At 42.3% G+C, this 72,089-nt stretch overlaps 1 protein-coding gene across 1 annotated transcript; it reads right to left on the minus strand.

Annotated features, from left to right (window-relative positions):
• Positions 1 to 3,848: 3,848 nt before the first annotated feature.
• Positions 3,849 to 44,390, minus strand: LOC308195133 (uncharacterized protein). Its single transcript, XM_080592083.1, has 7 exons — positions 44,142 to 44,390; positions 43,029 to 43,138; positions 36,052 to 36,251; positions 29,249 to 29,395; positions 24,885 to 24,980; positions 5,760 to 5,855; positions 3,849 to 3,869 (listed from the first exon to the last, which is right to left on the minus strand). The coding sequence occupies exons 3-6, from the start codon at positions 36,095 to 36,097 to the stop codon at positions 5,791 to 5,793; spliced, it is 354 nt and encodes a 117-aa protein (XP_080448209.1). The 5' UTR covers positions 36,098 to 36,251; positions 43,029 to 43,138; positions 44,142 to 44,390; the 3' UTR covers positions 3,849 to 3,869; positions 5,760 to 5,790.
• Positions 44,391 to 72,089: the final 27,699 nt, after the last annotated feature.

The raw sequence follows: 72,089 nt of genomic DNA on the forward strand, positions 1-72,089 counted from the left end.
ACTAGTTCAAGTAGCTGCAGCAGTCTTCACTGGAGCACTGGAGCAGACTTCAACAGGGGTCTCTCAGTTTCTCACTGGCGTTAAAGTGGAGAGTGAGCTGCCATGGCTCAGTGAGCACCTTAGAAAGCATGCTTGTCAAGTATAAAATAATGTTCACAAATTAAAGCAATTAAATTTAGGATGTGGTATGTCAGAAGTGGAAGAAAAATGCAGTCGCTGGCATCACGTTGGGGTGCGTTTGTCACATAATGTCTGGGGGAATCCCAACAGATAGAGGGACCTTTCACTGGACGCAGAAAATGAAACTCTCATGGTCATCCTAGGTTATAAATGGGACCGTTGTTGATTTTCTTCATGCGAAGCTTGTCTGTCCCCAGCAAAACATTAACAGTCCCGGAGAAAAATTCACACAAGCAGATTTTCTCCCCATTGAGCTCCCTCTTTCAGACACAGCCGCATTTGCTCCCAGCTCCGACCACAGCTCAGCCATCAAAGTGCCTTTTGTACGTCCCTCCAAAATAGTTTATTCTTCTCTGGCAAACAACATCATTTAGCACTAGCTGGAGGAGCTGAATGGGCTCAAGTTAGGAAAACCAGATGTATTTGAATCATCTGTCAAAATTAGAGGCCAGCACTTGATCTATGGCAAGGTAATGAAAAGAGTCACTCATACATTAATAGGGCCAAGTCATAGGAGCACTGCAAATCACGGAGCGGGATATTGTATGAATGTGTCAATGTTACTGATATCCAGGGGCCCGTTACCGAAACACGCACTGATGAAAGACTTCATGTGTGCACGCAGAAACAAGCCAATAAAGTCCTGCTCGTTGCACAAAAATAAAAACAAGATCTCAAAAGGCTGCAAAACATTAAAACAACAATCTCCTGTTACCCTCTTTGCTATCACTGGAGCAAGACACTGGACCTGAGAGACTTTTTAGTATTTTTCTAAACGTTTTTTACAGACTTAACAGCCTACCTCCAAGGTCATGCCATTGAGAGGGAGAAGTGATGACTCAGATGCCATCAGTGAGTTTAACACCCTGTCCTGGTCTGCTGTTATTTATTGCTGGTTTTATAGCGGGGCCTCAGTCCATGAAGTCTTGTACAAACACATAGCGAGGATAGCCCTGGCAGAGGGCTCACAGTTTGTAAAATGGGGCTGCAAACTGTGCCTCGTGCATTGCTAGTGGTGTGCTGACCACCTCCAGGGTGAACGCAGGAGCATCTCCCTGCATTTGGGGGGAGATGCTTCCTTCAGACACCAAGAAATGTCCAGCATGGGTCATCTGAGGGTGCTGGTGAGAGGGAATGCAATAGGAGGGGAGTTTTGCAGGAGTGCTTGGAGCCATCAGTCCAGAGTCTGAGCTTGGAAACTGTGAATATATGTGGCAGGGGTGGATAAGGTTGGGCACAGCCTTGTATTTGTGCAATGGTTAGTCTGAGCTAGGGTGTCTTTTGCTCTGTATAGTGACCTGAAGTTTGATGTCTCTGCTCTGAATGTTATGGCTCATGGTGACAAAGGTGTTGAAGGACATGCTCAAGGTCGCACTGAACGTTAGGGGCTCAGTCAGGAATAAAACCCAGACCTCTTCAGACCCATCTAGATGCCAAAGCAAATGGGTGCTGAAGGAAGCAGGTGGCCCCTAATAAACAGCACCCTTATAATATTCTCGTAGCATTTGGAAGGCTTCCTCGTGAATAGATTAGAAAATGTGCAGAATCAGATCTGCAGCTAGCACCATCAGGAAAACCAGCTTCTTTTGACTTGATTTAGCTGTCAAAATTTGACACCAGTCTACACCAACTGAGGATTCAGCCCTCTATTCTTGGCAAGTGATTTATAATGAAAGAATGTGGATACACTTAAGCAGCTTGCTCTTTTTTATTTTAAGATCATGATTCGTTCCAGATTGGTAATTAAATTTAGTTCTTTCGGTGATAGGAACTGCTCTGACAGCTACAAATCATAATAATATGCATTTGTGTACGTTTGTGTCTACATGCTTGTGCATTTTAGCTGTTGTAGCAACGAATACAGTCACTGACTTAAGAACATTACATGGTGTTTTGAAATTGTTCTTGCAAACAGCCAGTGTTTGCATGATCAGGACAGAGTGGTGCTCAGCTAACGACACCTTCGCCTGCCTCCCAGAAAGACCTGTCTCCAAACAGCAACATGTCCACATATGATGGTTGGGTCAGCCCTAAGTTAGCCCAGCCACAACCCCCAAATTAAGTGGTTATTTGTCCTCCCGAGCTGCCTTCTTGCTGCAACGTGTGCCCCACACTGCTCTGCGCGTGGTGGGGCTGTCCCAGTGCACTGGGACTGTTCCCCTGGGTATGGGTGGAGGTGGCGGGAAGGGATGGGAGAGTCATTAGCAGCTGAGTAACGTAATCCAAATCTTCCCCCGAGCGGTGGCAGATTTCTAAGTGAAAGCAAAAGAAATGCTCCAGGCAATGCATCCTGCTGGGGCAGCTTGTCCAAGCTGGGAGCACCAGCTAACCAGGACGCTGTTCTCAGTGGGGGTAAGGAAAAGGTTTGGAGCAGCTCCCAAGCTAGAGCTTGTGCTAATCCTGATGTGAAGGCATGCCCAAAAGAACCTACCCCCCTACTCAAACGTGTGCTGCAAGGCTTACATTTGCATTTAGACGGCAATCACAAATAGAAATGCCACCAAGATGTTGCTTTAGTTCTGGAAATTCAGCAAAATTCAAGGCTGTTTTTATGATGCTGCCAGACCCATTTCCATTGATGGAAATGAAGTTTTCCCAAAAACTGAATGGCGTGATAGTGTGCCAGTTTTAGCTCTCCTAGCTGGTGGCACTGGTTGCTGAGTCTGGTCTCTGGGCATGCAGCATGGATCCTCCACAGCTTCACATGTGGCTCCTGTGACTGATCGCCACGTCCTTGAACCCCACATAACCCGGTCTTCTAGTTTCTGATAGATCCGTATGATAAAATCCAGCTTCACTGGGATTTATTTTCATCCCTCTAATGAAAGTGTTTTGATTCGTTTTGCAGCATGGTTTAGAGAGCAGGAAATTTAAAACCAGCTCAATGTGCAGTAGGCTTGAACATGGAGATTTGCTGTCAGCCCACCCAACAGGGGTGCAGCCTAGTGTGTGATGGAAAAGGCGGTTTGGGGGGTTCAGAAGCAATTTCCTCACTCTACCACCAACTCAGTCCTCAAAGAGCAGCGAGCTGTCTACAGTACCTCTTCCTGAACGTGGGTGAGGGTCTGTCAATCAATTTGGTAATCCCTGAAACTCGTCTGAGATACTACTTCAGGCTCAGGAAATACAATTTAAAAGTCGACATTATGGTAAAAGAAAAATTATCAGCTATAATTTTCAGCAGAGTTGAAATAGGAAAACAGCAGCATTTACAATTTGTGTAAAAGAAACTGGTAATCTTTAACACTTGTGTTATCTTATATATTCCTCAGTGCCCTCTGTTCAGGCCATACATGTCACTGTTACGGGATTAGCCTCAACAAGTCACAGAGCCAGGGACACAGAGCTGAGCCTCAGAGCTGACAGGTGGTAGATGAGGGAGAACGTATAGGTGTAAAGGGAGAATGTAAAGGTGGTACGAGGCAATCTTACTATCCTGTGCCTTCACCAGCGCCTCCCTGCCAGCTGTCACCGCTGGCAAATGTGGAATAGTTTTTGAAATCTTGTTTTTCTCTGTCGGAGTATCAGCTGAGTTTGGATGGAGTTTACAAAGCTAACAGGAACGCTGGTTTTAATTTTAGGGGAGAAAAAACAACCCTTCTAAGCTTCAGTTTGTTTTCCAGCTTCCAAGACAGAGACCACATCCTCCCTGGTTTGCTGCTTCTCCTTATCTGACAGACAGGGTCATGCTGCAGGGATAAAACAATATACTCTAAATGCAGAGGTCTTGCATGTTCATTGGGAATAACTTCGTCCCTAGCCTACTCAATGTGCTTTTTAAAAACATCTCTTTATAAATAGTTTCTTTGATGGCTAGTATTGGGGTTGTGTCCCTTAATTCTTCAGAGAAAAGTGACCTTTAAGCCTCCAATTTTGAAAACCGTTCCAAACCATGGAGCCCCGAGTGCCAAAACCTTTTCACATTCAAATCTCTTTCAAGCAGAACAGGGAGAGGAAGACCGGAGTTAGTGCACTCAGATGACCTCATTTGCCACATCAGAGCACAGAGAATTTATTCTATAAAGAGCATCCGTATGTGTGCAGTATCCAAGATGCCTTTTTAGCCAGTTGCTTCAATATTGCTACTAATAAGCCAGCTTTTATATGGTATGGTTTGGCTGGAAACAAACGTATGAATTCTACATCATATGAAATTTTGAGGTCCTGATCAGCAAAGCCACTTTAGCACATATGTAGGTTCAAGCACACAAGTATGGAGATCATCAGAACTTTCCACAAAAAAAAAAATAAAATTATTTTCCAGTGGAAAATTAGCTGTTAGGTATTCGGGGGGGTGAAGGGTCTTTTTTTTTTTTTTCTAAACTAATTTATTTCCAAATGTTCTTCTTTTTGAGGAAGATGCCAAGTACTCCTTTAATTCAAATACTTACTTTGAAAGAAAAATGTTTAGATTCAGCTTGATTTCCACAGCAAACGGTGGGACTTTCAGATCCCTTCCTTTTTGCCCCCGTTCTCTTTTATGGGCTTGGCCAAGTTTTATCTCCCACAACGTAACTGTTTTCTCACATCATGACAGAAGACTGCGGTGTATCACAGGAAAGAGAATCTGAGCGAGTCTGGTTGATTGAGGCAAATGTGAGTATAAGGCACTTAAACAGCAATTCCTGCACAGTAGTATGTTAGCGTTTCTGACTTTAAAAAATAAATAAAAAATAAAAAATAAAAAAAGCATTCAGCTGAAAAAAAAAATAACTTTATTGAGAGAAGATTAAACTTTTCTGCAGAAGATACTAATGAAAACAATGCTGCTTTCATTTTTGTTAAACACCCAAGAGAAAAACAAAGCAGTTCTGAAGAATTTCTGAAGAGGCAACTTCTGAAGAAACTCAAATTGGGCCAAAAAAAGAGGGATTATTCCTGGGTAAGACCTTCAGGGCTGAAAGCAAATTATTTTCAAAACTAACTTCAAGCAGTGGCTTTGCATCACAAAGTCACCCTTGTAGAAGCACCTCACAAGGAAGAGATGCTCTTCTACTCTTTGAACGGCGCGAGTTCATCATCAAGGGCAACAGGTTGATGAAGGAAAGCTTAACTCTATGTGAGAGTAGCAATTCCTCATAAAATAATGCATCCTGTACTTTGGGACCATATGTGCTCATGTCTGAGTCTTCAGCCCTTAGTACAGGACTATTAAATATATCGGTGCGTTAGCCTGCTGGTTGCAGAGAACAGGGCACGCTATGAATAAATCGATATCTGCGTGGGCTGCACCATGGGAGCTGTTATGGTTATGGATGCTTTGCGTTTAGTTAAATGCTGGCAGCCTGCTCGGTGCTGGCCAGGATGCTCTAACGGAGACAGTGCTGTCTCCCAGGACTTGCACTCTACGTGTCGAGCCTCGGAAAGGCAGGATGTGACTGAGAAACCCAGAGGAGGGATTTGTTCAGAATTTTTCTAATTATTTAAGGCTTAACTCAGCACTTGCTCACGTGCATTGCTCTGTAAAGCATTTCGCTCACCAGCAGGACTCATTTCAGTGCAGAGCTCCAAGGAGGTTTAACTCAGCTCATACTGCCCTGAAACATATAACTAGGGGTAGATAATGCCACCACCTTTACCTGCAACTGCCCAGAGGTTTCTGTAGGATCCTTAGCCCTGTAATTGGTGAATGTGCACAGCGGTGACCTCGGTACAGAGGAGAGCTTGCAGTCCGCCTGGGAACAAAAGCACAAATCGGAAATAATGACAGTGCCTTGTAAGGGTGCTTAAAAGCTAAAAGTTGTATCTAACCATCAATCACTGCTTTTCTTGGCTGGGAGAAACCCTAGCACAAAGCACTGAGAAAAATAAGCTAATTCCCTGCTTGTGTCTCAGGACAGAGCTGGGAAATATGTATGATTGGAGATGCTTTTCCTGGAGAACTGTGCTATGGGAGGAGAGGAGAGGAGAGGAGAGGAGAGGAGAGGAGAGGAGAGGAGAGGAGAGGAGAGGAGAGGAGAGGAGAGGAGAGGAGAGGAGAGGAGAGGAGAGGAGAGGAGAGGAGAGGAGAGGAGAGGAGAGGAGAGGAGAGGAGAGGAGAGGAGAGGAGAGGAGAGGAGAGGAGAGGAGAGGAGAGGAGAGGAGAGGAGAGGAGAGGAGAGGAGAGGAGAGGAGAGGAGAGGAGAGGAGAGGAGAGGAGAGGAGAGGAGAGGAGAGGAGAGGAGAGGAGAGGAGAGGAGAGGAGAGGAGAGGAGAGGAGAGGAGAGGAGAGGAGAGGAGAGGAGAGGAGAGGAGAGGAGAGGAGAGGAGAGGAGAGGAGGCTTTCTAAATTAACAATCAATATTTGGAGTCTGCTGCCCTGTTAGCAGATGCACTGTCCCAGCTCTTCTGCCAGGGAGCAGATTTTACAGCAAGAGAATAAGTTTACTAGAATAGCTGATATTTATCCCAAGCAACGTTAAACTCAGCCCTTTCTTCTAGAAGTTCAGGATGCCTTATCTGACCCCAAATTTGCACTCTGTGGGGACACAGGAGACAATGTCATCCTTTACTGGTTACATCTTACTTGGCTCTAAAGTTTCTCTTGTTGCGTGATGCACTAATCTTTGCACATCTTTCTAACTGTATCTATTGTGCCAACACAAAGCATTTGATTTATCACCCCGTGAAACACTGGTGTGTGTAACAGAAGTTCCTCATCCCTTCAGCCACACAGGTGTGATGGGAACAGCAGGCAGAGCCCCTCCGGCTGACCCAGAGCACCCACTGCCTCCTTCCCCCACTTAGAGATTGCTGGGATAGGTGAAAAGAAATACAGAATGCCAGGACCAAAATGACCCCACACTTCATTCCCATGGTGTACAATGCACCTAACAACTAGTTCTTTCAGAGTGCTGCCATTAAAATAAAAAGGAAAAAAACACATCAGGTTCTCTGGCACCGAGCACAGTGTTTTCCAGGTATCGCTGATAGCCGGGTGACATCTCAGCTCTCAGTGCTTCTGAGTGAGAAAACACTGGGCTCTTTTTTCTTTTAATTGGAGCTGCTGAAAGTTTGTTTTGTTGTTGTTATCACTTTCTGCTAAGTGCCAAGCAAAAGGACACCGAGAGCCAAGCAGAGGGGCTCCTGGGGAGATGTGCGGGCACCCATTGTCTTCCTCCTCTTCTGCTCTGAACCAAGCCGAGCTGGGGGCAAGGAGAGCTGCTGGGGATCACTGACCCCCCCAGGAGTACACTCATCTCCCAGGGTCACACTGGCACCGTGCCTCCTTCCACACCCACTTTTTGGGACTGCCAGGCCCGCCGTGCTCCTCTCCCCTCCCTTCAAAGGGTGAGCAGGAGGTTCAGCAACCTCAGGGATAAATTCATGACCTGTCCTCCCAGCCCTCCCATTTATCCCACATCCACAGCTGCCTTGCTGTGGGATGTGGGATAAGTGGGTGGGAATGGGTACAGCAGTGGTAAAGGGGACCACCCTCTGCAGGTTGCCACCATCCTGCCTGGGGTGGCAGGACAGCCCTACCCCAGGCACCCTTGCTGAAGGCCAACGTGCCTCTGAGTGAGTATTGTTTGGTATTTATTCTCAGCACTGTACAACCAGCCAACAATCTGCAGAACGGGAGCAAGTGTAAAAAATTGGGCTGCTCTCCAATACGTCTAATTCAGGTGACAGGCCGGATTATCCCCTAAAGGTTTTGGAGAAGTACTTTCTTCCTTTCTTTGACTATATAGGGAGAACTAATTTTGGTTCCCAAGTGCGTCAGGATGGATCTGGGCCGTGGATTCCTGTTCAGCTGAGCACTCTGGCACGTGCCTGTTTTTGAGTAGGTGCTCGAGACCCTGCAAAGTTCATGGTACTTCATCACGAATCCAAAGGTAAGAGCACACTTAAGGCTTTCGCTAGATCAAAGCCCTAGTGTTGGGAGCAGACAGCAATGAATCTGAGATGCAGGCAAGAAGTTGAGCTTCCTCTCATGCTCCCTGCCAGGGGAGGCTCTCTCAGAAGAAAAAGTGATATTTTACTCATTTCCTCCAGTCTGCTGTCTCAGCCTCATCTGGGACCATGCTCAGGGGGCTGCAATCTGTGTGCAACTGTCTCTGACAGACACACAGACGTCGTGACAACTAATGAAGCCTGCATGATTAACAGGAGGAAAAAGAAAAAATAAAAATGGAGAATAAATGATTAGCATTTGGGCACATAAAAAGAATGTCTGAAAATGCATTTTTTTCCACAGAGAGAAGATTCACTTTTGCTTCTGGAAATAATTTTAATGTAGTACATGTTCACTTATGTATTTAGTACTACAACAGTTAGTAGTCTGATGATAAAGATATTTAGTGTTATCCAGGGTTTTCATTTGTGCAAGTTTCTTTACTGATATTTTTCTTAGAATCCGCATGATATAGTAAACAGAACTAAATGTTATCTTTTGTAATTTAAAAGGACACATGTCTTAGGTGAAACTTATTTGCAGAGGAAGGAGACAAAACGGACATTTAGGGATTTCTTTACCAAGAATATCCATCAAGAGCTCAGGCTTGACTTATTTATTTATTTATTTTGCTACTAAAAAGTAACAAAAACCGAAAACAAAACAGACCACCATGACCTAGTGGAAATCCCACAGTATCTCTATTCCCCCATTTCCTAGGTGGGAGTTCCCATTAGAACTGGATTAGGCTAAATCAGATTATGCACCACAGACAATGGTGTCCGCAAGCTGCAGACAAAAGGTGTCAGGGCAAATCTCTTCTCAGACCCACCAATATTATGCTGGAGCAAGACGGTGAAATGAGCCCCCTGAATCAATGCTCCTCTTGTGGACAGGCATTAGTGCAACAGATCAGAGGCAGGCTGGGCATATTTAACGTTAATGGAAATAAACCTTTGCCCACACACCTACATCTTAACAGGTGAAAATGAAGTGCAAGCTGTATACCAACCGGCATCCTTTCTTGATTATTATCCCTCATTTTATCCTCTGTTGGGCAGCTGCAGAGCAAAGCAGCGGGGCAAACACACCTTTTGGGCGAAACACTAACTTTGGGAACCCTCACCAAGGCTCTCCCCAGCCCTTCAAGTCTCAGCAGTCTCTGAGAGAGCTCAACCTCAAGGGAGGAAGTGAATTAAACTCTCATCGGATTGAAGCTAGCATTATAATGCATGAATTTTCAGTTGCAGCCCAGCAGGAGCAATGCAGGAGAAGCATTTCCAATTCCCTTCTGCTAAGGGCTCTGTAGGGTTTGGGGATGTTGCAGCCATTCAAAATACCCATTACTAGTGAGTTTCCACGTGTCTGCATGTATGAGTGTGCGCGTGTGTGTGCTGTGAGCATAAAGTCTTCTCTCTGAAGTGTTTTAGAGAATTACAGAAAGCATGAAGCTTTGCAGGCCTTGCTGAATTAAAGCTTCTAATTTATTTTTCTCCCTAAAGCATAACTGTGGGTTTAGTAATTTATAGTTTTATGTTAAGATGCTCATGAACTATCTGGGCTGTTTTTTATGAGACTAAAGCCATTTACATACGTTTCTCCACTTTAAATCTTCCTCTCCCCAACAAATGACACTCCTGAGCAGGCCTGGGCTACCAGATTAAGCATTTAAAAAACGTGGTCTTTCGCAGTGCCTTGAATAGAAAATCCCACTTGATTTAAACACTTAGAGTTGCCTAGTCATAACTGTTAGCATAAGAGTAGTTACTTTAGACTAACTCTCCCTTTAAAACAAGATGCCCTTATTAAGGCATTTGGAAGTCAGTGCTGTCTTTTCTGTCCTCTCCCAGGTTTTGCACAGCTGAATCCTGACCTACATTACGTCACCTAGCCCTGAATTTGATGTAAGCCAGGGTGAAATCTGGCTTATCGCCTGTCTTATAAACAAGGAAGGCCTGAGAGCATTTTTCCCTTTCCAACCTGGGCTGATGTCACTGTATTGCGGATGTATTACTCATATCAAAGACTTTCACAAAGAAACTTGAAGTCCAGGAAAACTGCAGGGCAAAATCTGGTGGCCACTGAAGCCCTCCAGCTGGGCAGTGGCAGCAAAGTACACCAGGAAAAGGGTGAGAGCACAATCACATTACTATCACCACTATCACTATCACCACCACAATGAAAACAAAACTGAGTAGAAAATTGTCCTTCCACTTGGATTCTTGTATGATTTTTTTAAAATCATGTCAACACAATCTGTTGCAGTAGAGCAGCTTTATATATTCCAGCCCAAATGGGATTCATATACAATAAGTTTTTATTAACAGATACTGGATTTTAGTTGCCTCTGGGATAATGATGAGATACCTAAATCTTCAGTGGAAAAATGGCTCTGGTAACTTGGCAAAGTTTTCTTCACTTCTCTTCTGGGAGAAGGTGAGATGGGAGAGGGTGAATAGACCATAGAGGAGACAGCACAGTCCTGCAAACCCTGAGGACATATTCCTGAAGCTCCCCAGACTCAAAAGCCTGATGTTTAATGAGTTCCCAGAGGTTTCTGAGAAAGCATTTTCACAGTTATTGCTCAGAAGTTTGGCTCAAGCTGACAAAACCAGAGTCCAGGGTGCTTAGCAGGGTGTGCAGCACAGGCTGGCTAATTCTCTTCTCCCAGTGTTCAGAGACTGTTCCAGCAACTGATGGCAAATGCTTTGGCCATCAATAAGAGAACACCATGGTAATGACCATGTAGAGAAATGAGCTCACCCATAGTTTTTCTCCTCTACACATAGCTGGAGACATGCAGGGAAAGAGAGGGAAACTCAATATTGACAACATTCTGATCTTCTCTAGGTAGCCAACACAGCACTCTTGAAGAAGGATATGTAGTAATACCAAAATACAAAATACCAAGTTGCACTTCTAACTATTTTTCCAAGGAAGGTCGTCCCAATGATCTCTGTTCTACCTCAGTTCTTGCAGACTGTGATGGTAGGGGTTGGCAGAGGCAAAGGGACTGCATCCAAGGAGCAAAATGAAGGCTGCTGCCAGCCCAGTGCCTCCTCTCCAGGTTGGTGTTGGATCTTCTGAACTCCTCTAAGCAGCCCCACCATCACTCTTGCTGAGCCAGGATGTTCTCCCAGTTTGGACATTCCCACCATGGGAGTCCTCTGTGCATTAACACAAAATACTGCACTTTGGCAAACAAAACACGACATTTTTTCATCATTATTTACTCTGAAACATGTGCTTTGGCAAGTACGTCCTCTTTATTTCTGTGAAATCTAACTGAAGAAACAGAAGATAAATGAGTATGTCTAATACTGCAGCACAGTTTAGAAATATGGTCCAATCTACCCTCTGATGCAAGACTGAACCATTTTTAAACCTTGGCTACAGATGCTATATTGTCAAATACACATACACAAAGGTCATTAGAGTTCAGTCTGATTTTTTTTCTCTTTTCTAGCAGTTGTTTAGGTTGGTGCTTGAAAAAAAAAATGTATTGCTTTATACTTAAATTATATTTACATTTGAGCATAGAAATTCAGCAATAAGCGGGGAGGAGAATGTATTTTCTTCATTGCAAACCGCCAATAGCTTTTCAAAACACTTATGTCTTGGAAAATTTCCACACATTTTCCCTTGTGATCAAGGGACACTTATCTTAAACCACTTAGGAGCTGACATGACTGCACGGTAGGTCACTCTGACCACATAAGAATATTTTGCCAGAAAGAACAAGGGGGAGGATTACAACCCCATCTTTGGTACTTCTGACATGCTGGCCCCGAAAGCTGTGACTGTATAATCTGTCCTTCGGTATATTTACATTCCTAAGAATACAGGCAGTTTAAGACGTGTTTTAAGCAATTTGTTGGAATCTAGTAAAAGGAAAATCTTTTAGGGGATCTGCTGTAGTAATTCCTATTTATTTTATCTTCCATTTTCTTTTCTTTTTTTTTTTTTTTCAGAATTGTGAATGTTGATGCTGAGACAGAAACAGGACTTTATTGGGACTGCCAGTGGTTCAAAGATGAAAAGGCCTCAAGAGGCTTTTTGTTATCAAATTCCACTTATCCTCCCTGTCGTAACTTTCATCGCAGCTGAAGGGATGCTGCCAAAATCTGACTTCACTTTGGAAAGTGCCAGGATACGCCACTGGAGTTGCAACAGAAGAAAGACAGTGGGAAGGAGACAGAATTCAATTCAGGTTATGGCCTGCGAGAGGGGGAAAAGGCTGAGGGAGAAAGAAAATGGTTTTGTGTTGCTTCCCAAATCTTCCCTGAAGTTGCTAGGCAGGTGGGGGAGATGAGGCCAGCCCCACTCGCCTGCTCCACTCTTTCCAACAATCACTTTTCAGACCGTTTTTTCCTGCCACATGGGGAAACGGGAAAGGTTCCCACCAAAGCACTGCAAAGCCTGCCCCGTGATTCCTGCCAGCTCCCTCCTCTTCTATACAGCCGGCAAGAAACCGCAGCCAAACTGCAGCTGAGCAGGTAGAGTGCTGCTCTGTTCTTCCTGAGAAGCTCCCAACTGGACAACAGTTATTTTTCTTTGACCCATTTTCAGCCCTGTGATTATGTGTTGCTCTTTGGAGAACAAGGTTTTAGGGCAAGGACGACTCTTTGACATATGTTTGCTGAGTGTGTAGAGCAATGAGAATCCCCAGATCTATATTTGTCTGTAACTACATTAATGATGCTAATAATATCTGTGTGACCAGTTGTATCAGCCAACATAATCAGGAGGGACAAGAAAGTTTTGTTGCCTCCATTCTTAGACCCTTTAGAAGTTCTTGCTTTCCAAGTGCAGATGCTCACCGTTATCTCAAAGTCCAACTCTTCTTGTTCTCCACTTCGGTTTTGCCCAAAATGGAACATCTCAGCTTAATAATCATTTTGGAAAATTGTGCCTTATTGTGTTTGTTCCTCAGTTTTCCCTGATTGTGCAATGTAAGTAAGACTGCTTACTCCACCGTGATTTCTCAAAGTACATTCAGCGACTCCAGCACAGGCCATTTATGAACAAAACGTAATTAATATTGTGAAATGATGAGCAATCAACATGTGCCAGCTGTTACCACATGAACTTCTGTCCTTGGGCCCCTTTATACTTATAGGCCTCTCATGTTAAAGGCAAGGTGAATTCAGAGAGCAATAATAATTGAATAACACATGGGTGAAGACTCATATTTGAGAACAGAGAGACATTTTAGATTAGTCCGGCAGAAGATGCTGGTAACCAGAAGTAACAATGTCCACATATGGAGTTACTCAGGGACAGTTATCTCTGGAACAACTATTCCTTCAGGGCTATTCTGGAATAACTTCTTGTCTACAGCCCTGAATAATGTAAGGCACCACAGTGTGGAGCACCCTGGAAACAGCGATCTTGCAGGCATCAAGCCAGTAGTGAACACTGCGCTGCTTCACTTCACTGAAAATACAGTGATTCTTCTTTTCTATTAAAAAACATAAGCAATTTTGTTAAAAGATGTTCTGCTTCTCTTTTGGATTTGTTAACAGAGATAGAACCAATGTGCAGCTCAGCTGGTGTCCTCCTTTGGAGGTGACCAGCAGCAGATACCAAGAGAAGCCTCAATCAGATGAGCACAATGCTTCCTACAGCATGAGCCCAAATATCAGGGCCTAGCTCAGGGAATTCCTTGGGGTTGGATTTGCATTTTTATCTTTACTAGCTGTTAAGGCTCCTTCACAGATTTGTCTACATATTTGAATAAATTTATATTTTTGACATAACACCCTGTGGAGGCGAATTCCACTATGAGGCCATGTGTGGTGGGAAAAGGTACTCAGTTTGGCGTGCTTTAGGATGTCTCTGTGATCATTTCATTTGATGTCCTCTGATCTGTAAGTGGTGGAAACAATGGTAATCCCTGGCTTTACAAATGGTAAAAAATGCCCATTTGACTCCTCAAACCGCTCGGGTAAACTGGGCCTTTCTCATTACCTCCACTGGGAAGTGGATCAGGCTATAAAGCTGGTCACCTCCAGAGTCCTGCAGCCCTTAGAGGGACACCTCCACCTTGCAGCAAGCTGCAGGACTCAGCTGCAAACTGCCCCAGTCCTGCTCTGACCCAGACCTACCCAAAATCACTGGGAATCTTCCACTGCACCTCGAAGCAAGCTCCTACCTGCTCACAGAATTTTTACCACTGACTACATGGAATTAGCCCTACAATTTGTTAAGAAACACAAATAATATTTAAGGTGTATTTGGTGTCCAAAATAGGTTCCTATACCATGCTTTCTGCTTGCTCCCTGCTCCAAAATTTACATGCTGCTTTGTATTTCAATACCTGACAGACCGGGCTTGTTTAAGGCAGCAAACAGAGATAGACAAAAATCTTTTGTTTGGTACTTATCTTCTTCGCTCTTGCTCTCTCCCCACCCCTCTCTCTTGCTTGAGATAAGTTCACAGCTAATCATGAGAGATGTCAGATAAACTTACTGTGAATTGAAATCCTGCAAGGCTGAAAGGAGCACTGTTGTTCCTCTCTCAAGCAGGTATTGTATTTATACAGTCAAGCGAACAGGCGATGCGAAAAAGATAATTCCCTCAAAACTTGGCCCGTAAACTCCCCAGAGAAAGATAAATGATATTTAATTTTTTTTTCTCTTGATGTAGAGCCAACAAAGTGTCCCTGGTGCAAAGCAGCTATTATGATCTGCTTCCCTGGCTTTGCAAATGTTCAGGTTTAGGTCTGAAGCACCAGGCATCCCCCGTGCCCCGTCTGGCTGCTGAAATCTCTGCTGAGAGCAGTCCTGGCAGCCCCGGGCAGCTCATGAAGTTACCCAACTCTGTCTACTGCTTTGCACGGTTTATCTTAAATAAATGGGAGCCCAGCTTTAACACTGATGGTGTAACCCACTTTGGGAATGAAATCTATCCCCTTGTTCTGTATAATGATTAGGCTGCTGTTAGGGGCACAAACAGTTAAGGGAACATTGCTAATGTGACACTAATCGATCTCTCTCTAAATAGTCCTGTTCCATTGAAACTGATGAATTTTGATATCATTGTTTGGGGTAAAACAATGATCTCTGGTTAATTAGTAATATGCGTGCTTTTCCTACGGCTCAGTTTTGAGCGGGGAGGAATTATTTAAACTGGAGACAGCCAGGTGAAGGACAGCCCTGCCCCATGGGAACCCGGGGGTACTCCAGCGATGTGTGTGTGCTTGTGATGGATGAATAGTGACATGGTGTTACTGCACCTCCGCACTCCCTGTGCCAGCACCACGCCGTACCAGTCACCATATGCAGGGGCACAGCACCGAGCAAAGTGACTCTGCACAGAGCTGCAAAAGCAAGAAATGCCAGAGGGGAAAGCAAAACTCACAACAGATTTGCATTTGCCCTGAGCTGGCATTTGCTCCAGCCTTGCTGCTCTAAATCACAGCACCGCGGTTTCCAGCTCCATGGCTTTGCATGTTACCCTGTCATTTCTTAAGGGCCTTGTCTGCCTTTCAGCAGCCACTTATTTTGCAATGCCAAATCCCCGTAAGCCTCACTAAAGTCAGAGCAGGTTCTCCCAGCATAAAGCGATGCCAAGTCTCTACTCAGCTGCAGATGAGAATTCAGACCCTTACTGGTTTTATGCTGTCCTTATCTCAGCACTTCTCCAAGTGTTGGAAAAAGCTGCAGGCTGTTGTTCTCTGACAGTAGATGGAGATACCGCCAGGCTAAATACCGTTCCCCAACCTGCATTACAGAGCTTCCCCGAGATCAAAGCAAACAGCAGGCCTGAAAATATAAATATGGTCATATTAAGGAATGTGAGGAAAGAGTGCCGAGATCAGATCTGTGCCTGTGCTGAGCATCAAACCCTCCCCACTCCATGAGCAGGGGCTGCATGGGCTGAGCGTGGTCCCCTCCTTCAGCTCTGGAAGCAGCAATTTCAATTCACATGAGCTGTCAGTAATCGCCAGCACTTAGGTGTGTTATCACACCACACCACTTTACTTAGGATACCTTTCTGCAGCTCAGCAAGAGGACAGGGTATAAACGGGATGTCTATTTTTGATCCTGCTGGAAAATCCCGTCACTATTCCTGGCCAATGCAGTGTGATGGAGAGAGGGATAAAATGCTCAGATTGGGTTGGAATACTGCCAGATAGCAATTACTCACAAATCTTTAACAGCCAAATCAGAGGTGCAAAGCACCTGCCCATCCCATCAAAGCCTATATGAGTGAGTCTCCCGGCACATCCATGGGAGCAGATCTTCCTCCTAATCCTCCTCCTCCTTCTCCTCCTTCCCTGAGTGACCCTAGCCTGAATCTGTCCCCGGATTTACAACACCGACCCATTTCCCGTCAAGCATTTCTCATTGAGAGGCTGTCCCTTCTTTCTGACCACACTCTAGACATAGAGCTAACACAGAGCGAGGGATCCTATTTATAAGACATCGTGTCATATGGCTAATTTAAAAATGACATTTGTCAGTGAAAGCAGTAATTTTTTCAAGATGCTCACACAGGGCTCCTGAGCAAATAGCCCTGAAAATTACGGGCTTCCAAACCTTGCTTCGACTGAAGCAACTTGACAATGTTCGCTGCAGCCCCATTCGGAGGACGGCTATTTAAACACAGCGAGCAGTTCATTATCGCTTGTGTTCCCCTGCTAAGCTTTCACTCTTTTGTGAGCCCACTCCGAGCCCCGGATTGAGACATTCCCAAACCTGCCAGGTCACTCCTGCTTATCTTTCCCATGACACCCCGTCTCCCGACGCGCCCGGGGCCGTGTCCGTGCATCTCCGCACAAAGCCATTCTTCTGGCTGAGCGGAGGCATTTCCCCCGCGCCTCCGTCCGGACGGCGTGACAGATGCGGGGTGCCTTTCCCAAGCAGAAAAGGAGATGGGAGGCCACGGGCTGAATGTTAAACGCACCACACAGCAAACATAAAAAAAAACAGGCCAAACGTGCTCACGGAGATTTATACCAACGCTCGCTCTCTCCGGCTGGTCAAAGGTTCAGGCGCTCGTAATAGTTTCCCAAGGCACGTTGACTGTGACAGATTTTAAAGAAGAGGCTCCTGAGGGAGTTCAAGGCGTAAATTGAATTACAGTATGCTTGGCCTGAGGTTGCTAGGGAGATCCCAGAGCCGGGGAGAGAGTTCCTGGTGATTTTTCACTGTTGTTTGAAGGCTGTGAAATTAAGGCTTTGTGCGGCACTCACCGAGACAAGGCTGTGGTTGGCGTTCACCATTGACATCAAGCCGGATTGGCCCGGAGGGGGCAAATTTTTATGAAACAGATATGACAAAGCAGCATTTTGATCAAGTCATCGCTCTCTTTTAAAAGAGCCATGCTCGCTTTTATTCGCCCCGAGTGATGGACGTTCCCATTTAACCACTTTCAGAGGCCTGAACCTCGGCCCGGGAGCCCAGGCTGCCCTGAGCTTTGGGAGGAGCACGGAGTGGGATCAGGGCTTCGCAGCTAATCCCTTTACCCCCAGCATGAGTGGAAGTAAATTCCCAGCACTGAATCCACCAGACTCCAAAAGAATTCAAGTCTGGGGCTATGCTTTGCAGCCAGAGCCTGATTTCAGTTCATCTCATGAGCTTGGACTTCGGCAGCGTGCAGGAGGGAGGGATTTCAGCTCTTTTGGGGAACTCTCAAAGAGGGCAGGGATTTTTTCCTCTAAGGGAACCCGTGTCCTAGCAATGGCAAATGGATCTTTTGAGAGAAGATCATGCAAAACCACCTGCAATTCCTCTCCTCCATTCATGCCCAGCCACATGTGACCAGGACCTGGACTTAGATAAGCTTTCTCTGGGCCATGCCCTCCCTGGGCAGTGCTGCCAACAGCATTATCAAGGGTCAGCTGCGGCCAGAGGCAACCTAGGCAGTGGCCAAATGTGGCCCAGGGCAGCCTGACCTCCACGTCACCCCTCCCAGGGGTGCACTGCTGAAACAGCCCCAAGTGGCCCGGAGGTACCAGGTCACTACTACATTTGGGTAGCTCCCCCCAGCAGCAGGACAATCACAGTTCCCATCTCAGGAATGCAGAAATATATCTCAGTGCTACAGAAAAGCCAGAAACAAAACCACATGAAGGAAATTGTGCAGTCTCTTAGGGCTCCAGAGAGATGGGCTCATGTCCTAACTCTGCCATGGGTTTCCTACATGAACACATCTTGGTCATGAGATATATATGCAGTGCTGAATAACACAGAGTGGTGGGACAACCTGAAGCCCTGGACAACTGATCAGTCACATGGCGTCATGGTTCCCTGGCTTGGTGTGGACCCAGCCAGCCTTGGTTCTGGGGACACTGGGGTCTATCCAACCTGGCCTCAGGACCAGGGACCATTACCCACAGCCGTTCTTTTGGCAATATAAGCAGAGACATACACTGAAAACATGATCGCTAAACAGCTGTGAATATGGTTCTTCCTCCCGATTTCTGGCTACAGGAGCACTTCAGATAGAGCTGGTCTGGGTATGGTTGGCATGTGGCAACCTGTGTGCACTGGGAGGCATGTCCTGGCCATCTTTTGTGGTGCCCTGAGACAGTGGAAATGTATTCTCCTACTGTAATTCTGCTTTTCAAAAAAAAAGTTATTTTTAAAATACTCTGGGATAGGAAATGTTGTGTGGGTTCAGATCCTTGTAGTGCATTTGTCCATGTCACAAGACAATAAGATTTTTTTTTCAATGAGGTCCTTTTTCCCACTTGCAATTTCCAGATGATGCCAGTTAGTGTAGGGAATTGTTCATGCGAGCTTTTGAAGGTAAGAAGCAGAGGATGATAACACTTTCAAAGCAAGTGCTGAAGGCGAGTCAAGGCTAAATAATGAGTGAGGAGTCTACATCTTACAGCCACCCTCAGCAAGCCCAAACTAGCTGCAATGTCCTGTGCTCAACAGGACAAGCTCAGCCCTATGTGCAATGCTGAAAGCTGCCAAATCAAGGATGCCAAGACCCTCTCTTGTGACCATCTCACAGGAAGACAGAGAAAGACAAAAAGGATAAAACTGAGATAGGAGAGAGCTGAGCTGCTGCAGCTCTGGCTGGAGGGATGCTAATTGGAGAAGGAGTGGCTGTCTCACAGACGTCAGCCTTGCCCTTTCCCTTCCCTTCCCAGCCAACTCTGTGTCTCCTCGCAGCCCTGGGCTGCTCCTGGTGCCAACAAGGCCCTTTCTCAGCTGTGTGACACCAAAAGACTTTTTTTTCCTGGAGAAGAGACAGCTTAACTGGGAAAAAGTCCCTGCCTGAGGCTAAGGGAGCTGCCACCCAGATCAGCACCTGGAGTGGCCATGTTGAGGCAACTCCCAGGAGTACAATTCTCAAGAATATCCAATTAGTTATAATATTGGATAACTTATGTTGGATCTCAAGCAAGCACCAGTTAGCACAGCAGGTAGCAGCTGCAAATCCTGGGAAGAACCTTGGGATGAAAATAAAACAACAAGATTAAAGAAAACAAAGCACACATTTAATAATTCCTAGGTAGATAATTTATTTGTTCACATTTCTCCTAAATCAATTTTCCACCATCCTCTAACCTCATCCCAAAGGGGCTGATGCTGCCCCTTAACTAATAAGCTGTTTGGTATGTTGTTTGGCATGTGAGACGCAGCTGGACTTGTCTTCATTTTATAAAATAGTGGGAGGACTTTGCAAACACAAAAACCCTCCCAGAATGAACCCCTCTATTTCTTGGGTTGGCCTATTGTGCACAAAAATGTCATCTCTGTTTGCCGAGAGGAGCAAAGTGAGTAAAATACAGATGGGGAGAGCTTGCTTTCACTCCAGCACTGTTTGCTCTGAAATGTTATGCAATGCAGATTAATGTTTTAGCACAAGAGAGTTCAGATGAGGTCCTGAGATTATGCCGTCTCCAAAAAAAAAAAAAAAAAAAGAAAAAGGAGGAGAGAGAGAAACCCCTGGAAAAAAAGAAATAAATCTGCATTTTGAGAATTTGAAACTGCAGCAAAAGGAAAGAGGCTCATTGGAAAAATAGGAAGCAGACAGGGAACTCTCCCAGGGTAAAACCACACAGTATCAGCACCACACAGGGAAGCTGCCCACTGCAAGCAATGGGGAAAAAACTCAGTTCAGGTTTCATGCAGGTCTTGGTTTGCCAGCACCACTGGTCCTGCTCTGTTCCATGGTGCAAAGCATTAGTAATGTTGACAGGATTAGATAGATATGATAACATAGGGATTGATCTCAGCTGTAAATTCAGACTCCCCTGCAGAACTCATTACCCAGAGTCTGTTGAGGAAGCACCCTAAAAGCAGGTGAATCTCTTCGAATTCTAATTAAAAAATAAATAAAAAATAAAAAGTCAGTAGGTATATCACAGCACTGCCCATTTCTGCTTTTCAGGATCTGGGTTTGTACACAGATTTCTTGCCAGGACAGGTTAATCTGAGTAACATGAACTTCACCAGCAAAGCTATAATCAGCCTTTGACTTTTCATCTTTCCATGGCCATATATATATACACCCACCACCTGCTGCAGCACCTCTGTCAGCATCGAGCTGTGTCCAGCTGTCCTGTGTTCCCTCTGGCCTAGCTCCCGAGCCACGTCCTCCTGGTGATGGTAGTGTTAGCAGCAGAAGACCTCAAAATCAAGTGAACCTACACCTATGATTTGTTAAAAAAAATTGTATATACATTTGTCTATTTTGGAGGCACAGAATGGTCATAGATAACATTCATTTCATTCTAAGTAGCCATGTTTTGATAGGAAAATATATATATAAATGCACATATATACATACACATATACTTGTGTGTGTATGTTTAAAGTTTTTAAACCCCCAGGCCATGCTCACTGTCTAGCAAGACCTTGCCAATGAAGGCCATGCACTGGTCCCCACACGGTGACCTGTGCTGGTTGCTCCACCAACCTGCACATTGACCGTCTCGATGGGAACTACTGCCCACCTAGCAGCTACAAACCCCCAACAAATCTCTGCTCTTGGCCTCTCCATCACACAGGTGCCGACAGTCGGGAAAGATCACATTACAGGCTGCTGGGAATGACTTGTGGGCCAGTTTCTCAGTGCTGCGACACAGATTTCTCTCTTTCATTAATTTCTAATCTACCCCTTCCTCCCCCCAGTATAGCTCTGGATGGGGAAACATCTGCAAATAAAGAAGGGATTTTCTCTTGTCTCTTAAAAGACAACTCCTCATTCATTTTCTCTTTCTGTTGTTATTGTTGTAGTTAAATGAGACAGATGCCACGCATTTATATTTTCTGATCCAAAGCACATTGGAGACAATGAAATGATTTCCATTCATTCCTGGGCACACTGGATGAGTGGTAATACCTACAAACCATCCCCTTATACACTCTTTAATTTGCACCATTTCTTTTTCCAAATCACCAAGCTGCTTCATGCAAAAAATGTACAATATACAATGCACCAGGGTTTATATATTTTCCCTTTGGGCATCTTTATCTAGAATTTAAAAGCTATTATTAACTAATGCCTTCACTTTATTTTATGTTTGAAAATAATGGAGTCTAATAAAATTGATTTCCAAAGCCATTCAGTCTTAAATGTAATAAATCAAACGGTAGAGAGATACTGTGTATACGCGGCTGTGCATGCCAAATGCAACTAAAATTAATACCTTGATGTTTTACACTATTATAAAATGCAGTCTTATATTTTTTAAATGCCAACTTGATTAATTGGCCCCCTAACTGAACATTCAGGCTGCTACTGTGATGAAATGTTTTGTGGGTTGACTGTGCGATGGATTATTATAAAGAGCTGAGTAATTAACTCTATTGGGAGCCTTATATCAGGGCACTGGGGTTTAATCTAAGCCACGATGACTTGGTGCTAGAAACGAACCAAATGCCAGGGGGTGAATTCATACCTGGTGTAATCCGCTACGCAGCCCAGTGGAGTTACTACAGGAAGGGGTTTCGTTTGTGCCTTATGTTTTCACTTGCACAGTGCAAAGGTTAAGGCTGTCAGGCCAGGCTGTTTGAAAGCTTAACGATTAAGTATTATCACTGTTTGCAGAGCCATTCTTCAAATGTTTTCAACATAAAACAGTTTATTAAAGGTCTGGCAGGCTTTCACTGAGAAATGCCAAGATGTGATTTCTCCCCTTCCTCACTGTTATTTTAATACTTAGCACCTCTGCAAGCGGGGGGGGGGAGAAAGAGAAGAAAATCCCCAAAATAAATAAAGCCTGATACTCTGAAACTCAGCTACTCAAAACTCCAGGAGGGACCCAGGCCCCACCAGAGGTTTGGGAAGGCTGTGTGGACCAGGGGCCACCAGTTGGTGCCACCAGATCCCACAAGCTATGCCTTCCCTCCAGGTGCTGTCTGGTGACCACCCGTGAGCTCTCCACCAGGGGATTCACCCTTTGCATTATATTTCTTTGCACTTCAATGATTTTTTTCCAACTTCACAACAACTCATTCTACACAGGCTCAGGTGCCGTGGGCCTTGTCTGTGTAATGCATTGCCTTGTCTGTCCTCACCTTGGGCAGGGGGCACCGATGCGCCCAGCCTTGTCCCTCCACACTGTTGGGACTGCTGAGTTTTGTACAAGTCATTGCCAAAAAGGCTTTTACAATAAGCCATGCTAGGACTTCCAATCCTTTAAAATGCCATCAAGCTGAATACAGGTTGATCCTGGACCGTCATTAAATCAGAAAAACACTTCTTTTTCCCAAACAACGAGCATTTAAAGTTTTAAGAACTCATGAAAGAGAAAGGAGATATCTCTGTATCCCTAAGTAATTCCCAGGAGGAGTCCAAAAGGAAGAACAACACGATGGAGAAAAGTGGAAAGAAATTAAAGAAATAAGGAAAATAAGGAAAATAAAGAAAAGAAATAAAAGAAATGAAAGAAAATCTATTTTACAGAGGTTGTTTTATTGTGTTGGAGAAACTTTTCTCCTAAAAAATGAAAAGGCAGTGTATCACAGAGAGATGAAAAGATTATATCTGCAACAGTGGGCCAAAACTGTGGGCCAAAACCTATGCCTAAGCTAAGGCATTGCTCCTAGCCTTGGAGGCAACAGGGCCAGAATAGAAAGTGGGAGCTCTGGGATGCTTCCTGCGTGCTGCAGAGTGGGAGAACCTGCTCAGGGATCTCCTCATGTGGAGGCATTACACTATACCAAAGAGCACCACAAGGCAGATGTTGGCTTTCCCTATCTGCAGCCCCACTGCTGTGTCACTGTTTTGGGCTGGTTTTTGATTATTTTTGGTGTCTTTGATTTCATGAAGCTGTAAGATCCCTTGCAAATGGTTAGATCACTGGAAGATGCTGACATCTGACATGTTGCTGCTCACTGCATGCTGGCACTGTTTAAGAAGCAACGGTTTCCGGATGGTACAGATATTTGCTAGTCTTCCAGGAATTTGATCAGGGATTTGATGCTTTTAGCATTCAGACAGTATAACAAGCATCCTTCCTTTCTTAAAGTGGAGTAAGAGCTGTTATGTTTTTTCATTGTATAGGTCCTCCAATGACTTTTTCAGGCTCCTCCAGCAACCAGGGTAAAGTGAGATCCCTAGAGGCACAAATACTTATTCTTTTTAAAAAAATACTTTGGAAATTAGAAAAAAATGCTTTTAGACACTGGAAAAAAAGCAGGAATGAACAACATACACTTCCAGATTTATTGTGTAGTTTTCTCTTCTATATGGAGTGCTGTGCAGCACCTAGACATGCTTTGGAGAGCATTTTTTTTAAGCAGGGATAATTCTTTAAATTGAAGTCCAAATCACAAAACTTTACATGACAGCTTGCTGCAGAAGATAAAACAACTTTATAGTAGCCAGTAAATAGACAAAAATTCTTCTAGGCTCACTTCTCTTATCATTTCCTCTCACATGAAGTACAAGTGAAATGCTGGATGCTACAAGGAGAAGAGATCACTGCTGTGCTTACTGAGAACACAGAGAATTGGACCCGTTTTTGTGACTTGGTTGGGTCTGCCTGAGACAGATTAAAGGAAACAGTGGCTTCTCATCCAGCTGCCTATGCTTGTTAAAGGAGAGACGCTTCATCTTTTCTCAGAAGCATACATCATTAGGGAAATACTGTCTTGCTGCATTAGAATAAATTACTATGCAACAAACATATGTTACAGCTAATTGTGCTGGAAAAGAAAAAAGCATTTACTGCCTTGCATGGTTAACATGTGAAAGTGGATAAGGAAAATGAATTAGCTTCATAGACACTCTTTCAGTTAAGTCCTGAAAGCATAGATATCCATGTTGGGTTTACAAAAGGGAGAGATTTAATTTAGAGGGATTATTTAATAAATCCACCAGTGCCTGAGCAGGAAGAAATAATGGAAAGGACGGGATATTTGATTACTTGTTTAGCCTGCACTATGCCAGCTAGAATACGTTTAACATGTCCAGTCCCTGGGGTCAAAATCTACTGACACACTCTGATGTAGGTCAGGAATAAGCCTGGGGGGCCCTTGGGCTGTCTCCTAATTTACATGAGCATAAACAAGAGCAGGCACCCAGCCTGCAGACCTCGATCGCTTCGTCTGTCAGAGCTGCGGCCACATCCCCTGGGATCACAGGGTGGTGGGCAGCATCCCGTCCCACATCTCCACTGCACGAGTGGAGAAGACAAAGCACTCAGGAGGGCCTAAACCCACAGCCCTGACAGCTGCTGGGTTCTCTCCATGGTGGGGGCATCTGCAGAGATGATATAAATCATAATTCACTCTGAGTCACCATCAGTAATGATGGGAGCCGAGAAAAACCTGGTTTTTTTCACTATGAAGGCAGAGGAAGAGGGAGCATATAGCAACTCCCTCACCTTACAACAGGTCCCACAGAGGTAACTTACCTTGAACACGGAGGTTATGCATGAAAATGTTCCTCAGATGGCAGGACAGAGAGTGACAACGGGCTCTTCCTTCCTCTCTTTTGCCCTTGGTCACACCTTTGATAGAAAGAAGATATCCAGGAAGGCTTATGTAAGAAATTAAGAAGGGAACGTTGACAGCACCAGAAACCCAAAGTATTGCAAATGTTGCTACCTGGAAAGGCAATTCCATGCCCAAATCTCCAGGAGTTATGCACTGACTGCTTTATGTGACCACCAGACATTTGCTGTCTAAGCAACATCCAGCCATTGTCTAGTAACAACCTAACCTCTCAGACAGCTCCAGGCACATGAAAACTTATCGGTGCAAACATCTCGCATTCTGCCCCCCGAATATGCAAATAAACAATATGCAAATATAAAATAAGCATTTATATGCATATATACAAATTATTGTGAGTAGCAAGCACAGATGTTTGACATAAATTTGTTGGTTGATATTAGTATCTCATGTCAAACTAGCATAATTTGGAATTGTAAGGGGGTCAGACCCTCATCTCAAATGGGGGGGGGGGTATTTTTGGAGTAGCTCTTGTGAAACAGAGGGCTTTTCTCATATTTATACTGATGTAGTCAAGATTGGAGTCTGACCCGCCCATAGCGTGGAGGAGTTAAAATGAGATGCAAATCTCAGCTCGTTTCACTGCTGTGTGGATGCAAATGCCACGCATTGCGTTACGCGAAGCAAAAGCCCTCAGACATCGTCCTGCCTAATCAGGGCTCCGTACAAGCACAGGATTTACGAGCTGCACATTAAGTCCCGTGATTTACGCCACTTTCCCTGCTCAGGTTTGCTGCCTTCCCCCAGGGATGGTATCTGTGTCCGTAGGCACTTTCTAAGATTTCTATGCGCTACCTCAACAAAATGCCCTTTCATGAGGCCAAATACATCATATCAAGAAAGCAACTGTATTTCTTTCATACTGTTTTAAGCTCAGTCAGCTATATGAGGTGCAGTAGCCAGCTTCTGGAAAATAGTTAGCCCTGTGTGTACCAGAGTGATAAATTAATACAGAAATGGTCTATTAATTTAGAAATGCCCGTTTCTGTTGCTGGCCACAGGGCACTGTGACAGGCATACAAGGCCCCTCTGTTTGTGTCACCATGTTACATGCAAAGCAGGTAAACTCTGACGCAGATGCTTTTCCAGCAGCATAGCAGCCTTTTCCTTTTATTTCACTCCTGAAGTGACATTTTGGTGTGCTCAAAATGAGTTCAGAACAGGTCCAGTGGAAAAAAAATCAAGGAAATACCACATCCTATAGCTTCTTCTCTTTTTTCTTGCAACAACACACTTGAGATGGGCCTAGAAATGAATAAGCATCTCCAGGAGAACTGCACCTCACTTGAATTTTCTTGGTCAGAAGTTATACAGCTGGCAGAGGGAAGAGCCTAGATCATATTTTCACTCACCACTGCATGTAAGCAGGAGTTTATTGGCATATGTGCTGCAGCTCAGGATTTGTTGAACTGCACAAGGCATCCAGGAAGTTAGCACAGTCATATTGATAGCTAGGACTCTGATGCTTTGAAACATTGTGTGTTATATGGCAAATGCGTGCCATATCTGAGGATGGAGGAGTCTCAGAAAAATAAATAAATAAATAAATAAATAAAAGAAAAAAAAAGAAAAAAAAGACATGCAGCAGAGAAAAGAAAAGGATAAAGAACATTTTCCTGTTTCTAAGCACTGACACAACTTTTCATTGAAAGGGAGAGAGATAAATACATATTTTTAAAAAAATAAACATCCATCTAGGCACCAGCCCAATTTTCCAATCTTTCAGATTTATAGTGTGCCTTGCATACTGCTTGCATCTCCTTCCTTACAAATACACCAACTTCTGCGGGCTAAAATCTTGAATAATAGAAATTAAAATGAAGATAAAAAGTTAATGACATGCCCATTTTATTTACATCCCTATTCCCCACCACTTGTTCATTCTGGACAGCATCCAGAATAGCATTCAGGGACCTAAAGTTTAGCTCAGGAAGAATCTAAGCTCCTATATTGAGAAAAGCAACCCAAAACTAACCCTTTAGGGCTTGACCTAAAACTAAACCCTTTAGGCTTTAGTCACTTTAATATCACTTATTTTCTGATGACAATGTTGTTAGCTATCTGTTCAAACTGCTGGAAAGTCTAGAGCTCGTGTCTGTCTTCATGGCTTGGGTGCTCTAACTGATAGCCATAACAAAACGCGCCAGAGTTCTTTCAAGAGAAAATGGTGATCCACTCAGCTTGCACTGAGATATGTTTTCAGTTCTTGCTTCTCAGTTTCAGACTCTGGACCCTTATTTCTTCTAGGTGCAGAACTGTAGCCCTGAATTATGAGCTACTTCTGGATAAGAGAGCTTCTACTTTCCACGGGTTCAGACTTTTCTTCATTCACTCCCAGTAAATACCAGCAATAGAAATGTGGGGCTCACTCAACATCCTATGTTTAATTATTTTCAGGGGTTACAGCTCTAAGTATCACAAATGCCAGCATCTCCTTTTTGGATACAATGCCTTCTTTTTTCTTTTCTTTTTTTTTTTTTTTTTTTGAATTGTAAGGTGAGAAACCCAGATAACATCTCTTCTCAGGCATAGGCAAAGTGCTTATTCTTAGTGATACAATGATTTACATAATAATGTCATGAGGAAAGAGGAAGAGGAGCTGCACTTTTTTGTAGTGCTTCTGCTGGAGAGGCAAAGAAAAAATAGGCAAGAGTTTGCCTTTAATACGTGGTCACCACCTGTGTGCTTACAGAAAGTTGTCTGTAAGCAGCTGCTAATGTGACCACAGTAACATGTTCATCACAATGCCTGGATTAAATAAACCTGGTGTAATTCTCCCACTTTACAGCTGTGGTGCAGGAAAAGTCCTTGAGCTAGTGTATGAACCCTGGGACTGTCCAGAATGAGCTTTTTCTCCACATGCCCATAGAGAGAATCAGGGCACTTTAGTCAATATTCATCACTGCATATGTGAGGGTTATTGACATGAATCATGCCTGTTATGCCTTCTGCTTTAAGATGTATTCAGTGTTCATCTGCAGCAGAACAAAACATGCGACTTAACTAAATATCATTGGGCATCTTGAATTAACATGTCCTGCAAAGCAGAGCAGGGTAAAACCTCTTGGCCAGCTTCTTCCCACTTACCTGCTGGGAGATCCACAATCATTTACACCAGCAGAGACACCAGAGTTTGCTGCAGGGATTTATAGGATAAAATATTTTATAGGATAATTTATAGGATAGAGTTTGCTGCAGGGATTTATAGGATAAAATCTTTCCTGTGACAGTAGAAATACTTGCAGTAAAACAGAGACCTATGAAGGTGAGATCCAGCTTTGGTGCAGAAATACCAACCAGGTACAAGTCAGGCCTGCGCTGGGTTGAAATGTAATAAATAAATAAACAAATGAAGTTTTCCTTCTCTCACAGCTAGAAAGCTTTTATTCTAGTCCAGAAATGAGGACAAGGAATTCCCATCATTGTTTCATGCTTTTTTTTTTTAAGTCCATTTTTCAAAAAGTAATTTTGAAATGTTCTGGGAAATGCAGGGGGTGGGAATGCTAATCTATCATCCGCTTCTGATAGCGTTTAATTAAAAAACATAGCTATTAGTCATCTGCTACCCTACCACCAGGGCTGACCTGACAATATCTTAACACGCTGGTGAAAGAAAAATTGAAAAGACTCTTTTTCATTGTATTTTATCTTAGCAGTGGGGGAGAACAAGTATATAATTTAAGGGAGGGCAAAGACAGATTCTCATGCCAGTTTCTCAGGAGGTTAACCCAGTCTGGATTTTTTCTAACACAAAGGTGTTCTTTCTCCTGTTATAGCCAATGTGACTGTTAAAATAAAACAAGCAAATAAACAAAAAACAGAGAAACTACTATGGAAGAAAACTTGAGTGATCAAAGCTATCATCCTCCCCATAGGACCTCTAAAACTTGCATTTGTAGTCTCCGAAGAGTTAGATTTCTCCCCCAGTGGAATAAGAAACCAAGAAAATACAGACTTAATTGAAATCTCCCACACCCCAGTCTTTCAGGTGGCCATGATCTGATGAGATTCAGGCTCAGCTTGGCCCATGTGCTCTCAAATATCTCTTCATCTACTTGTTGGCTGGACACATACCTTGGTGGAGAAAGCCCTAAAGACACGATACCAGGAAATGGGCAAAAGCCAAGGCAGTTTCAATTTATACTCATTTGCCTTTTCTGTGGTTTAGCTAAAAGCTACCCTTGCTGAGAGGTTCAGCATCATATTCCAAAGGTTGGTGGGAGACAGTAACACAGACAAACACATGACAAAGAAAAAGGCCAACCATGAAGTTCAGGTCCAGGTCCTGGTTCCAGAGTAGGATGGAGATGCAGATATGATTTCAATCGTGGTCCAGTTTCCAGGTTAGTCGTGAATAATATTGACCTTAGGCTGCAGTAGGACTGAACATCTAGGAGTATAAGAAAGCCACCTGAAATAAACAGTAGACTTGACAAAGAATGAAAATTCCCATCACCCAATTACATAGGTGAGAACTGATCAATTACTGAGAAGAGAATAAGAATTATAGACTTATAGTACCTTAATTATGGTGTATTTAAATGTGCCTTAATCAGTCCTGAATTCACATGCTTATTTCAGACCACAACTCTGCCTGAAAGAAAAGATGTGAGAACAGCCGTGCAATCCTAGACCAAATGTCCATTCACTTGCTGGCAGAATCTAGAGGCAGCTGCTCAGGAAAAATTGGAATATTCCTAAATACTTCTACCATGTACAGCTTCTTTTGGCTACACATGAAACCTGTGAGCCTAAGCAGGTATTTGTAATAGGTCAGTAATTCCGCTGCTGTAAATCTTGATGCCTTGGGATGGACAGAAGGATAGAAAAGGAGGAAGGGACTTGCAAGGTAAGTGCCTCACTGTGTCAAAGCAAAACTCATACTCTTTCAAGTTTCCTAGACTGCAGGTGACTCAGTTCCTATGTAAGCCACAGGTGGAGCTTCCTCTTGTTGGGCAAACAAAATAAATGTAAACAGGATTTGACAACACTCAAATTAGGGAGAATGTTAAAAATTGGAAAGAAGAGGAAAGAAAAACTTAATACAGATTTTCTTTGTCGGGTGACCCTCAAGCCCCTGAAGCCAACAGTGCCTCAAAGAACCCAGACATTCCCTTCCTTCAAGCCTAGATCAGAAATTACTTGCTGTCATTTTTCTCCTATTTCTCTTCTTCCTTATCGAGTTAAGCTGTATCTCCACAGCAGAAAAGGTGCACTCTTAAGTCACATTATGATTACTAGGGTTAAAGGAACTGCAAAGACAAGACCTTTGACAACCCCCATTTAAGTGTGAGCCTGACATTAAATGTGAGCTGTGAAACCATACTAAAACCCAAAGAACCTTATCTCCTACTTGCAGCCACTATTTCAATTTACTTTCTTGTCATCCCTTGTCCTGAATATCTACTGGAAATTCTTGTACAAAGTAAAAGTTTCAAGGCTAAGACTCAGGTGCTCAAAGGCATGTTAGATGCCTAATTTTCATTGTATGAGATGCAAAGTTGCCTGTAATAAGCCAAAGTTAAAAGGCTAGTGATGGAAACAGCTGAATCTTTTAAGACAGATGCACTGGTACCCACTTTGTAGTATTTGGTAGGGATGCTGGGGCTTACCACTCATGTCACCTAGGCTGGTATGTGGATCTAGTTTGAGATTGCTATAAAAAGAAGCTATGGTTCTACTTTGCTCACATAATTGTCAAATCAATTCAGCGGTCAGTGTTCAAGAATCCAAACCACTCAGCAAAACGTGGCCACAACCATGTGTCCCCTGGAAGACTATCACTAGCTGAAATGAGAATGTGTAGCTACCTATTATTATTCTTATTATGATTCAAACTCGGTTCAGGCTATTCACAGCAATTATGGTACTAACTTCTAACCTATCATTATGATCAGATTTTACAGTGTGGACTCTCTGTAGTGTTCAATTCTTTCTCAAACCAATGGCGAGAGATACTGACAGTGTCTGTGCTGTCCTTCACATCCTGAGGTTTTGTGAACAATGGAAAAGCCCCTTATTCCCAACACTCTGCATATATGTGCTGAGTCTGAAGTTCACCTGACTTTCTTAAATTATCTGTGTAGGTTCATGAGCAGCCGAACGTGGTTGCTTGGTGTCTTGTCATTAGCTGACCTCTGTATCTAAGAAAATAGGAGCTCTGACTAACGTTTCTCTGCCCTTTGAAGCAACCCTAGCCTCTCTTCTCACATTTTCTCATGTGAGGATTCCCTGGTGTGCAATAGGAGAATTGTATTCATGCTGCCGATGTTTTCTCTGACAGCAAGATGATGAGGCTTCTCTCTTTCTTCTCTACAGAAACATCATTTTAAATGAAACCTCTAAAACTTGGTGCCTTCAAGACCTTTATGGCCCTGTCAGCTTTGGCTGAAACTGGCAAGAGGTTTCAAAAGTTACTATGGATAAAAATGGAGTTAAAGAGGGCCAGTAAAAAATGGAAAATCTGAAATTCCAAAAACCATCAAAGGGGAATATGGTGCCATTAATGGGTTTCCCAGAAAGTCAGAAATCATCATCTTTGTTTTGTATTTTTTTTACCAAATTTGATTTCACATCAATGGGAGGTTCAACTAGCATGAGAGCCACTAACCCACAGACCTACAAATACCTTTCTTCCCTCCACCAGTGCAAAGATAAAATTACAGCAAGAGCCAACTGGGACTGAAAACCAGACATTCACAACAACACTGAATTTAGGCAAGAGAACTAATGAATTTCTGTGGTTTTCTGCAGCTCATGCCCACCTGCACGCTGCTGTAGCCACATTGCTATCAGCACTCGGGCCATGCCACGTGAAGCTACCTCAGGTACATTTCTGTGAGCTGTAGTCACACCTTTGGCTCCAGCTTATGCACACCTGAAAAATCTTTTCAAGCCTGAGGCTCTCGTAGGCTGTTGCTGGTCCAGCCCACGGCGTAAGGAATGCAGGGCAGCAACGCAGATGAAAGGCAACCCCTCCACCCCAAGCACATCACAAATGGGACCTCAACCTGGCTTTGTACTATTTGGGACTCCAAGTTCATACAGACATAGTGCCTGTGGCCCTAAGTTTCTGTGTAAATGCGATATGATAACATTTGCATGTGAAAACTGTTTTTCCATGTGAAAAAGCTATAATTACATGTCCAATATTTGCAATTGGCAGTCCTCAGTTGCAGGTTTAACAAACCATTGCAGACCTAGCAGAGGCATGAAGCGAAGAGTTAAAACTCACAGGTTTCCTGTTATGGGAATGATTTTGTCCACACAGTGATCATTATTATTTAAGCAATCCCCTGCTCAACTCCAAGTTATAAATGTGAAAAAGGTGAGCTCTGCTTCATGGGTTCTCCATGCTTATTTTTCTTCATTTGTTAGGGTGTGTGGTTTGGTTTGGTTAAGAAAGTAGCTATAATAAGATGAGACCACAGCCCACTGGATAAAATCCTAAGAATAATCATGCTAATGTTTTATTCATGTGGGAATGTTAATTAAGATGCAGCTGTAATTACAGTACCATCATCATCTAGTGGCCTGGAAGCGCAAATGTTCTTCCTGACATATGGAATAATAGAAGGCGGCTCGGTACAAATGCTGCTAACCAATACCCGGACAAACACTCAGCTACACGCATCTCCTGGCCCCCGGGGTGCCCTTCCAAAAGGCATCAGTCACTGCCACTGGCAGAAACTATTGAAGACAAAGCTGTGTTTTGCATCTCCAGGCTTAAAAAAGATCACACAGCATCCCAGGACCGAAAACAAATAAACATGCAGCTAACCTCAAAGTCCTCACTCACACCAGAACAAATGTTGGGAGCAGCAAAAGCTGGATGCTGGGGATGTTTCTCTATGTCCACCTTCGCTTGGAAGGTTTTGGTGCTGATAGAGATGTGGCACAGCACGTGCTCTTTTTTCATGGCTGTATGGGGTGCCCTGGGGCCAGCCCGCCCTGGCACAAGATATTTGGCTGCACCTGGTGTAACCTCTCCTCCCCTGATTACAGCTCTCAGCAACACAACAGGCAGGAGCTGCTCAGCATTGTTCTTCTCAACTGTTGCCTTTTGATAAATAGCGAGAAAGCAAGGAGCAGAAAATGCTCTACTTTTTACCCCCTTTGGCATTAAGCTGAGAAATAAATGAAAGGCATTAGCCTATAGTGTTTCTGAGGATGCACTTCTGCTTTTCTGAAGACCTGGCTAAAACAAAAGATGAAATCTAGAAAGGTCTGTGTTATGAAATATGTAGTCCTGTGTGGAGCCAGGAGTTGGACTTGATGGTCCTTGTGGGTCCCTTCCAAAACCAGGTATTCAACAATTCTGTGATTCTAGGTATCTAGCTCCAAAATCTCTGTAAAACTTCCCTTTGTCCTGGGTACTACAAAACAAAAACAACAAAACAAAACAAACAACAAAAAAGAAAAAAGACAGACAATATTTAGCTTGCTTATTTTGCTATCCATCATTCTAACCAAAGTTTTCTCATCTCTACACATCCACTACCGTCTTCCAAAGGTGCGTAAATCATAAAGCTTTGAATAAAGATCATCTTTTTACTCTATGCCAATGACCAGGATTCCAGTTACTTCAGTGAAAAATATTCACATTGTTTCAGGGATGGAAATCCAAGGTTTTGGCTTTGTCCATCACAAACGTTAGGAGCCATGGAGGTAGTTCAGGCTTACACTGAGAGTTTGCAAGTTCACCGCTCTGGGGCTGGATGAGACCCATCTGTAAGAAAAGCACTCACTGCTCACATGGGCTGGGAAAGCATATTTTCATTCTGCTACACGTGTGAACATATCTAAATCAGATTCTGTTACAGAATGGAGATAGTGATCAAAACACTAAATAAATGAATAAAATTACCAAAACAAGAATTCAGCTCAGGAGCATAAAAGGAAAACAAACAAACAAAAAAGCCTTAGATGAGACAAAAGGTTGTTTTTGAATTTCTGAAATGATAAAACAGCATTTTGTGGCAAATGGCAAGCCCCAAAATATTATTTTTTTCTTAAAATCCCACAATTTGGAAAATATGAACATGCTAGTTGGAGTTCCCCGATGAAAAACATGTACACTCACAACTCTTTCAAGTGCTTCCTCCAGAAAATATCAGCACAGCACTGCCACATGGTCCAGCAGGGATATTTTGATTAAAGGTGTTTCGGGCAGGTTGGTGGAGTGCACAAGGGAAGGACTCCTCTGTGCATCAGCTGCTTCATTAGTATTGCTGATCACCTGCTGTGCCCGGGGACTTTGTTCTTTGGGTGGACAGGAAAACAACAGTCATTCAGATGTCACTGCAAATTTCTTGCCTAGTGGTTGTGCTCTTTAATTGTCTTAATTTCCTAATAGTAGAGGACCAATGCTTCATTCAACCACTTAAAGCAAACAATTAGTATAACCCTTGTCAACCTTGAGGTATGTCAAATATTAACGATGACTCCTCCAATAACATACCTATCTGTTTATCAGTTATCCAGAAATACTGTACCTGTTTCCATTACCAGAGCTCTTGGGTTCAGAGACTCTCCTAAAAACCACTTATTTCATGCTTGGTACTGATGGTAGGAGAGTGGCTCTGGCCTTTGCCACAAAGGAAATATAAAAAATGAAGAGCACATGAAGCAGGTGAAAAAATTACATGACAGGCTGATGGTTTGGAGGGACCTCCTATGGGAAGGCAAAAGTTTCATCTCATTTCCCTACGCACATATTCAGTAACTTATAATTAGTGGTTAACCTTTTTTGGGTGCAATGAGAAACTGTCAACTGTGCCTCTGGCTATTTGTGTAGGTGGAGAACGTAGTCCTTCCTTCCACGACTCCAAGACACATCGAGATGTTAGCTTCTTGTTTCATGTAGTGCTGCCACTCTAATCTCCATACTCACTTTCCCACTGCTGCCTTGACCAGTCAATAGACTCTCTCCTGAAACAGAGAGAGTTTCCTTCATTTTGAGGAAATTCTGATTTCTGGTAGAAGATACCAAGACTTTCAGTTGTGTCCTCTCCCTGGCTATTTCTGAGGTCCTCTCCCTGGCTATTTCTGAGGTCCTGCTGAACTCTTCACCCTACCATACAGATATATATACACATGCAGTGTTCAGACACTTCCATAGGCGAACTGTGAGACTCACTGTTAGCATCTCCAGGCTGGTATTTAAGTACCTGTGTCCATGCAAGCTCACGGAGTGAGCCATGTGCACTGTCCCTTGATAATATGCACCGTTCATTTGCTGGCACCACTCCTGGTATGGGAGAGCACAGTCCGAGGACTGTGTCCAACCAACATGCGGACAAAAACCACGTTGTTTTGGAAAGGAAACTGATTTAGCTGCAAAGTCATGATCTGCGCCACGTTACTTGCCTGAAGGCCAGGGAAACAAGCCCCTGTTCATTTTGCTCGTTGCTATAGATGAAGCCACAGAGGTTGTACCTGGGAAATGCCATCCCAAGACTGTACAGAGACACAACAAATCAGAGCTGTTCTGGAGTAGCAATTTCTGAAGATACACGAGCAAAAGACACAATCAAGGGAAGAGTGGCTCTGTCTGGACAGACAGACTCTCAGCCCTGGCTTAAATATTAACCACATTTGCCATTTTGCAAATGGACCTGACAGTAACTGCTACAGTGTGTTCATATTGTGCTAAAACCTCGTAAAAAAGGCTCATCTTGCCTGTCATCACGGGGAATCACACTGCTGGGGAGCCCTGAGGCTGAAATAGAGCCTGGTAAAGACACCTGGATATGGAGGATATCTAATTCTTATGAAAAGCAGTAGCTCCCATCAGCCAGATGTTGGGAAGAGCACATCTGGCACGCAGTAGGGCCAGAAGGAGAGAGAGAAGTCAATCCAGACACATGTACAGTATCGCCCACGGCAGCCAAGGGACAACCTCTCATACTCCCATGGCAAAGAATGGCAATACCAATCACATCCACTTAAAATCAGACCTTTTGGCATCAGCTTCACATGCTGGTCCCCAGAAATAATAAGCTAATTCTTAATAAATGCTGGATTTATTTATTTATTTACCCTTTGCAAATCCTGAAATCCACTTACCTGTATTGGATCTTTCCTCGGCAAACTTGATTGAACCAACCACCATGGACCTTTCTGCTTCCAGAGAGAGGTGGGATGCCCAGGTGTAAGCTTTGGCAGCTGGGTTTCAAGCAAGACATTCATACTGTGAAGATTCAGATGACCACGTGAGGTACAAAGAGTTCCCTCTCCTTGCCAAGATCACTCTTTCCACAGTGTCTCTGAATATAAAATACATTTATGTTTACCTTGCTGATCAGGTTAGAAGTGAAAAGAATTTTCTTTCTCTTATTTCTTACTAAATTTTTGTATCATTATGTTGAAAGGGAAATTTCTGATGAAAGAAAATCCTGAGCAATATTCAAAACTAGAAAATTTTGCAATTTCAGCCATTTAACGTCTGGAATTTTGTTCCCCTCCTTACACCCAGGTGACTTTAAACCTCTCAGGCAACCTCCCTTTGGGAAAACTAAATACTGTCATCCAATAGAGGAGCTTAGGCTCCAGATCTTTAGTGTGGTGCGATCGAGCCCTTACCGTTTACTCCTCTCTGAGCCCAAGTAACTGGGAAGATCTGGACCCATCCTTGTCACGAGTCAGAGCATCCTCAGATTTTTTTGTGTTAGTTCAGACAATTCTGCAGTGAGTCCAGTTGCTTTAGTGAGGAAATCTGGATACATGCTAATGAGGAACCCACATCAACAGCTACACTCTACATTTATGTGTACATGTATTTTCATATATATATATATATATACACTTATATATATGTATATGGCCAAATACATGGTCACTTTGCAGTGCTAGATAGATTTTTAACTGAATTACAGTCACTGTGACTACTACAGAAATTTCCTATGGCTCTGTAGTTTACAGGGATATCTTCATGCTGTTCAGAATGGTGAGCAAACCCTGAAATATGGGAACTAACAGAAATAAATGAAGGCTGAGAGCCCCAGGGAGGAGGACCCGACCTTGGCATCCCTTCCCTGAAAACAAGCAGGGAGTTATCCCATCTAGATCAGTGTCTACAGTGTCTTGTAATGTTGCCACGAGGGAGCTCACCCCCCCACACCAGTGCTCCCCCGGTTGCACCCCTCCTTCGGCATCACATCACCGCAGCTCCCGTAACAAATGACGCTCCCCTTTATCTCTCACACCAGCAGAGCTGGTGTCAAACTCCGTCTGGTTATTCCAAAGCTCTTTTTCCAGAACTAATATAGTAACAAAAATATTTCTTGCTGCTTTCATTTTCCCACTGTTACATTCTCCACTGAGTTTAATTAAATGCTGCCTGGTTGTGAGAATGGGGCAGGGAGGTTTTCTGTCCCTTTCTGCAAAAAAGCCCACCGAGAAGGTTTCCTTAATCTCTCACCAGCATAAAATGAGTTTTCATTATGCCAAGAAGTAAGCTTCAAAGTTTTAATTAATTTCTCTGCTTACATAAGCATAACAATATTAGTCATGTTGCTCTGTAAATTGTACCGGCCAGCCTGGATTTTTAATTAAATTAGTGTCATTACATTCAGAGAGATGAAATATATTCCACCACATGCCCTATCTAGGCAATGCTTATCCTCCTCCTTGACTCCCCCTCAATTCTTTGTGGACTACATAGGTGGGTTTAAAGCTGGGCACACCAGATGAGCTTACCAGCAAACCACTTAAAAATTAACAACCACAGTTTGAAAAAGATATTCCTTCAGAGAAACAGGACCCATTCACATACACTGCAAACCAAATGAAACAAGAACCCACAGGGGTCTGGGGATGGGGGAGGAATGAATGTGCCCACATATGAAAGATACTCCTCGTTGTCTGTAATTTATGAAATATTGTAAAAAACACAACTTTGGTTTGCTATTGTAGTCATTTACTGGTGCCTAATAAAGCATTCATTTGTGTGGTGACCTCTGCAACAATTTATAGACTCGTTTAATCATGGAAATGGAAGTCTCAAAGGAACCTCAAGAGATCAATTTCGTCCCCTGGTCTTCTCTGGAGTTATATAATAAATAATAGCAACAAGAAGACCAAAACCAAAATGCATAAATAAAGGGGATACAGTCTAGAGTTTGGTCTCCTGCTGTGTTAGAGGTTATCACAGATAGATTGTCCTTGGAAAATATCTCCTCTTATTTGTAACATGCCTTAGCTCAGCCGTAACCCATACCAGATGAATTAAAGATTGACTAACGACTCTGATGTTCTTCTTACTGAGGCTTGAAGAGTGTGTATTTAATGACTAAAATGTGTTTATTTAAAAATTACATAGCAGAGCAATGACAGTCTTTTGTAAACTTCAACAACCCGTCTGCTTTGCTGCCTGCAGTTCAAAAAAATTGCCTTCCAAAACAGACACTAACCTTTGGTCTCTGCAGCCACATCCCACAGAACAAATTATTTTACATCGCATACACACACCACCACTACACCATAGACTTGTTTAAATCACTAACTGCTAAACTATTTCACGCACAGATGCTATGGCTTAATGCACTTTTTCCTGTAAGTTTGCACAAGAAGCACAAATCCTATATGTGTCAATATTAAGCTTTTGAGGGCACCAGTTTTTATGTTTGTTAAGCCTGGGAGCAGTTTTTATGTTTGTTTAGCCACCACGCAGAGGTGGAACAAATGCTCTCCAGAGTGTGGGCTGCAGTCCTGGCCCTCCCATCGTTCCCCATGAGTAACCTCTGGGGCTGCAGCCAATTTTTCCCTTCCTGCCCCACACCTAAAAGATACGAGATGTGGGTTGTTCCCTGGACCTGAAAGAAAGTGGCGAAGGTCACACACAGAGCAGTCAGGAGAAGGACAGAAATCCCAGTGAAGACACCAGTCCTTGGGTGGTATGGGTGTGTCTCAGTGCAAAACGTAGATAAGGACGTAGATATAGATACAGGTGTAGGTTTAGGTGTAGACATATAGGTATGGATACAGATGCAGGTATAAATATGGATGTTCTAGTACATTGCAGTTTCTTTATTATATAATAATCACAAAGAAGGCTCTTAATTGATCCCTTTGCCTGCATGGACTTAGGCACCCAGAACCAGCTGCAGTGTTGAATTACCCCTCAGTCTCCGTGTCAATGCGTGAGCCCAGCCTGCAGGACCCCTTCGAAGGAGCACTGACCTGAGCTTATTTAGTACCCCATGGTACTTCTCAATGGAGAAGCAAGAAAGGCACTTCCCATCCTGCAGCCAACAGCATGACGCACCCCAGCAGTTCTGCTTTCTGTCTGGGCAGTAACGACGTCTGCCCCAAACATCTTCTACACATTATTTCCTGAGATAGAGCTTCTCCCAGCATCTGGGAGGGACATGCCTGATTGGGGCTTTCAGTGGGAAGCCAGGAAATGTTTGCTGACCAAAACAGTAAAGTCACTCCTTTCCAGCTCCTTCAGGAGCTCAGCAGGGCTCAGAGTCGTAGTCTAGAAACTCCTCTATGGACAGACATAAGGGTAAAGGATACTTCAGCCTTGCTCCAGCTTGTTGCTCATTTAAGTGTAATACGGACTCTCCCCATCACAGCTCCCTGGGACTTCTGGCTTTGGGGACAGAATAGCATTCCCCATGATGAAACAGTAAGCGTTCAGTCAGCTGGAGAATGGCTGACTCCTGATGCAGTAGTGAAATCATCCACCTGAAATTTAGGAGCAGAATCGTCTGGGTCTGTTTCCTTTTGCATATGTAAAGACAGTCAGAGGTAAAGGAGTGGCTTCAGCTAGAGAAACTGGAAGCAACCTCCCAGTGAAATAACAAACACTTGTTTCGTGTCCCAAGGCACACCTCAGAGCTCAGGAATGAGGCAGGTCTGGAGCACACACCTGAATCTCTGTTAAAAATCCAAGATAAGCTTTCTAAGAAGTGGAGCGTGATGGGGAGAGAGGGATGAAGATAGATTTTTCCTCGTCCTAGCAATTTTTTCCTTCATTAAGCACAAGTGAATGCAACTTTTTTATTTTTTTAGCCATTCAAGATCTCAGAGCCAGCCGTAAGGCGAAAACAAATCAGGACTGAGCAAGGCCAGGTCTAGAGTGGGCTGAAAAAACTGCTGGCCTAGCCTGTGCACTAGGGACATTTCATGTCAGTGGAATCATCTAAAATGAGAACAGCGGACGTCACAAAGTTTTGTATAGGTGAAAAAATGGTACTTTACCTGTGAGCAGAAGCTCTGAGCTTCCTTGATACCACACACTAGCTATGTAAGGAGGCAATGTATGCTAAAGAGAAGCTGCCAAGAGCAGCTTGAAATTTCAGCATCCTGCTGTCAAAAATGAAAAATTGGAGCGGGATTAAATAAATAAATAAACAAACAAGCCTAAACTGTAGGAGTAATATGCCATTCACTTTTGAGTTGTGGTCTTTGAGGCTGTGAATTCTGCTACCGCTCTGCTATGAAAGGATATAATAGTTATTATTATTATTAATTATTATTAATTGTTATATAAAATTATAAAATTGAAAATTATATTTTATAAAATATAAAATTATATATAAAATTATAAAATGTATAAAATTATATATTATTATATAATATAATGTTATAATATATAACATAACTATATGTATATAAATATACATAAATATATTAATAAATATATTAATAGATATGATAATTAATATATGATTATAATTAATGTAATTAATATATGATTAAATATAATAATTAATAAATATAATACAAATATATTATATTATATAACAATTATAATATATTATAATATATATTATATATAATATATAAAATAAAAATTAATAAATAATAATAATAATAATAATAATAATAATAATATGGAATAGAAGGATGGTGGAATTAGGTCACTATCATAACTTTCCCAGGAAAATGTAAAGTACAGATGAGTTTTGTTTCCATTTTGGGGAACAATTCCTTTGAAATGGTAGAAGTAGATCATTAATGGAAGCAGCATAATGCAATGAAACTACTCCAAATTAACCCCACTGACAACCTAGCTCAAAGCAAATACAAGTGTCTACAAACAGTTAAATGATCCCTGAGTGAGTGTTATGTATGTTTGCAGGAGCTGAGCTCAAATTATAAAACTGTGATCTGGATTTTGGCTGAAACTTTCGAGTTCAAGAATGTTCATAACAAAGGTTTTGCTTCATTTTGACATTAAATACGGAGATGACAAGTCACTGAAGTGTGAAGGCAGGAGATATTTATGAGGAAACATTTAAGTGAAATGAATGTTTTCCAGCCAGATAAAAATAGAGTATAAATTTTCAGACAAACATTTAAAAAAATGTTTTTGTTTTTTTTTTTTAAGTTTTAGGGCAAACATTCTAGAGAAAGAAACTGCTCTTTATAATAATGTTAATTTAATTGGAAGTTCAATTTCCCCAATGGATAAAGAAGAATGTGAAATACTGAGCAGTGGAGAAGCCCTGGTAGATCAGGAAGGATTTGTGGTCTGTAGGTATGTCTGCACTGCAGCACAGAAAGCAATAGGATGAGATTATAGGTAATTCATCTGAAAAGTCTAGGTTAAAGAGGAGAGCAATGCATTTGTGTCCACTATACAGAGGGACAAAGAGGGACCATAAATTTATTCAGGAAACATACCTAAAAGCAAAAATCCTTTCACTGTGTAGCCATTTTCTGGTTATGCAGATCAGGAAGTATTTAGTTTGGCTGAATCAAGGGCTAAGATGACTAGTGACTTAGCGAATAAATAAATCAACAGGGGCCTGACACCCCATTCAGCTGGACCAATTTAACTCATGAGCAGTTGTTCTGAAATCATTCAAGTTCTTTCAGCACACAAATGGTAAGCAAGATTAGACCTGGGGTGCTCAGACCCAGAGAGGAGCCTCTTGCAGCAAAATATAATGATTTAATCCTTTATGCAACCAGAAGTTAAGGAGGACTACAGCTTTCTTATGTCCCCAGATAGAGAGAAAAAGGCACAAAGAAACAGGTCAGTGACATCTGGTGCATACTGTTGGCTAATACCTAATTGCATCCTTTGGATGTAGACAGTGGTAACAGCAAGACAGTTAGATTTTTAAAGAGGACTGTGAAAAAAAAAAAAAAGAGCAGATTTGTATAGAAAGTTTAGTAATGCAATCTCTGATAGATCAGATTAGCTGCTGACATGGAAAATTATCTCAGTGAGTTGCTTTAGGTAAGTGGTGAGGGAAATGAAAAAATTCAGAGTAGCTGCCAAAAGCCAAAAGTAATTTATCCCCCGCTCTGGCATAAGAGAGACCAATGGGAGAAAGGCAAAGTCTTCTGAGCCCTTCATTTCCAATGGTGCTTCATTTACACAGCTTATACCACAGTAACAACCCTGTAAAGGACCTGGGCTTCTAGAATCTGGTAGAGTACGGATAGTAAAAGAAAACCCCTCAGGAGAAGGCTTTTTCCCACCTTCCAGGTAGTATTTCACAGAATGACAAGCATGAATTACTTGCCCACTCCTTTTCAACGCCCTCACGCTGTCAGATGATAGCAAGCATCCCCAGTACAAATGAGAAACAGGCCCAAAATTCCAGAAAATAAAACTGTGGGATTTTTTGAATGCCTCAGTAGTTGGTAATACAGAATTATGTAAATTTAGGTTAATTAAAAGGATATGCCAGTACATACATATTTTCTGAATCTAGAAAATGACACGCTTTAGAAAGCAGGAGGCTGACTTTACTGGGAAAAGCAGGAAAAAGGCCTTGGGAATCCATTACCACAGATACTTTACAGGGATGAAGGTAGCATTCCATGTTAATCCTTCTCTGCAACCCTAAGAATTGTCACACCTTTTCCACGTAAGGAATTTTCCCTTTCATCTAAGAAACTGTCTACATCTTTCTCTCAGTTTCCCATGCTTTATGTGCATCAGAAACGTCTCCACCAGGAGTCTTTGCATGGAGAATTATTTGCAGCAGTGGGGCTTTTCTCCCTCCTACAGAGTCTCCACCACTAACAGAAAGTATCTGTAGATCATCAGTCAGGCTATTACGTTAGTCAATCACTACCTTTGCCGTGCAGATACTGTGCTGAGGAGGACTTTGCCATGGATATCAGAAGACTCCTTCCTAAGTTTTCCCATCTGCTCTCCAAAAGACTGCTATGAAGATCCTTGTATCTGAGGAATGGAGACAAACATGATAAACACAGTAGGTTAGAGTTGTGGGGAGACTTTAAGATCAAATGTTAACAATTTTATTCCATTGAAAATACTCTTATGACAGAGAAGCGTTAGGCAATGAGTAGCACTACAAGTGGCTTTGCGGGGAGAGAAGGCAATGCTGTCAGGAGCTCTGCTCAAGCTGCCTGGGAAATCTGCTCCATGGGAAGAGGTTTTTTTCCAGCATGATGATGAGATTGTTGTCCTGACACAGAACAGCAATGGAAATTAAAATATATATATTTTTAAGCAGGATTCTGAGGCTCATGGCTACCTCCTTCTGGCCTATCAGGGTTTATATCTCAACACAAATATTTTTTACCTTTCATTCAGTGTTTTAAGCATCCCTACAATAAAATAGTGAAGAAGTGTCAGTCACGGTGTCTTCACTTGAAAGAAAAACTTTGACAGTGCCTTAATGACTTTACTTCTCCCTTGGTTACACCAAAACTCGTGCTGAGCACCCATTTACAGACTTCTAGTGGACGCAAATAAAAAGGCACTACCGTGGAGCAATGTGGCTTTTTAGCAATTAGAAGACAATGTACAGAATTTACTTGTCAAACCAAAAGCAGAAATGCTCCATCTAAGAAATTTCTAGGCAAGGGATTGTTACAACAGAAAAGTCAAATGTGTAAAACAAAACCACAGCACAGAGACATTTTCTAATAATTATAGCTGCAAAATATGAATTTTGGCACGGTTTTTTGCCCTGGTGGGGTTTTTCATTACGGTCAGCATTGCTGTGGTACTAGCCAGCATGTTCCCTGGGTTCCTGAAGACACCTGTGCATTTAGTGGTTCAGATGGAGTTGTATGCCTGCGTGAAACAGCAAAGATGAACAAGAAAATGACTGAACTCTGTCCTAGCTGTTGAAAATCTTCAAAAGAATTGCATCTTTTAGTTTTTCCCCCTTCCTTATTCAGACAAAAAAAAAAAAAATAACATCTGCCTGTGCCACCTCAGCAAAATGAGAGTTGAATGCACTGCTTCTTATCCCACTCCCTCTTCTCAATGGGAGAGCAACGAGAAGCAGGACGTTAGGACGAACAACTTCCCAGCTAGTTCTCAGCTCTCCTGAGGAAGTTGTCCTACCTTCCCCAGCTGCAAGATATCAATGTCAGCTGTAGCATTAATGATGGAGAGGTAAGTCATGCTTGATGACAGCTGGACAGCGTTTGTCAAGGACCCTCAGTTCTTATGAGCACATCCTCCCCATCTTTACATGCAGATATGAAGCAGCTTTGGGAGGCAGGTAGCAGAGGTTAACCCACTTCTGTGCTCAAGACAGTGGTGTGAGTGAGGTTTTACAGCTCTGAGATCCACAGCAAAGGTGAGGGAAGCTTCCATCAGTCTGTAGATATCTCCAAAGGGGACTACAGGTTTGTTTATTCAGTGTCCTACTCCCATGGGGGCTGCATATTGCTGACAGTAGGAGCACATCTCCAGAAACAGTCATGAAACTTGCACCACACACCTGCATGGCTGGAGCTTCCATTTCTCCACCCAACAAAGTGTTTGCATGTACAACACAGATAACTGCAGAGGCAGATGTGTGCTTAATTATCCAGTTGGCACAAGCAAACGTGCAAACATGTGCTGTCATTGCACAGGTGCATGTATTTCCAGTTAGTTACTGCATAAAATATTCTCCTCTGTGTCCTTGCCACAGGAAAGATGCAACAGATCCAGCAAAATTATTAGAAGCCAAAAAAAAAAAAAAGAGTCTGTTAAGTCTGTTTTGTTAATACCTTAGAGAACACAGGAGATCTTTCTTCAGTCAGTTTTGCATATGTCTTTTAGCCTAGCCCAAAGACCTACTGGGAAAACTGCCTTTAACACCAGGAAAATAGAAGCTGTCATGCTTCAGAAGAAAAGCCAGCTAACAGCTGTGGTTATAAATGACTTTTTCCTTTAGATTTTCTTCTACAAAGTTGAGCATTGAAGGTGTTATGATACTCTCTTTTGAATCAGGTTTTGATAAAATTAAAGGGATTACAACTGGATGTAGTTACACTGTCATATATTAAACTATTAGACTTCCATCCAAGGATCCAGAGACAAGCCTGCACCAGGATAAGAGACCTGAACAGCCACTTGAACTTCAACTTGTCACTAGCCTTTTGGTCTAAGAATCTTACACTGAGAATTTTATATTAAGAATTTTTACACTGAAGGTCTTACTTTTACAAAGAGAAAATTGAAACAACTGGTTCCATACCAGAACTTCTACATCCCAGATTCAAAATGAGCCTTCCCAGTACCCTGAATCCAAGGTCTCTTTCTTATCTGTTTAAAGGACACCTAAGTCTATATTTGCAGTAAGCTGAGGTTTGTGTAAATGCCAACATACAGCTGGTGTTAAAGGTCATTAATCCCAAAACCAGACTTTTGAATCCCATGGTTGTAGGTTGTCCTACCAAGTTTATTCCTGACCAATAGGATGGGCCCTCATAACTTAAAGTCGCTGTCCTAGACCCCTCAGTAATGCAAGGACTGTGGTTTCCATTTTGCTGGGGAATGCAAAGCATCCTCTGGAGATCAGCTGTGGAGTTATCCAGCAGTAAGAGGGACAACACCATCTCAGGAGAGAGACATTATGACAGAAAAGATATAGGAGCTTAAGGCAAGATCCTGCTGAAATGCATGTGGTATTGGCTTGAACCTCACAGTACTGAAGCAACACCAGTGTATTTCCCTACCTACTGTGATACTTTTCGAGTTCCCCACAAATTCAAAATGTCCACTTAGCAACGCTTTTCAGACATCTGGTAATTCTACTCTTGATGAGGTCTTTGGGATACATCATGTGGTTACCAATGCCTTTGATTTTTTTTGAATGGTCAATAAAAAGAAATATACATATATTGTCCTACATGCTAAATCCCAGGATGTCTAGTAATTATATTAGGATTTGCTTAAGATGCAGTCCACCGAAGAGAGGGCAGCACTGCTGGTTTGGGACAAACTCTAGGAAACTTTGGAGAGTTGCCTGTTAATGATTCACTTCCTTTCATCAAAAGGAGGAATTGTAATTGAATTTTTAAAGAAAACAATTCCGAAGAGAATCTGTGCTACCAGTAAAATGACTCTCAGGTCAAAAACTTAAGGAAGATAAAATACCAGAGCTGCCAGACAAGAGTTCGTCCAGACCACTAGAAGAAAATCAGACATTTCCAGACTCGTGGGGAAAATAATGAACCCAGCAAACTACCCTATATTTACGCAAGTTTGACCAAGACCCTGACTCACTGACATTGAGTTCTGTAAATCTTGCAAGGAAAATCCTATAAAATATCAAAGACAGTATCAATATTCAAGCTAAGTGGACAATTTCGTAATTTTAAACTCGTTCTCTTAACATTCATCCCTCAGCCAGTTGCATTAGCCAAGGCTGCTGGAGGTCATCAACCTGCAATCAACAAGTAAAACTAAGATCAAGAGAAAATGTTTCCAATAGAAGGAACGTTCATATATCATCCAGTAAGCCACAGTTCCTAAACCCTTTCCTCATCTTCAGCCATGTCTCTGCTGTAACTCAAAGCAAAGAGCATTGTGTTAGTAGAGAAAGAGTGAACACTTCAAATATTTAACCCAAAAATGGTAGCAAAGAAGGAACTGTTGACTGGTAGTTGATGTAAGAACTAGTGTAAGGTACAAGTTAAAGTCCCTAACCAGACATCCTAACAGGGGCAACTGGAGAAAAAATAATTAAAGGGATTTGATATGTTTATGACCAAGATTATACATGTCTGTTGCCTCTGTCAGCTGGAGCCCTCTTCTGGAACCCTTCCAGTCCCGTAAACTATGTTCCCATGGACCAGATTTACCAGAGGATAAAACCCCATTGATGTATTGATGTCACCCAAAGCCATGCATGCTCCAGGCTCTTGATAGGTGTGCGCTGCAAAATTTCTCTCTTATTGTTGATCCCGGCAACTACCGGCAACATAGCACACATAATAGATTGGGAAAATGATCTCTGCTGGTTTTGAAGTTCTCCTGGATGAATGGTAGATATCAAAAAAGGGTAGTTTTTGAACTTGTGACTGTAGAAAAGTTTCTTGGGAAATACGGGTGGAAAGAAAAAGTGGGAAAAAAAAGAGCACAGGAGACCTCCTTAGCAGTGGTGGGACACATGCTGAAGGACACGCTGAAGGAGTAATTACAGACATAACTCCAGAGTTGTTCTATGTCCGTGATGTCAGTGGCATCATGGAGGTTGACGTCGCCCTACACACATGTTCATGGACCACCACAGATTCAGGAACTACTTCTGAGACCCATAAAAGGTGAGCTGCCATAGCTAAGGCACCTGTCCTCATAACTAGGATGCCCATGGAGATTCTTCAGTGCCCCAAATACATTTTGGAATACCATTCAGACCCTCCTGGCAGGGCTTCAGCTTGGACCAGATAGCCTAAATCCAGGGAGATTTACCTTATTCAAAGCAGTATCCTGTCAATTCCAGTTGTAGAGCCAAAGAGTTTCAAATTGTAATTGGACAGAGGACAATTAATATGAATTGCTGGCCTGGATGGGACCTTTTGATATGGTCCAGTTCAGCAAGATTTGGAAGTGACACTGTCACTGCTTTCCAGCCTAAGGCTTGCTTCACAGCCCCTAAAAAGCCTAAAGCTTTCTGTCACAGAAAACCAGAGCCTGCTCAGGAACAGCACAAATCTTTCACGCAGAGGGAACTGCTGAAAACAAGAGTTAAAACATCAGACACATCTGGACATAATCCATAGGCAAACTTTCCCTTGAATTTGAACTTGGATTCAAAGAATAGAGGGTGGGGAGGGAGGCTATAAACCCTCCTGTGATGTGACAAGTGTGGGTTGTTCTCATTAAGGTGATGCTGTGCTTTTAATTAAATAGTCGCCTCGTTTGGCTCTGAAGTGTCAAGTATAATTAATACGACATTGATTACTCCATGGTAATCTTGGGAGCTGATTTTTTTTTTCTCTTTACATTGTTCAAAGGCCACACACTGCTCTGATGGAAATGGGACAGTCCCTTTGCTACCAGTCTGGATTATATCTAATTTCTATTCTTGTATCTTGTTTTGCTGTCTATCTTTTCTTCTGCTACTGAGTGCTCAGCCTTACTTTCCTATCAAAGGCCTTTTAAACCTTTGTGCTGTTGCAATACACTTGATTACCCCAGGAAAGCCAGAAATAGACACAAACAACCAAGCATCTAGCTATCTGCCTATCTAAAAATGCAAACACTCGCTTACAAGGGTTAAGAGGGATATAATTTTAACATATGTACACACATACACACACCCGGTGGCACCAGCAAGTTGCAATATTGTGACTGTAGTGAATCACAGCTGTGCCTACCCCTGCATCTTCCCGCTGCGGCTCAAAGGAGTTTTCACCTACAATTTTCTAGGCTATACTTTTCTCATATATGAATCTTTTCTTTCTCCTTCTTCCCAGAGGAAGTGAAATGCTGGCTTCTTTCCTCACACTCTCTCAGAAGGAAGGACATGCATGAGTTCATGCTTTACATCCTTCACCTTTCTTCTGAGATGTCCCCAGACATGCAATGAGAACTGGCATTTTGTTTTTCTGCTCTGTATAACATTTCCCCGCTGACAAAGTTAAATGTCATGACTGACATGAAGATCTCAATGCCTGGGTTTTGCTGTGAGATTTCTGGTGCAATCATCTTCTCATTGCTTCACTGGGTGGTGCTCCCATACAGAGGACTTGGGTACATTGGGTTGTGGCTTTCTTTGTTCTCCTACCTCCCTAAGGAACTGGCTCTGTCTCTACATGAGCTCTCTGCCTGATTTTCTTCCTGTGATACTTGTTATCCAAATTCTCAGAGACACACCTGAAACTGAATTTCTCCTTGCTCTTTACGTGCTTTATAAACATAAAGCCCCATATAGTAAGTACTACCTGTTGAATCATACGGCTGATGGGATTATACAACAGGGACCAACACTATTGAAGGAACACAGGCCTTCCCAAATGATTTATTAAGCACAAACAACTGTGCCTGGCAGGCAGACCCACACCCAGCAAGGCTTTCGGTCCTGCCCAACTCCCAGCTTTGTCTTCTTTGCTTACCAGAGACCCCAAGGTTGGTGGCCCGCAGAGACATCTAGTGACTGAACAACATACTGCTGGCAAGCACAGGCGTGCGATGGGCTGCTTGGGTAAACTGTGAACTTCCTACTTGCTGTAGATATTTACTAAATCTAAATATTTTTAAAATAAATAAGAACCGAAGCCTCTCCTCCCAGTGGCCCAACAGGATGCTCTTCCACCGTTTATCTTGGTTGAACAAAGGAAGTTGTGTTGTGAGGAAGCATTACTCAGCCTGATGCAGATACAGCTCGTTAGTACGTTGTATTTGCCCAAAATGTCTGGATAGGATATAGGGTATTCTGCAGAAGTTCAGCCAGATAGATGCGTTCCTTTGGGCTGGTATAAATCATGGGGTGCTGAACTGCTGGGGGAAGGAAAGGGATTGAATAATTTACTGTAAAAGCCATTCGGGTCTTTGTAGCCATGTGCATGTGCAGACCTGCTTCATCTCTAACCACCAGAGCTCTTCAAAGATTATGAGAGCTCTGATTCTGCCAGGCACTGAGAAGATGATAGTGCTTGTCAGAGCTCAACAGGACCAAGTGTTTCCAGTTGGATCACAAGATTAGGACCAAGGGATGCTGGTATTACTGCAGGCACAGACACTGAAGCACGTTCCTGTGATTTAACAGCAGATCGGCGTAGTTGTGGTAGCTGAGGTAGGCTATGCTCACCCAGCAAATGTGAATTATTGCAATCTAGCTCGGCTCACAGTGGAAGGAGTTTAAGATAAGTCGCATTCTCTCACATTAGCCATGGGCGCACACCCTGACAGTTACTACATCTCAGCTGATGCTCAAGCCTAAACAGGATTTAAGTGGAGCACAACTTGTCCATAGATCTTCTAGCAACCCCAATCCCCCAGATACCAGCAGTTGGAAAAAAACATTACTCTCCTTCTGCTTATCAACTCCGTCTTTCTTACACTGTCACTGATGCCTGAGCTTCCTGAAGCTTGGGCAAGCGATGCTGATCCATTGCATGCACACACCAGATCCAGGACCTGCATACTGACTCTTCCAGACAGGACCTCTTCCAGACTGATTAAGTGCATCAAGACCTGAATTAGATGAATATTGTTGCTATTCAATTCTTCCAGATTTTCATTTAGAAACAAGAACTTACTGGGTTAGAATTCATACAGTTTAGCATTCTACCTCTGAATCACCTCTGAGTGCTTGAAAGAGCTGATTCAGAGGTAGACCTAAAGTCACAGCAGAGACAGAAGGGAGAATAACCTACAGAGGTCTGATTTCTAACATCTAGAAAGAGTACTATAAATCCTGAAACTTTAGGTTTAATATCCTTCCCAAAGTGTTTGTTATCATTAATTATAACTGAATAGCCTGGATGTGTGTATATATTTAAGATTTGGCTAGTGACCAGAGGAGCAGAGGCAAGAGAAAATGAAAAATAAGAAGGGGGAAAATATTGAACAGATCTTTCTTTTTATCTCAACATTTTTCATGGAAGCTTGAGGATGGTTTTCATTTCATCCCAATTAGCTCAGCCTACCCTAGTTATGGAAAGCTGGAAGCCACCCAAATTTTTACCACAAGAACAATTCAGTAACATTAAGAAATATATTTATTAATAGCTTTTATGTCTGTGTGTGTATAAGGTCTGGGCACATGTAAGTGTTAACAATCATTAATGTTTGCTTATCTTCTGAAATAAGTGAAACCATGCTCAAAGCAGCCAAACAACCTGACCTCACTTTTCTATCCCCACTCCAGTTTTGATATAAACAAAGTTGTTATCACTGCCAGCAACTTAGGAAAAAAAATCAAACCAAAAATGTAGGAAATAGAGTAAAACCCACCTCCATTTCATAATTCAAGGCCACGAGAGTCTAAAATAAGCATATAAATGAAACCCTGCAGAGCGTTTTGATCCATTCAAAAAAACGCAATGGTTTTGCAGTGATTTCCAGCTCTGTCTGGCTATCTGTCTACCAGGAGATATCTCTTTTCCTATTGATCAACAGGGCTAAGAAAGGAAAGGAAAAAATCCATACAGAAAAGTGTGTGCTCTCATCTGTGAAGTTCCATACAGGCAGGATTGTTTGGGTGTACCACCTGAACAGGATGTCCCAGAGCTATTGCCAGGGTTACGTGTATGAAGGTACTTGGTGAGGGGTGATGTTTTACAGCAGAAAGGACAGTTCCCATGGGTGGCTAACTCTCTGGAGCAAGTTTGAGTAATAGCCTCCCAAACAATCCTGTAAATTAACATTGTTACTCCATAAGCATCCATTACAAAGTTTTTCCTCTCAAGACTGAATGCAAGAGACAAGGAAATGAATTGGGAGTATTCACACCTTTTAACTTTATATGCCTAATTTAAACATCCAAATACAGAAAATAATCCCCTTTTATATTTAAAGGAAACAGCAAAAGGGTAATTCAAGATAAAACCTAAGTTAGCGCTCTGAATTCCCACCAGCAAAAGTGTCCCTCTTTCTTTTGTGCCCTAAGGAGGTAGTGTGCATTCCCCAGAGTGTAACACTACTGTCAGTACCCTCATTAAGAGACGGTCCTCTTGAGACATGGTCGGGCTTCAGTGCAGAGATGCAGAGCAGACTCTGTGCTTGCTAATACTTATCAATATGAAATAGGCACAATTTGTCCACAATTTTTTGGGATGCTTGTGCAAATGGTCTATTTTAAACATAAGACAGTGGCTTGGAGCTCTCCCCTTGCAACCACGGCTAAATACATGAGCTATAGGTCTATGAAGTATTCAATTTGTTCTGGGCCTCTTTAAGATGAAAACAAGCTATAGACAATAACTGGGACATGACAGTGATAGCGCCATTCCAAAATAAACTTCTTAGCAAAAAGAGCCTGCAGTCAATCATTGTGCCATAAACCCCAGCCAAACAAAAGAGGAAGACAAAACAACGGAAGTGTTTCCTTCCAAGTCAGCCTCCCCCTTAGCTTTCTGGTAGTTTCTTTGCTTTATGATCAATCAACTGTCCACAATTTTCTCTTCTACTCATAACCCATCAGAAGCATCTTTAAGGAAGCCCTGCAGTCCTCTTTAGGGATCAATGACAGGTTCAGTGTGTGACAACATTGTCCTCCCTGTGCTTGGCAGCTTCTCCTCTTCTTTTTTCTCTATGTTTCAGCCATAGAATTGATTGTATGAAGATATATTTTTTACTATTATTAGCCTTTCTAAACCTTTGCACAGGATCCTTTCATTCTTCCTGATAAGTGGGATCATTAGCTCACACACAACTGGGTGGTGGCCTCTGTCTACAAGACCCCCTAACCTTCATACACTGTGTTCACAAATGAAGTTCACTGGGTGTTCAGCTTCCAGCTTGCATGAAACTCTGCCAAGTCTGTGAGCATTAAATGTTGAACTAATAGTGAACTTTTATAAAGCAGGTCATATAATAATCTCTTCCATAAATTAATATTGTAAATTGCTATGAATTGCTGTGCAACAGGTTCCAAGCAATATTTTTACTTTTCCCTTCACTAAAACTGTAGTACAGCCCTAGAAAGATGAAATAAGACGTGTCCTAGCTCCAAACCTTGTGGCCTTGCCACAGTTTCTAGCCCATCTTCAGTCACACAGTGCAAAAAGTGGACCCCCTCTTTTCAATATCGATAATGGGAGCCTGTGTTAATCCTGTACAGAAATAGGGTCAAATCTCATTGTTTTAGAGTCAAGGTGTTTCTCTAAAGTAGAAACAGCAGGAAAATGAAGAAAGTGGGGGGAAAAAATTACCATTTCTTAAAAAACGTAAAGACCATGACTTTTAGACAGTGGTTGTCATCTCCAACAGGAGCTAGGAGCCCACAGCTTCTCTGGAAAGCAAGCCCAGCAGTGCAAAGGGCTTTTATAATGTCCAACATCACTATAAGTTGAGCTGTGATGTACCTTGCCCCTTAACTCTCCAATCCTTTGATCAACCCCAGGCTCAAATGATTCCATATAAAACACTCTTGAAGCAAAGCACATAAGTGTTAAAAATCATGATATGTAACTTTGCGACATTGATGTCCTTTCCTGAACCTGCCATTAAAGATACAGCCCCACAAGGTGCTGAGTTCCTTTGGTTTCCATTACTGTCAACAGGGTTTGAAGGAATTTGGTGCTTTCTTGCAAGGGCTAAGCAACAAGCAAGACCAGCCTCTAACATCTGGAACAGATGCCCCATTCCAACCACCTGTCATATCTACAGCTCCTGATATCAAAAATTTTTCTGGACAAAAAAGAAAGAAAATCTCAGCACAGCCAAACCTCTGGTTATCTTTTTCCCCTTGAAAATTGCAGCCATACTTTGATTATGTCTATGGCAGTCTCCCTACATTTTTTTCTTTGCCTGTTGATATCCAGTATCATCTGTTATAGGGAACGTCACTCACTCTGTTTCTATTCATGAAACATCCTTCAGTCCCCAAGTGCAAGGCTCAGAAATTTCGCAAAAGCAAACTTGTAATCTTTCGAGGAGGGAAGGAGATAACTAGGAGCCAGGCAGGAGAGAGGACAGAATGTGTGCAGTCAGCAGGTCCTGCAGCAGCCGAGAGGAGAGTCCCTTTGAGGAACTCCATCCTGTTTCATATCTTTTCCAGGCAATTAATATATTTAGTACTGCGGGTTGAAGAGGGCTGCCAGGTAAAAGGTCATGAACACTAAAGTCTTCTACTTATCCCCTGCAACAGATTTTTCCCCCAACATTGTGCCCGTGGGCCCCCACCTTTTCCCGGAGGAATCATCCCTGGAGAAGAAGAGTTGCGTGATTCCCCTCTTTGTGGCCTCAGGGCATGCTGCCAGCTCTTCCTCGTGCGGAAGGCACTGGTCCATGGGGGACTGGACAAGCAATAGCAATCTCCTTCCATGCTGACCACTCAACAGAAACGACAAGCAAAAAGTAGCTCTTCATTTATCCTCATTAAACACAGGAAAACTGGCATTTTCCAGGCTGCCAGACAAATGAATTCTTCGAATGAGTCTCATACAGAAAGTATTAGATAGGAAAGTATGTATGGATACACGTCTTATGCGTTTGTGGGATGGCTGGCAGGAAAACTGCACTGTTCTGAAGCTGATCTGGAGAAAGGCAAGAGCAGCTAGTGTGGTTGTTACAGATGAATGATGAACTGCAAGTATTATACTGCTAGTTAGGAAAGAGTAGAAATACAACACGGAAGGGATATGTTCCATATTTCAGACACTCTCCAGTAAAGGGGTGGGTATATGAAAGGGGTAGGAGAAGGTCTGAATCCAGCTCTTAACCCACCCACTGCAGGTCTTGGAAAGCAGCAGACCCAGGTGTAGCAATGCACCCCATAAAGACAGCAGCACCGAGCACCAGCCATGCCAGGAGGCCACGTTTAGGAGCTACCACCACCAGGTTAGGACTTGAAGGTAGGGAGGAACAAAGAGCTGGGTTGTAAATGTGATGAGCAATGACATCTTAGCTAACAGGATCAAAGATAACATACCACATATATCCTTTTCTAAGTCTTGTTTACTCAAGTACACAAGTCTGTTCCAAAGCTCGCTGAAATCACTGGGACTTTCTTCACTGACACCAGCAAGCTCCAGATCCAGCCCATAAAGAGCTGCAGCAAGACTGCAACCATATGGAATTATTTCTGAGCCACAGTAGTAAGAGATACAATGAAAATATGTTGGCTTGTTTCAGTTGGTAAACATGCAGTCTTGGCAGGCTAAGGGAGAGACCAGATGCTAAGTGGCCTAGAAATGATCCTCGCATCTCTCGAGGTGGTTACTTCGGGTGAGGGAGAAGACCCATGAAGAGGGCAGTTTGGGCATGCTGGCATTGCTACTCCTTGTTTTCTACCTGTCCCATGGACACACAGAACTTTCCAGGCCTGGCAGTCCGAAAGTTAAAAATTCCTTGTATCCAAACAAACCCATGGGAAAGGACATACTGAGCTAGATAAATTACAGTTATGAAATACAAGTATTTAATTAAATCTTGTCTGGCTGTATTTTGTACCCTCCCAAATGAAAAAAAAAAAAAAAAAAAAAAGTTCAACTTCAAAACTAATCTGGAACTCTGGAACTGACTGCCTATGTTATAATTTACTAGAAACTGTTGTCATCACTTCAGTTCATAGAAAGGAAAATAAGAACAGCAACAGCTTTCATCAGTTCCTATTTAAAAACAAACTGCCACATATTAAAAAAAATAAAAAATAGAGACGGAGCCAAGTCCAAGTTTGCGGTGACGGCAGGAGGTCAGCGAGGCCAGCCGGGTGGAGAAAGGTGGGTCAGGTTAGCAGAGGGCAGACAGGTTTCCCAGTGTCCTCCCACTGCCTGGCCACACGGACCTGGGGATACCCCTCCCGAGCCTGCTTTTTGCAGCAATAACTCTGACCAAAAGGTGGATAAATACCTCCTCTGTTCTCCATCCCTCCTGTCTAGGAAGCTTATTTGCTCATCAGATCTTCTTCTTAGCAGCAATTTGTATGGGACCTGCCAGAAGAGCATCCAAGGTATAATATATTTTTAAAAGAAAGTGATTTTGTCAAGGACAGTGTCAGAGCTGTTTATAAAGTAGTTGATAAAATCTGTACTGCCCGGTGGATTTTCCCAAGCATCCGTCTGAAAACTCAGGTGGGATAGAGACAGGGCAGCAGGACCGGTGGCTGAAATTGTTGTGCAAAGGCAGATCCAGCTCAGCTAACTTTCACAGAGCAGTTCTCTGGAGGCTAATGCTTTCTGTGTCTGGTTTCAGCCAACTGGTGACCTGTTAAAGGAAAATGTCAACACACGCCATCCCCCCACCAACACACTGCTCAACCTGGGGTGTGTCAGAAAACCCAGCTCATGTTTTCCCATTGAAAGGCTGCTTCATTCTCAGTCTACGGGATGGACTGAGTTTATTCAGACTACACTTGCTTTCATAAATATTGTCATGCAATACGATACATACTCCCAGTTTCATGTGTGCATCATCAACAGATTGGAAGCTCTGTTTATTCAAGCTGAATGTTTTGTGGTTCGTGTACAATAGGATTTTCTTAGGTCTCTGTCCCTTGCATGCAAAAATTGGAGTACATGTTGTGTTGGTTTTATTGTTTCTTCTTTCTCTGTAAATAAAAGTGACACCAAGAAGAGCAAAATAAAAAAGGTCATTTTTTTTTACAGAGGAAGCATATATTCACTGTGACTAGATACTTAACACTACGTTTGGCACTAACCACCTTTCTTAAGAGGTAATCTATAACAAGATGCAATTTATAAAACAGTTATACAACATTATGGCAGTCCAGATCCTTTCTTGTGGAAGACTGCATGTGAGAAGAAATATAAATTTAGATTGATCCTGAGATTTCAAGATAATTTTACTATGCAGAATATGTCTTCTGAATTTTTACTAAAGTGTAACTTGGGGATCATAAGCAAAAACTTTCAGCAAAGATGATTTTCTATTAAAAAACAGTTTCTAATTGAAACAAAAAAATTATGTTTTCCACCCTTTTTGGAAAACTCAAAATAAGATCAAGGCCTCTAGTTTAAGGTGGCATACAAATATAATAATGGTGAGCTCACAGTGGTTATCTGAGGGAAATAAATAGTTAAGAAAGAAGTGCTAGCACTGTTTTCAGATAAAGAATGAAGATATAACAGGACTTACATGGGGTCTCTCTGGAGAGAGAAGCACTAAACCTTGGTCTCCTGAATCCAAGGCCAATGCCTCAACCACAAGACAGTACTTCCACTCTAAAAGAATTTTTTATTTTATTTTATTTTATTTTTTTACTGTTAGAAGCTGTTCTTTTTATCCTATTGGCATTTAAGAACCGAATTTTTTGCTAACCATTAATTTTGGATGAGTTCACCATCTGAAATCTTATAGCATTTACAGTAGTTTTTGGAGATTTCCCTTTTTGGATCATTTGTACGAGTAGTTATATCTTATTCTCTCCTTGGCTTCTTTCTGTGTTTGTTTTGGCTACCAATACATTCTACTTACAAGAAGAATAAGGGACGCCTTTCCAAAAAATTAGCACAGTAACTGATGAGAGAGTTGAAAACATATCATGCCCTTGCAAAGAGTGAGTGACAGAGAGAATTCCTCTTTTAATTATTTTTCTAAGCCCAAGAGGAAGCAAAATATTTGAGAGAAAGAAAAAAATCTTTTTACCATACCCAAAATTTGGCAAATTTGAAACAGGAGAAGGCTACACACACTTGTATAAAGTGCCAGCCTCGTGAACAGTACCAAAAACACATTCAACACTTGCAAAAAAAAAAAGATTTTCTTTAGTAGGAGGCCAAGCACAACAGCACCGAGCTCTCACCACACACACTCCCTCCTCTTTCATCTGACAAATACAAATCACTGAATTTGTTTTCTAACTTTTTTTTTAGAAGTCAGTATTTCTTTTTACTTTGGTTATGGCAAAACACATATATCCAATGGAGCAAGGTCTACACAACTCCAAAGTGCTACTTAGGGCAAAATTAACCTGCAGTCTGCATAGGCTTCATGCTGGGTGTTTGGTTTATACATTTTCTTCCTTTTAAGACCATGGAGATTTCATGACAAGTTGGAAGCTGGACTGGGACCTTATTTAGAAGATCTATTTAATTTATGTTCCATTAGATATTTATTTTTTCAACCCAGATGCCCAATCAGAGACTTTGGGGTGTCTGATACCACCACTACTTCAATCTGAGTCAACAACCAGAGCCACTTGCAGCAGCTGGCTCATGAACATCGTGCTTCTGTAACCCAGTAGGCTGAAGGCAAGGGCCAAATGGCATCTGCTTTACAAAATTGCCTGCTTTTTCAACAGCTGTACTAAATAATCTGGTCCAAAGTCACATTTGGGGGACTTTGGGATGACCCAGCCTCTTGAGATGAATTTGCAGCAAAAGTCTCATACACCTGAATGCACACACCATGATTTCCACTTTGAGATGTCCACGCACCCACAGAGCTAGTGACGTGCCACAGTGACTTCTACCTGCCTGCAGGAGCTGGGCTATAGAAAACCTTTCTCCTGTGTTCTTCACAGTTTAGTTCATATAGCAGGACAAAGCAGTTACTGACGAGATCTACAGAGCCTGTGATGTCTGGGTGCAAGTAGAGGATGCTCTCAGCTCATCGCCCTTATGTATTTAAATGGTTTCAGAGGCAGCAAGGCTGGACATCAGCAGATGAAGTTTTAAGATTGCCCAAGCATCTTCTCAGAAGTGTCCCAACTCCCACACACCTCCCCACTTAGTCTGTGGCCCCGAGGTGCACTCTTCATAAGGACAGCAAATCTGGTCTTGAAGAGAACTTCCAGGCAGCCCTCAAATGACGCTACAGACAAGAACATCCAGTGCTTGTGGTCTAGTGTTTACTAAGGGTTTGCCCTCATGTTCTTGACTTATTCCCACAGTAGCTGAATTCTCCATGCGGTCACCTATTCAAGTTTTATACAACTCTAACGCTGCTTTGCTTCTTGGCACAAACAAGACAAAATGTGTTCAGTCTAGGATAGAAAAGGGACAAAACAGAACTGTTTTTAATCAGTGGAAAATTTGCCACCACCCTTGTGGGCAAAGTGGACCTAGAGAACCCCTCTCCTTTTTTCAGGGTTGGGTATAGGACTACAATGCACAGACAAGCCCAGCACTGGGGAGTCAGGTTTGATGGGATCAGACTCTCCACAAGGCATTAGCCACCCCTTACTTTTATTCTTAATCTTTGAGAGGCCAGTCATAACCTCCTGCATGCCCTAATTATGAAAGTTATCAGTGTATTTTTCCCATCAGAAACATACTCCTTTACTAGTACTTTTAATTAAATTCAGGATCTTTAAATCAAGTCCATATGAATGGTATGTAGAGTTTGATCCTCAAATGCCCATGTGTATTAATTAAGTTCTTATTTTAATAAAAAGAATCCTCATTTAAGCTAAGGGAAATTGCAGTGTGTGCATGAACCTGATCCTTGTATCCATGCTGCTTTTTCATGTGCATTTACCTTGCACATACACTCATCCAAAATTAAGTTAATAGCCCCAGTCTGCCCCTCAGGACTCTGCAGATGGCAGAGACTAGTCATAAACAATTTCTCTAAGAAAGCAATAGCAGAGCATAAAGAACCAATTTCTGGAAAAGGAGGAAGGTTAGAAATATAATTATGGTAAATTGTGTTATTCTGTGCTGCAGGAGACTAAGAGAAAAGTGGAAATAGCTGTGGTACAGGTTCTTTGCAGGTTACTTTTTGCAGTCAGTGGATTTTTGGTCAATTACTTCTAAAGAACCATGACCTCACACTGGAATATTCCACAAAAAGAGAAGTGTGACAAGTACAATAAATATCATAATACAGTGCAAATTCCTACAGCAGAGAGCACAGATCCTGAAATACTAGTGAGATGACAACAGCTCTGATCAGCATGTCATTCAGCTTTAGATTCCCCCTGCTTTTCAGAAAGAGGAGGGGGGACTTTTCACTTCATCAGGGCAAGTATTAAGTGAAAATAGTTTTATAAAAATGACCACACAGGGAACATTTCTTTTAAATTCCTGAATGCCATTTTTTCTTGGCCACAGTTGTGAGCCTTTGAGATCCCTGAAGCGCTATGTAAATCTGTTGCTGAATAGATCAAGAGAACTGTCTGCTTTGATGTATGCAGCAACAACCAGAGAAACAAATGGAAGGGAATTGGGTTTGACTTCTTGAGCATGTCACCCTCATGGTTTCAAAAATACAGTCCCACTTACCAAGCCTTTATTTCATTTTGAAATCGGGTACTTCACAAGCAGCAGAAAGGTAGGTCCAGTTTTGAGGTAGGTCAATAGTTTGCAAATTGCAAATTCCACTTTTTCTTTAAGTATGTTTTATTTTTGAATTTATGAATCAAAGCCCTGGAATTTGCAATGTGGTGGTTAACCTCTATCACCTGGCTTTATGATTGTGAATTCTGTGCTGGACCATGAATCTATCATGTTTTATTGAGAAGGAGACAGTCTTGCATTTTAAAATGTGCAACAACGATCTTTGACTTTGTCCTTTTGATTTGGGTCAGCCAGCAAAATTGGAGGAATGTTTATGATTAAGAGAACTTATAAATCAGAGAGAAAGGAGACAAATTCATTAGCTATTGGTTATGGCAACTATGAAGTTCTGAAGTTCCTTTTTTCCCCCCCCTAAGTATTCAAATAAAATCTATGAGGATAGCTAAATAAAATTCTCCAGAACAGATTCATCATTTAGGTTCTTTGAGATAAACTCCAAATCTGATTTAGCCACATTAACTTCTGCTGACATTTATCTTTAGAAAGACAAGAGTTGGCTTGTTTGTTTCTGCACTTATCTCAAGCATCTCTTTGTATTTGAGCTCTTCTACAGAAAGTAAACAGAAACAATAAAACACACAGCGATCATATAAATTCTCCTTCCCTGTGGAAAAGCCCTAAACAACTCCTGTACTGTGCAGCCTTTAAATTTTCCAGTAAGTTTTATTTGGCTAACACAAGTATTTCAGAAAGCCATCCAGTTTTAATTGAAGACATTGAGAAATGAAGAAATCTATCAATCTTTCCATGGTTCACTGCAACTGTTAATCAGCATCACAGTTAAAATGTGCTTTATTTCCAGTTTGGAATTGCCTTGTTTAAGCTTCCTGCATTGGATAGGCAGCATGATCTTCCCAGAGAGAAACAGCGAATTATGCACTACAGTGAAGTCCTCTTTTAACTTTTCTAATAAACTGAAATAAGGAATTGAAGTTCACCAAAGGGTCTCACTGCACAGCATTTCCTGCAACCATCAAATTGTTTGTTTGTTTCTCCTGCACCTGCTCTAATTTTTCAGGAACGTTTTGAAAGGACAAATGCCAGAGCTGGATGAGTTTCTCTCCCAGGATGGGGTGGAAATGTGGCACTCCCTGGTGCCGTGAGGAGGCTGGGTTGTTTTCCAGAGTCACTGCCTCCTTTCCTGTACCATGCTATGTCTGGAAGTGGGACCCACCCTCTGCAAATATTGAGTTTCTGCTCTCCATGGCATGGATTTTCCATAATCTGTGTTGTGAATAGCTCCAACTCTCCATCATCCCTTGGCATTTGGGGGAAGTAGTCTCAAGAAATGGAAGCTAAATATCCTTAACATAACCCTTTTCCCTCTTTCTTTTTTTTTTTTTTTTCAGCTCCATGATTGCTGTTTCTCTGGCGTAGCACTATGAGGACCTGAGAGATGGTAGAGCCTCTATTATCATGCTGTATTTTTTTCTGGAAGTAGAGTCTGCCCTTGTTGCAGCATCCAGGAGCCTCAGCAGAGTACCACAGCCCTGTCTTCTCTCTTTGGGCAGGTGCAGGTTTCTGAGATGGGGCTAAGGAAATTGAGTGGGGGCTAAGGAAATTGAGTGGGGGCTAAGGAAATTGACTCCATAGTGCAAGCTCTGCCCTGACTCAAAGCAACTCCAAGACTGGAAATAGGAAAACACAACAGGCTTGGCTGTTGCCAAAGATGCACCTTCGCAGCAAATACCTCATATGCAGCCACTGAGGCTGCCAAGGTGGGATGAATCCCCCACCACACTAACAGATAAGTCATCCCCTTTTACAAGACCTCTGTAAAGTCAGTGGGTAGAGAGGAATTTCTAAGGTGTAGCTCATCTGGCCTCTATCGAACATTTCTTTCAGGATAACATGAATCACACTTTGAAAGTGATTCTTTCTCTCCATTGACTATGAAAAATATCTCTGGGCATTATGTCAGATGTAAACCTCTACAGTCAGCTGAGATTAATTCCACAAAATTCAATGGCCCCAAATGAACAACAAAAACAACAAAAGGAATAAATTCCCATTTGCGCTTAGAAAAAAGCAAATTGTTTTGTTTAAACACATTAGTAGCCATCAGTGTCACTCTAATTTCTTTGTCAGTGGTGGTAGCACTGGAGGAAAAGGGAAAGAAACCTTCAAACCTGTGCTGTATTCAAACCCAGGAATTCCCTTTCATGTCTTTGGCATGTCTTAGCAGAGTATCATGTTTTAGGACTTACATGAACTCGGGTATTGAAACATATGTTCCAGCTTTGTAAAGGGTAATTTGATACTGTGTCAGCCCTGTGTTATCATTTGCCTCACTGGCATGTTAAGCTTCCCTCATGTAGAGTTGTTGAGGAGAAAGACAAAATCGATATATCTGTACAGTAAAGAAGATACCAAGCCAGAAACTGTGAGCCACCGACATCTGCTTGACAGGGATCTAACACAGCAAAATGTGTATGTGTCCCTGGGTATTTTAAATGCTCAGAGAAAACTGGTTATTATGCCTAATAAAGCCACGATCATGAGCAAAGAAGCCTAAGAGTGTCATGGCTTTTGTGTCAAGCACAAGAATTGGGAGAACTGCAGCCAGCCGTAGTGATAGCTGCTGGCTCTGGGTTCAGTGTGAAGTCACTGCTGCTGGCTGGACACAGCAAGGTGTCAGAGCATGGGGTGGTTAATGGCCCAGGGGAGACAAAAATGTTTTTTTCCATCCAACTGCTCCTTGGTGAGGGTATTTGACATGGGCTGGGCTGGGAATTGGGCTGTGCCTACTCCAGGAATGGAAGTAGGAATTACAAATAACCTCCTGCCTATGTTGAGGAAGCACCAGAAAGGATCTTCTCTCTGGTCAAGAAAAGAAAATGGTAGAATGGGCATAGTACAGAAAATGCAAATCACTATAAATCCCTCAGCATGCAAGGTTTGGCATGCTTGGTCCAAAAGGCTGCATCACAAACAGAGGTGACTAACAGAAGAACAGCCCAGATGGGCAAGTCTTCCTATGGAGAATGGTTGAAAGCAGTAACAATGCTCCATGCAGAAAAGCAGAGACATTAACATAATTTCCCAGGCTGGCATGTACCTAGGAAGCACCCTGCACCATGCCTTAGCTTGGTACAGTACCACCTATTCTCATTTGGCATTCACTCACCCTGATTTTAGTTATATACCACATGGAATTCCCCATGTACGTCTAAGCTCCCATAATATTCAATGGAGTGCTAACATGTGATTAATTTGTGTAAACAGCCTGGAGCTCTCCAAGACGTCCTAGGGCATTCAAGACATCTGAATAAGCCTGGCAGATATGGTACAGAGGCATGTCCTATTAATTTTGCTTCTGTCCCATACAGGCAAATCTCTGACCAAACCCAACTCACCCATCCAACACTTGGATGGCTGGAGGTCACTCAGAATGTGAAAACCAAGGTTCAGTTCTTGTCCTCGCCTCAGAAAAGTTAAATCCAAATTTCCTCCTCCTCTGAAAACTGCTCTAATTGCTAGCTACAGGCCAACTTCAATGGGAATCAGCCTCCTTTTATCCAGTAGTTCTGCTATTATGTACAAAAATGACAGATTTCTGCAAACATGTGGGAATGAATAAACATGGCATTATAACCTAAGGGCTCTATGTGGGAGAGCAAGACCAAGATGCTGACCTTGCTCAAAATTTTCTCTATTTCACACACTCCAATGTAAAATACTTGAACACAGCAGTCTGAAAGCACTTAGCCCACCAGTCACAGACTGGATCATCCATGTTCTCTCTGGTCTCATAAATCTTTTTCTTCTTCCAATAATTCCCCAAGTGACACATCTTCTGCTCTCCTCTATCCAGAAAAAGTTGCAGCCCTGTGACTGTGCAACAGACTTGAACACCATGAGGAAGGCTCTGAGGCTTGGGCACTAAACAAATACAGATCACCTTGATGCACTGATGTCCTGAAAGAAAAACAGGTCCTGCTTTAGTTCTTGAAGGAAAGGACATATATGCCCCTTTGTGGGGAGCACTCAGAGCTTTGAAACTTCCTGGGATCCTGTACTTAGGTGCAAAAACTCTATAAAGAAGTGATGTTCCAGGTACATTCCTGTCAGTACTACTTCCTGTGGGAAGATCTGGACTTCTGTCTGGAGAGCATGGGTTGTCAGTAAGGGCTGTGATTTATTCCCTTTGGAGAACTATATAGGCTTAATGGGATGCCTATATACGTCTGCAGCCAGACTTGTGATTTCAGAGTAAGATCGATTGTCCAACCCATAGGTCTACATATTTTTCAGCATTTTATCATTTGCTTTTTTATCATTCTGGAGGATGGGAATAGAAACTCAGTGAACCACATCGTGTTATTTGTCTCTCTACCAATCGTTGCATCAAGAGTAATTAAAAAAAAATAATCAAAAAAATACCCCAACTTTAACAAGTGTGACTGAGCAGAGCTGCACAGTCTGTCTTGCCTTAAAAATAAACAATAACTCCATTTTTCAGAGAAGAAATCAGTCTAACAAAGGCTGTATCAGTCCTGATGTTTTACTGACAAAACCCCATACAATAATAAGCCAAAGTCTTGGTCCAGAGGTAGAGCACAAGCAAATTTAAGTATATCCCTTGAAAATCAAGGCTGCTTTTAAGACTGACTGAACTAGTGCCTAACTATAAAATGCTGCACACTGAATCCTCTTATCCTCTGTAGTGATCACAGAATGTTCTGAAAAGTCAGATAAAGCCAGAGTGAGGAAAAATGATATTTTGTTATATAACTTGAGTGTGCTGCATTTTGCAAGGATGCCTTGTCAGGCCTTTCCACCCCTAAGGATGGAACAAATCAGAGGCAGCTCACTGCAGCAGACTTGGTAACGGAGTCCCTCTTCCCTGCCTCTTCCTCCACTATGAATTAGTTCCTACAGGCAGTCCTATATAAATAAAATCTTTCAGCAGCAATAGCACCATGAGTTTGTTATGCAGAGGAAAAATGTCAATTATTTTCTTGACAAAATGTAATAAGAATACTAATCTCCAGGGATGGCATTTCCTTTAGGACTGAATATCAGCTATGGGTCTTGGGTTTATTATTCTTCCACCTAGGTCATGACACCAAGGAATGCTACTTTTATCAGTCACTAATCCATAGGTTTACCACTCATGGCTCAGCCTTTCTCAAAACCAGGAAAACTCTCCACAGTGGAAAACAAAAAATACTGGTCATTAAATTGTTTTGACATCTATAAACTCAGATGGTTTATTACAAGGTTGTCATTTTCACTCTTCTGGACAAAAGACAAGTTTGCTGCTCCAGAGGAAGACAGCAAAAGATCTGTGCAGCACTTACATCCCATAGAAGGGCTCCAAACAGGGTTTAATTGGAAGGTATCTATTATAAAGACTTTGGAACAGCTTTCAGCATGAGGGTGACTTTCCACTATACACACTTAAGCAATATTATTTTGTGCAGATGTAATGAGCAGAGTAGTCAAAAATAGTGCCCACAAAAAACAATCAACACTTCAACATTTTTCTAAATTTGAAACAAATGCATAAATTATTTGGGAAGAATCAAAGGAAAAGAAGACCAAAACTTATTTTGCTCACATGAAATCATGTACAACAAATATTGATGTGTCACCCAAGCAAGTTTCTTTTTCAGTGAGAAAAAAAGCCAGGAGACAATATTTTAGGCTGTTTTCTGTCATACACCTTCAAAGTCTCCAGGGTATAATCCTGAAAACCAGTTAGTAGACCAGAGCAAAATGACAGCCTTTGGGGAACCAACAACACCCACATCCAGTTAATGTTATTGTATGATCTATTTCGTGGTTTGGAATTAATTGCAATTGGGGCATGGAAAAAAAAGCTGAAGCCTAAAGTGTTTTTTCAAATTCATAAGGAAGTGTTTTTCTTTGAATAATAATGTTGTTATAAAGTTATGATCTTTTTTCATTTAAAAATAAACCCTTTATTTTCTTTCAAATTTCTGTTACTTGTGGCCAGGGGCTGTCTGGTGCTCTCATCTTGTGGGATATTGCTGGCTGGAAGCAGTATCGTTTCTGTAATTACCACTTTCACTGAAATAGTTCTGGGCACTCCAGAAATACCTTCAAGTATTTGGTCATGGGCATTAAAAGTTGGAGGGACAGCTAATAGCTGATGGTTGTTCTTAAACGGTAGAAGAGAGTAAGCTCATTTGAAAAGGGCTTTTTAAACATCGCAGTATGTCACACATTTCCAAAACCAGGCCAGTTTGCTCTCTTGCCTGTGCATAATACAGAACAGTGCTGACCTTTACTGCTTTGCAAATACTGACAGTGAACCTCAAAAAAAGTCATGTGAAGACTATTATTCTCTGCTTCCCACAATAAAAACCTGCCTGTGAGGAATCCTCGAGCTTTTTATACTCGAATGAAGCTTCCTGCACGCCACTCCTCCTCACAGCTGTGTAAAAGTGAGGAACCCAGCCCAACATCAGGATTTCCCTTACAGTCCTAGAGAGGGTTGGGTACCACCAGAGATCTTGGCACCCTTAGGCAAGTAGCCAAGGCAGGTGGGTGATTCCCATATTGAGGTCCTTTGGCAGCAGCAGGACTCCAGCACACATGTCCCATGCAAGACCCAGCAACAAGTACTGGGTGAATACATCACACCTTCCAAACGGAGAACCAGCTTCTAATCTCATCTGAGGAAAAAAAAAAATTAAAAAAAATAATAATGGAATTGAGCAGGTTTAGGAGGACAAATGCTCAGATAAGTGCTGGCAACTGAGCCCTCGGGAAATAAAATAAAAGCCCAAATTTTGCAAGGGAGACAATTTTGAATCACCCACTATATGATGGGGGTGCTGTCTATGGCAAAGGTTGCATTCACCAAATTTTCGGTCTTAGAAATTCACTCTTTTGTCACTTTATTACAAAACGTGGCCAAAATTCGAGACTAGTAATCTTGCTGTTGACTTCAAAGTAGCACATATTTAATTCAATTTTTTTTCACACTAAGCTGCATCCCAATTTGATTTCTGGCAATCATACATTTCAAATAAATTGTTCTGTGTTGCCTTGCATCACACGCACTCACCCCAAGTCTGTCCCATGAGATATGCCCGACGATAAGAGGCAGCGCTGGGGCTGCCCATATGCACGTTGGCTGGCTGTAGGCATTGGCTGCTTCATTAGCTGGATGCTGTCAAACAGAGTTTTCTGTGCTTTCCCACAGTAGCAGACACAAGTTTGGGTTTCTTTTTCCTTTCCACATGACGATTTTCCTGAAGTCTGGAGAAGTGTAATTATCTTTGAGACTCTCATCCCTCTGTCAAGTTTGGTGGAAATAAGCTTAACAGTTACTGGAAGGGCTAAACAGACAGGCAGGTATCAGCAGACACAATTCACACATCCCTACAAAACCACACCAAAACGGCGTATTTGTCATTTACTGAACACCAGGAAAGAGCTGAGCCCTGCAAAACAGAGAGAAGAAACCACAGCAACCACCGTCGTGCTTCACACTTCGCACTGGACTGCTCAGAGCATCCACTTCCCAGAGATGATTCAGGGCTTAGGGACCCGACCAGCACAAAGCACGGCAGCAGAGACAGAGGAGGATCGTGTGGTAAGAGTGAAAACATTAAAGGTTCATTGTCATTCAGCTGGATCCTTAGGGCAAATATGGAAAACCTGACTTTTTTTTCTCATGAATAGGAACAATGGTAGAAGTTAAGTGTTTGATATTAGGAATAGCAATTCTTAATTGTTGGTGTGGTGAAGAACTACATTGCTGAGACTGTGGACACTGATGGGATTAGAAGTGGGACACTTCTGTTTTGCTCTAGACAAACTTGTCCATCATTAGCAATGGATGCATAAGAGCTGACATTCAGTTCCATTTTCTCAAGCAAGATGCTTGAGATAGTCTCTGTTTTAAACAGGAGATATTTCTTCATTAGGTAAAACAAATTGCTGATCACCTGGGTATTTCCTTAAGTGGAAGTCAGTGTGCACCGATTTTCCATCTGTGATTATTAGGGTCAGCCCTAGGAATAGGCAGCAGATAGGAATCTTCTTCCAGACATCTCCTAGCTGTACATAGTACATAAAATATGTGTTCACAAGCCAAAGTATATTTCCTAATTCCAGGCTTACTGGAACCAAAAAGAAGACATAAATATTTTGACAGTTCTAATCTGTGAATACGTGTCTTTTTGTCTTTGTCTCAAGTGAAGGCCACCCTGTCACGAAATTTGCAGACTCCTGCTTTCTGTGATGTTAGGAAACATTGATGTCTTCCCAAGCATAGCATTTTGGGTGCCTCGATTGTTCAGGCTGTTGACCAGTGCTGTTCCTCTTCTGCTGTTACTCTTTTAAGAGCCTTTGTCCTTGCAAGTCAAGGTCATGATGCTTAATTCCAGTTCTTCAATATCTAAAGTGGTGATACACGAATTAACCAAGCAGCACTAATTGCTAGAGGGAGCTAAGGCGCAAAGGGAAAAATGGGGAAATACATGTCGTGAATCAAGACTGTGTTCTCTTTCTTTGAGATGTTGTTAGCTGGAAACAGGAAATAAATAAAAATAGAATCAGTGAAAGGCAACCAAGAGGCTAATGAGCAAGGCTAATAGCACATTTCTTCTTTTACTTGGAAGGATTAATAATTATTTAAAAACAATAACAATGATGAACATTTATCATTCTGAAATTGCATAGATTCCATAGGGGCCTGGTTTGCTTCTCATATGACCTGTTCATCACTTCATCCTTAAACAAGATTCAATTAGGACTAGATCTCACTAGGATTAGATCTCACTGGGTCTAGATCTCACTGGGTCTAGATCACAAATGATTTTCTAACAGGAATATACTTTTTAAAAAATATCCATAGACAAAAATCTATAAATACCATTAGAAATACTGTTGTCGATCAGGGAAATTGAGGTAAGGACTTCTGATACATCTAGTTTAAAAACCTTTCTTTAGTTTGATCTTTGTATAGCAGGAAAAGATATATTCTATTAAAGAACCTGACCTACCAGAGAATAATTCACTTCAATTCTACCCAAATAAACTTTTTCAGAGATTTTGCTGTGTAAAAATAAAAAAATCTTCCATACTTTGAACCAGTCTGTTTTTCTCCTGCAGTAATGCACTTCGGAGTTTGGATTTTTGTTTCTGAGTGAGCTGGGCCCTCTAATGCCACTGAATTTCAAAGTTCCTTGTCTCACTTTTGCCTGACTACTGAAGGTCCAACACTGTCTCTCACCCAAACTAGAGGACCAGAGCACACAACTTTGCTGTAGAAGAATTAAACTTGATGGTAAATTATGAAGTTTTGGCTAAGTCTACTTTGGGAACAGACGTAAACCCCTCCAAATCTCACAAGTGACTTTATCTGAGCACTCACATTCCCTCAGAAGGACATCTTGTAGGAAAGTGAGACCCACATCCAGATCCTCACACATGGACAGATGTCTGAAGAAACAGATTTGTGGGTTTGTACCATTTTTGCCTTGTTCAGAGGGATCTTTCCCATTAAGAATGGTTGCAGCACATAAGCAACATTTACAAAAATGGTTCTTCAAGCACTGGAGGCTGGAAACCACAGTCGTGTGTCACGAACAGCAACCCAAAGGGCATGAACCCCCTTCGAAGCAACCCACTAACATCCCCAAATTACAGGCAGTGGTGAGGAAATAGCAAAGTGCTAATTGTGAGATGCTTTGTTTAAATGCACTGATAGCCGATGGGGCTAATGCACTGGCTGCCTCTGGCACTGCAGAGATAGCTGTGCCCTGGCTGGGAGATCACAGAGCTCTGAAATGCCCTTCCTTCCTTCGGAGATGAAAGGCAGCCTGGGTGCACAGCTAATTTGTCAAGCACACGGTGCTCAAATATAGCCCATTTATCTCCTTCTAAGTGTTTTGCTTCTCCCACCACTCAGCTCAGCAAGATAATGTCGGCAGTGGTCAGGGGGATGCTGTGGTAGTTGCAAGAAAGCATTCAGTTACCCATCGGGAACAATTTTGCAACATGCCCAATTTCCATCCCTCTGATAGATCCAAAGTTGCATTTTCCTAAAGCATCTTCAGAAGATCCCTATAGGACTTGTCTCATTTTTTTTTTCTCAATATATATCATCACATCCTACCCCTGATGCCAGCTGGGTTCCTGCTGGTGCACACGGAGGCAAGGGAAGGATGCAGGGACATCCTGTGTGTGCATAACAGAGGAGAAGGATCAACATGATGCCTTCAGCATCAGTCCCAAGTTCCTTTGGCCTCCTGGGTGGTATGTGCATCAACGGAGCTGGAGGACAGCACTTTTGGACCATTGTTAAAGCTGCATCATATTTGGCAAATGGAGAAGGTTTTATCTCACACATGGTGCTAGGAATGTGCAGCTGGTGACTTCTGCACCCAGTGATAAGTGTGGTTACTTGTCCGTGGGTCCAAGCCCTTACTGCACTTGCGTTCACAACCTCACACAGATGTCTTTGCACATCTTTTCGTAAAATGTCTGCACACATCTGTAACTATCCAAATAAATAACTATTCAAGTAAATTCATGTTCCTAACCAAGTGTGCATGAGAACAAAAACAAACACACTGCACACAAAGCAAGAAAAGCAAAGGACGATGGTCATGTACCAGATAACATCCTGCGCTAAGCAAGATGGACATTGAGAATTAAAAGCTGACTACAGCTTTTCCCTTTCCAAGAAACTTCTGCATGTTGAAGATTGCCCAGGACTTGACACAGTACTCTAAGAGAAGTTTTACCAGCGTTAAACAGAATGGAAAATCTTCTTCATGAATGTTTCTTGCTTATATATATCTCCATGCTCGTTCTGGGACAGCATGATATCAATACCTCCAACCAGTATTTCACTGCATCCCCTAGACCCTTTGCTGTGTGACCAGTTGTTCTTGTATTTGTTCAGACATTATTTATGCCTAAATGGGATGTCTTGTCCTTCCTGAGTCGCTCCCTTATTTTTTCAGTCTCTCTCTACAACTTGTAAAGATAATTTTAAATTCTAACGCTGTCTTTCAAAGCCAATTTTAATGCTTTCTTCCCAGCCCATCTTGTCTTCATGCTCTCTCATCATCTGAAATTCATGTCTGTGTTCTGTTACCCCAGGAGGTCGCTTAGTACATCCTCCAATTTGACTGCAAGCTGTTTTTGTTAACTGTTTTCTGAGTAAATATTTCCAATTTTTGCCCATGTTGAACATTTTCATTCAGACCACGCTTCTTTGATTTCCCTGGCTGGCACACACCAGGCAGGCTGCTTCTCCCACACCCAAAACCCTGTTGTCCTCCTAGCAAGGGGGTTAGCTTCAGGAATCTAAGTAGCAATTTCAAGTAATCAGCTGCTATTGCTCATTTTCAATATAATGTCTACACCTGAGCATGAACATTAAAGTCACCATGAAAGTCACCAGGGAGAATTATTGGGAAACTTCCAGTCAAAAAGATTTTGATAAGAATGGGGGGGGGAAAAAAAAAAAAAAACTAAACCACAACATATCCTATCGCAGACTTCTTAGGACTTTTAATGATGCCCTGAGAGTGGTTTTGTCTCATCCTGTTCTCATGTAAGTCAGCAATAACAGCTTGGGCAAACAGACTGGTGAACTTACTCAGGACAAAAGAGGTCCCTTGAATTTCCAGGTCCCGTACAATCACGTTGTCCCCTTTTGAATGTACACCACCTTCTTCTTCTTGGGTGACTCACTCCAGGCAAGATATCCCTTAGCATCTGGTCTCCATTAGGTAGTAGGCGTCAGAAGGAGGCGAGGTTTGCTATGGCTTCTTATTTGGAGCGCCTGTTGCTTGGTAGTACAAACAGCGGGCTATTAAAAGAGCCAAATGCTGTTATTTCCACAGAGCTTGTAACACAAGCTCCAGTTTGCTTCGGTTTGGTTACAGTGGTTTACACACAGAGCCGCATGCGTTTAAATATAATATTTATTAAGCTTACTTAAGTTTATTCTGAGGTATGACTGGAACCCAGTTTATTCTGGCTGGCTCAGGGAGCCTCTGTCGGGTTTGGAAGTG

The sequence above is a fragment of the Anser brachyrhynchus genome, assembly GCF_964034855.1.
Source record: "Anser brachyrhynchus genome assembly, chromosome: 4".
Taxonomy (NCBI): domain Eukaryota; kingdom Metazoa; phylum Chordata; class Aves; order Anseriformes; family Anatidae; genus Anser; species Anser brachyrhynchus.

Bases quoted from the DNA above. Each gene is read 5' to 3' on its own strand.
- LOC308195133 (XM_080592083.1), bottom strand. From the start codon at position 36,097: ATGGTGGTTGGTTCAATCAAGTTTGCCGAGGAAAGATCCAATACAG. The intron at 29,396-36,051 runs GTAAGTGGATTT...TGTTTATTTCAG, and splicing joins CGAGGAAAGATCCAATACAG to GTGGCTTTCTTATACTCCTA. The intron at 5,856-24,884 runs GTAAGTTACCTC...TTTTGTTCCCAG, and splicing joins GCATAACCTCCGTGTTCAAG to GCGGACTGCAAGCTCTCCTC.